General features: G+C 35.9%; 2 protein-coding genes across 6 annotated transcripts; one reads left to right on the top strand and one right to left on the bottom strand.

The window, feature by feature from the left end:
• The first annotated feature begins 32,977 nt into the window (after positions 1-32,977).
• On the top strand, positions 32,978-35,453 carry LOC127126364 (glycerol-3-phosphate dehydrogenase [NAD(+)] GPDHC1, cytosolic). Its single transcript, XM_051055283.1, has 5 exons — positions 32,978-33,838; positions 34,154-34,375; positions 34,530-34,777; positions 34,891-35,030; positions 35,131-35,453. The coding sequence occupies exons 1-5, from the start codon at positions 33,175-33,177 to the stop codon at positions 35,252-35,254; spliced, it is 1,398 nt and encodes a 465-aa protein (XP_050911240.1). The 5' UTR covers positions 32,978-33,174; the 3' UTR covers positions 35,255-35,453.
• A 310-nt stretch (positions 35,454-35,763) lies between these two features.
• On the bottom strand, positions 35,764-42,191 carry LOC127126361 (uncharacterized). 5 transcript variants are annotated; one of them, XM_051055278.1, is made up of 12 exons: positions 42,036-42,191; positions 41,437-41,493; positions 41,222-41,293; positions 40,803-41,137; positions 40,243-40,443; positions 38,934-39,119; positions 38,665-38,814; positions 38,392-38,541; positions 38,075-38,272; positions 37,810-37,953; positions 37,544-37,693; positions 35,764-37,422 (listed from the first exon to the last, which is right to left on the bottom strand). In XM_051055278.1, exons 2-12 carry the CDS (start codon positions 41,471-41,473, stop codon positions 36,124-36,126), a joined length of 2,922 nt encoding a protein of 973 aa, XP_050911235.1. In that variant the 5' UTR covers positions 41,474-41,493; positions 42,036-42,191; the 3' UTR covers positions 35,764-36,123. The 5 variants fall into 5 exon arrangements, with proteins under 5 accessions (XP_050911235.1, XP_050911236.1, XP_050911233.1 ...); XM_051055279.1 differs by lacking the exon at positions 42,036-42,191 and adding an exon at positions 41,704-41,956; XM_051055276.1 differs by lacking the exon at positions 42,036-42,191 and having other exon boundaries at positions 41,437-41,697.
• Positions 42,192-51,353: the final 9,162 nt, after the last annotated feature.

The following is a 51,353-nucleotide window of genomic DNA, read 5'->3' as shown; positions in this document are numbered from 1 at the left end:
TGAGTAACATCCATATCTTCTGTGATAATATTGTCGCCATCTGTTTAAGTAAGAATCCTATTTTGCATTCCAGAGCTAAGCACATAGAAATAAAACATTATTTCATTAGAGACTATGTTCAGAAAGGGGTAATAACATTAAAATTTATTGATACAAACCATCAATGGGCTGATATCTTTACCAAACCCCTGGCTGAAGATAAATTCTCTTTTATCTTAAAAAATCTAAACATCCAAAATTGTTCAGAATGAAATGTGCCTCAGAAATAATAAAATAAGACTCTGAAGTAAACATCTGGACTCTGTATCTGACTCTGATGCTACTACCAGTTAGAAGTCATCTGAGTTAGAAATCTCCAAGATCCAACCCTTTGGTATTCCTGAAGATCAGATAAAGTAACACATGGTACATTTTGCGTCTGACCTTGGAACTTCTAGAAAGTTGTCTAGCAGTAATCAAGAAACAGACTCTTGATATCTCCTCGAGCAGTGTGCTAATTTGGGGATTAGACTTTCATCATGGGCTATAATCATTCTTCTCTAAACGTGCTCACTTGGTTAACGTGCTGCATTTAATTTCCTATCTGTTAAACTCATCTTTCTATTATCGTTTTGTATGCACCCTAAATGTGTATATATTCATTTCACAAACTACACTTGCACACTTTCACACTCACGACCTCACAAAACCCTCTCTCTCAGATCTTCATCCCCTTCAAAGGATTTCTGCAGTCCTCATCAAGTTCTTCAACATTCATCATCATCCTTAATTGTTCTTCATGGATTCTCAGCAACAATCAGTTTACAACTTCTCCCAACAGATGAACTCAACAGAGCAAGCACCCAATCCTAGCCAACAAACCACTGCAACCACCGGCGTCGTCTCAACTCCAATCTACAAGGAACCCCACATTCTTGATCGTGAGCCCCACATTCATCTAGCAACTCCATTTGATAAGCTTGAAGTTCTATGTGAAACCTTGGTTGATTTCGAAAACATGAAGCGTAATGGCATCGACCTCACTGAAAAACTGAAAATGCAAGGGTGGGAAAATTACTTTCAATGCCTCTACGGCCCTGTGTACACAAATCTGGTGAAGGAGTTCTGGCATTTCACAGACTCAGATGATCACTACATTGTCTCCTATGTTCTGGGAGTCAAGATATTCATCACTGAGAAATCAATTGCCTCTCTTCTGAACATGGAGAAGACAGGAGGAAGACGCATTTACAACATAAACCCTAGGGCAAAGTACTTGTCCCAGGAAATAAACCCTACCATCTTCCAACAGAGTGCTGAAGGCAAGCATTCCAAGAACAAGGAACTACATCAGAACCTCCAAGTCTGGTTGAAGATAATCTTAGGCACCATCCATCATCGTCCTGCTTCAAACTCCTCTGACTATATCAACACAGATCAAAAGTGCATCTTGTACTGCATTCACAAGGGTCTTAAACTCTATCTACCTGCACTCCTCTTCAAGTACATCGGAGATTCAGTTAAAGACACCAGAAACAACATGAAGACAAGGAACTACATCCCTTTGGGGAGACTGATATCTGATGTATTGATCGAGAGTGGCCTCGTGGACCATCTGATTCAGCTCATACTCATGGAAGATGTCACCATTGACACTGGAAGACCTCTGAATGCTCGGAATCTGAAGAGCATGGGAATCATTGATCAAGTCAGAGCCAAACCAACACTTGATACCTCCTGGGAAGCACTCAAAGATGAGAGGGAGATTCCCAATGGACTCTACCTGTTCTCCAAGATTGACCCTCTAGAGGTAATAACCTACTATCTAGAGGACCTTGCCAAGCAAGAGGTGGATATCTCTGAATTCTCAGTGGACTGGCTACCTGAGCATCCACCAAACTTCATGAAGAGGATGCGGGAGCCCTCTGAGAAGTCCAAGAAGGCGAAGAAAGCTAAGCTGGGAGAATCCTCTGGATCAAGACCCCAAATTCCTCTGGTTGGCTCTCTAGGTAAGTTTGTATCTCTCCCTCCCTCTGTCAAAATTAAACCAATTGCTTCTTCTCTTCCCCAAACAACCCCCATATACACCTCTGTTGAAACTCCTCCCTCAACCACCAAATCTTCTAACCCACCATCTCTGAAATTCAACCTCGCCACCACAACATTACCTGTTTCAGAAGCAGAAATGCTGAATGAAACCACCTCACCATCATCATCACCATCTCCTCAATCCCCACCTTACTACGTACTCTCCTCTGATACTGAACCATCTGACCCTCAATCCCCCACTCTGGCTCAGCTCCAATCCTGTGCTCTGGCCTCTCAAAAGCCATCACATCCTGAACCTGAACTTGAAGTCACTTACCCACCTCTGGAACATCCAAATCTAACCACATCTGAACCACAACCATCTGAACCAACCCACTCTGAACCACAACCATCTGAACCAACCCACTCTGACATACCACCACCCATCACTTCCGCTGACCCAACAACTCCCACACTTAATCTAAATGCCCACATCTCACCCTCCCTAGCCTTTACCACTAAACTAGAAACTACCCTTCCTACCCTTAAAGAAGCAATCAAGTTTTTTGCAGAGTCTTTAGTTGAGAAGGTCAAGTCTCTGACCATCAACTCTGGTATCAATGATGATCCCTCTGCTATAAGGATCCACTGGAACAGAGTGATAAGTTAGATGACCTCTGAAGCCTTCAAGCTGAAAGGCCTCTCTGAATAAGTCCGCAATGACTTCATCAGAGACGCTGGGATCGAACTCCAAGAGCGCCTAGCCAGAGAAGTTGAGGAACAAGCAAGGAAGGAAGCTGAAGAGATAGCGCATCAAGAAGAACTTCAGAGAATCAGAGAAGCTGAAGCAAAGGCTATTGTTGATGCTGCTGCTGCTGAGGCTGAGGCAAAAGCTAAAGCCGACGCTGAAGAAGCAACTCGCATTGCTGAAGAAGTTGTTGCCAAACCCAACGCTGATGAACTGACTCGGGGGGAGCACTCCAACTCTGGGTTCGTCCCTCTGGTCTTGAAGACTCTAGAGGAACTGCAGAAAGAACAAAAGATAGTTCGAGCCAGACTGGATCAACAGGACTCTGCCAACGTTAACATTCAGAACATGTTGTCCCAACTGCTCCAAAGGATGCCTCCGCCTCTAAACCCTTAGGCACCTAGGCTATTTGCTTGTTGCTTTCTATGTTTTTTTGTTTGCTCCTTGCTCTCTGCTTTCTGACATATGTGCTTATTTGTAAATGCTTCTCTATCAATATCATTTTTTTTGCTGCTGTCTTTTTGATTATGACAAAAAGGGGGAGAACTAAAACAACTCTGATGAAAACATAACTAATTCCTCTCAAGCACTGCAAACATTTTCAATAAACTATTACTAAATCAATGACTTAAGATATGCAGGAAAGTAGCTAAAAGCACCAAACCAAGGAAGGTCTGGTAAGAACTTCTGAGCTATCCAAAGATCTAACTTAGGGGGAGCCCACTACTCTATCTGATCTAAGAGTTTCTTAAATGTTTCATCTTTACTCTGAACTATTTTGCCATCATCAAAAAGGGGGAGATTGTAAGAACAAAGTTGGTTCTACAATATATCGCTAAGGTTTTGATGATAACAAAGGATGAAACAAAAATGGTACTCTAACGAGATTTTTTCTTAGTGTGCAGGACTCTGACCATTTATGCAGGATTCTGACCATACATCAGATATAAAATATTCGATGATCAGATGCCACTCAGAAAGGATGCGTCCAGAAGGTTTTGATTCTGATCAATGTAGGTACCAGCGCAACATTAAGACGTCAGAAGCTCCGATAAAAGACTACTAAATCCAGACTCTGATACTAAAGAAGTCTAGAGCATTGAGAAGCTCTGATGGGGTCATACATAATCATCCTCTGAAGACAAAGTCTGATATATCAAGACTCTGACATAGACTCACCAGTCCAGAACGCATAACCGAAAAGAATCTTAATATGGAAAGAAAGTATTTCAAGAAGGGAATATTGTGGCGTGCAAAACTGTTTTAGAAAGAAATAAGGAGAGTAATGACATTAATCATTCTTCAATGACCAAGATTCTGTCTTCACTTCAACGGTCCTTCACAACGACTATATAAAGAACAAAATACTTCACAAGAGAACACACCTGAGACACACAAGAAATCTCATTCATCCTCTCTCATTTTCATGAGCTGCTGCTCTTACGTGAAAAGATATTGCTCTTATAATTTTGTAATATTTGTTTTTTGTTAGAAGCACTTTACATTACAATTTACTCTTGCTTAAACTACTTCCTCAAGTGACTCTGCGCAGTCTTAATACTTGTGAGGGCTGAGAGATTATTCTCTTAGACGTTTGGTTGTGTAATCTTTCAAGATTAGTGGATTAAGTCCTTTTTGAAGGCAAAATCACTTTGGCCGGGTGGACTGAAGTAGCTTTGAATTTCAAGCGAACCAGTATAAAATTCTGTGTCATTTCCTTTTTATTTTGTGTGTGTTTGATTTATGAAAAAGTTTTTATTTCCAAAACAAGTCAAACCCTCTTTCTTGTTTTTCTCAACCTTCACAATACATATCATAGTGTTATTATGTTAAAAAATAAACCAAGAACGAAATGTACCCTTAGCAAAGAATATAAACTTTCAAAAAGCAGTACCATTACCACACACACACACACACACACACACATACATACACACACACACACACACACACACACACACACACACACACACACACACACACATATATATATATATATATATATATATATATATAGAGAGAGAGAGAGAGAGAGAGAGAGAGAGAATACATAATGGTAACGTATCGTAAGTCGAAGAGGATAAATATTTCGTTTATAGAAATGATTTCGCTATCGTTGTCGTCTCGTTTGAAGGGACACTCTTGTGTGTTATGAACGAAATAAAGTGTCTATTATGTTTTTATTAAGTGAAAATAATTTCACAATGGTTGTAAGAAACAATCGTAGTGAATATGAAAATAATAACCACTGTTGAATGAAACAACCGTAGTTGTTATACTTTCAATGTTAACATAACAAAAATGTTAAGGGTCTTATTTTTATTTTAAAAATTAAAAAAATGTGGATGTTGGGAATTGAAGCTTGTCATCCAAGTTCTATGACCACGGTTATTTTCAGAAACCGTGATGAAAAGTTTCTTAAAAAAAACATGCGCGTAAAAAATGTGATATGACTACGGTGGAAAAATTGTCGTTGTAATATTGTGTCACCGAATGTATAATTTCTAGTTGTACCTCCAACATTCACCAACATATCAAATCCATTTCTTTTTCAGCATATCCTCCTCAAGAACAATAAATACTTCATACGTTTACATAATAAAGTTGATATTAGTATTAAGGAAAAAATAATAATAAATGATCATATATACTTGTAAAATAAATCATAAAATTAAAATAAATACTGTAATATCATGCCATAATTGATCTTTCAAATCATCAGAAACTTTGTGACAATTATGTATCAAATGTTGATTTTGCTTCTACCTTGTAGTGACACGTAACTCCTAAAAATATCATCATGTTCAATATAAGTCTTACTGGTTCTTGGACAAAAAATAACCAGGAAACGAACACCGCTTTCGTGGAATTTTGACATTTTGGTCATCATCGCGATACCTCTAGCTTTTTTTTACTTCTTGTCTTAGCAGAGCTTGTACCGAAGGTTGTATGAGAGATGCTAGTCAAATTGCTCATCCCTGTGTAAACAAGAACTATACTACTCAAATCAATGAATCTCTGCTAAGGCACCTAATGCATATGAACTATATTATACTAATGGTATACTTCCTAAGAACGTTTAACTTGAAACAAAACCAACAACATCAACATTTTACTATTCTCAAACCAACATTATTCAAGAAAAACAACATTTCTATCAACATTTCAATGATAAGTACGTAACACCATTTTCTCAAACTAACATTATTCAAGAAAAACAACATTTTTATCAACATTTTAGTGGTCAGTGACACCATTTTCTCAAGCTAACACTATTCAAGAAAATAACATTTATATCAACATATCATAGGCCAGTGATACCATTTTCTCAAACTAACACTAGATAAAGTGAGTTATGTACTGAAAATGTGATGACAAAGCTTCGTTCGAGTTAGGTTGGAAGAGTTGATGTTCGAAGAGTTGGGTTGGAAGAGATTATGGAATTTGAGTTTATAATGTATTGATGCAGATGAAAATCGCTTAGGTTTTTTAAGAGAATGGCATTGAAACAATGAATGTTGATAGGTAAATACAAAGTTAGAGTCTAGTTCTGTGAAGTATTCATGCAAAAGAACTTTCATGTTGGGTGTAGGGGATAACCGAGGGAATACATCAATTTTTTTTTTTTAAAAAGGCGTCATATTTTGGGATATTCATGCAAATGATATTACCCCTCGGTTGGGCAAAGTAACTGAGGGAAAATACAAATTTAAAAATGAAATTCTGGTGTAGTCAGAGTTTAGATGTTCTACTCCAAGTAATGACATCTGATCTAACATTGTTACTAATATAGCAAGACGGTTATACAAATTAAAATCTAGTACTGATATGCACACATTCACAGATGTCCCGACATCTGCTACTATATCACCATAGAGTGAAAGAACACCCAGTTCTGTCCATCTGGTACAAAGGCACAGCAGAGATCAAACATAGCACTTACTTCTGTTGAGCCTGCATAGTTATCAGCATGATGTCTCAACATTGATTTGAACATCAGCTGTTACAGCATTACAGTTTGACCTTATTTTATAACCGACAGAGTTATAACGTGCAGAAGGTAAAAACACAAGTAATTGTTAACCCAGTTCGGTGCAACATCACCTACGTCTGGGGGCTACCAAGCCAGGAAGAAGATCCACTATCAGTAGTATTAATTTAAAGCTAAACTCACCCGTTTACAACTCTTCACTTAATCCCTACCCAATGCAATCTATACCTAGGAACTCCTAGATAGAAACCTCCAGTTTCCATTCCTATCACTACAATCACAATGTAATGGTAAACGACTTGAACTTGCTTCACAGCTTCATCCAAGACCATAATCACTCTTGCCTACAGGCTTTGAGTTACAAATACTCTCAGCTTTGAACACTGAGAAACACATGGTAACCTTCCCACAGATTGGGAGGTTTACCTTACACACACCCCTAAAAATTCATTCTAAGAGGCTTACAAATACTAGGTTACAAAGTGCTATTTATAACCTAATCACCCAACTGGATTTGGGCCTTCAGAAAATCGCAGCAACTTGTTCTTTGCTGTTACAAAGTCAGCAGAAACTTTCTGCTACAAACAAGGTCTTCAATCCTAAAATCTCTCCATATATATCTCCTTATTTTGAGCCTATATATATTCCAAGACCTCCACAAATAATGCCACATAGGATTCTAACTAATTTCCAGATATTAGTGTGCTAACAAATAGGCTATTTGTTAGGTTCCTTAATTGTAGCTTGGTTGTTGGTTTCCTGGATTTTAGCCTGAGAAAAATGCTGAAACAGAAAAACTAAACAACCTACAATATAGCATATGCTGTCAGGAATGAATGTCACAACATTCAACTTGACATCAAGGACCATACGCTAAGTCTGTTTTTCCTGAAAACAGACTGTACATAATTTGCTGAACTGTACAGGACCAACCTGTCCATTCTACGGTAGCAGCTTACAATAATAAATGTCAAGGCATCCAATTTGACATTTACACATTTAGCCTTAAGTCAGTTCTGTTTTCCTCTTGAAGAACAGACTCAGAAACATACTGAAGTGTAGCAGAACTCCACTCTGTTTATTGTTCAGTATATGCTGTCAATGATGAATGTCATAACATCCAGTTTGACATTCAGACAGTAGGCCTTATGCCAGGTCTGGTATTTCCTTGATAACCAGGCTGGAAATAAACACTGAGTTCTAACAGAACACCAACTGTTCTATTCCTCAGTATTTGCTGACAGGGATGAATGTCACCACATCCAATTTGACATTCAACAAATCCTGTATTAGCTAATCCTGCAGTAAAAGTGTGTCATGACATCAGAGTACAGTTAGATATTCTAACCTACAATGCAGTCACACCATGTCATGACATCAGTCAAGACATTAGAATCCAGCTAGTGTTTTACCATACAATGCAGCCAATTAAACACCTACAAAAAATAAATAAAAAATAATCGAAAAATAAGGGCATTTGAAAATACAAATTTAAAAATTTTAAAAAAAATCTTCTATCACGAGTATTTCTTTTTCATCCAACAAATATTAATTTCGTAATTCAAAATAAATTTAAAAAGGGGAAAAAGAAAATGCGTCAACTGAGAAAATATAACGTCGGATCCCTATGTCAATTGAAAAATAAATAAATAACAAAAAATGCAGTAACTAGGATTTGAAGTGAGGTTCCTGGTAGATCTGTGGTTTTCAAAATCGAGGGAATATGTTGTATATATTTATAAAATAAATTAATCATGGTGCTTCCAGGAAATACACATCGGTTATTTGTTGGTAGAGAGGAAAGTTTTGTCATAAAATGTATTATTTGTAGTAGTGCAAAATTCATTTTACTTTCTGTTGTTTTACTTTTCATATTCACAAACAAATCAAACACTTCATAAACCATTCTTACGGTTATAGATATTATTAAACAACCTTTAAACATAAATAGTCTTGGAAATAATAAAAATACACTTAATTTTGTTCTACAATAGTATCCATTCAAGTTATGTGGGTATTATTTATCTTCAAATGTATGGAGTATTTATGTTGTCTGTGAATTACAGAGATATGAATAGAATTGGAAGTTAGATGTGAGTCACCATGATAGACGCATAGAGGAAGTTTCAACAATGTGGTACTCAGATGATTATCAATGTTTGTTAGATGGAATATTTCAGTTTTATCTAGACTAATGGATCATATGTAGAATTATATGCACTTTTTGTAAAAGATAAATTACCTATTATAAATGATACATAATTAACAAGCGTTAGACAATCAAACGGTTCTTTTACGTTGTGTTATTTTCAAAAACAAGGTGTAGAGCATTTTTATTTAAACTAAACTCTTTTGTTAGGAAGATAGGATTGGGTATTGAACCAAGGTCCTAATCCATGACATTCATGAATGTTACTATTGGACTACTTTGTTAAACATGTATTTTGATTTTGTTCATATCCATATGATTTTATTTTTACTGATTATTATGCCTTATTATTTAATCTTTGAATTAAATTTGTGCAAAAATTAAAATTGATTTATAATGTTATTATTTTGTTAAGCAGTTGTATAAGATATCTTATTTATTTATTCTCTCGTATAAGTTACTATGTCTAGTGATCGTTATAATTTTGATTAATTTGGATTAGCCACAACATCCTTAAATTAATTGAGATTATTTTTTAAAAATTTTGAGATCACATAAATTATTAGACATAAAATTGTAATTAATTATACGTGGTATAATGAATTTTATCCTACAGGAATATTTATTATATTTGTATGATTAATTGGGATAAAATGTCAAAATATTTTCATAACTTGCCCACAGGAATTATGAATTGGTACATAATTTGATAGTTTTATCATAAAATATTAATTTTGGATAGAAAAAAAATTATATAATGCACGTAAAGTGTGAGGTTTGAAAAATCTATCGCAATTTTTTTTTAAAAAATCTTATTACATTAAAATTTAGCCCATAGGTAATTTTTATGTTGCGAGATTTATTTTATGGTATGTTTATATTGATAATACATACAATTTGGATAATATTTATGCCTCAAATTTTGACATCAATTTTATTTATCTTTTTAGCTTCTCAACCTGCTAATTTTTCTGATATCCGATGTGATATTCCCGAGCTCAGAGGAGATAACTATAAGGTGTGGAAGTAAAGAATTCTCCTCCATCTAGGATGGATGGACATAGATTATGCTATTAGGAAAGACGAATCACCGGCAATTACAGATGAAAGTACTCCAATTGCAATCACACTATATGAGTGGTGGGAGAGACCCAATCGGCTCAGTGTGATGTTCATTAAGACCAAGGTCACTGGTGGAATACGTGGTTTTGTCGATCAACATGAGAATGTCTGTGATTTGCTGAAAGCCATTGACGATCAGTTCGTCACTTCTGAAAAGGCTTTGGCAAGCACATTAATTATGAAATTTTCCTCCTATCGACTCACCAGTGTGAAAGGTGTGCGTGAGCACATAATGAATATGCGTGACATTTCAGCTCAACTTAAGAAACTTGAGGTTGATATGTCTGACTCCTTCCTGGTGCACTATATTCTGAACTCTCTTCCGTCTGAGTATGGGTCTTTCAATGAATTAATGACCATGTGTGTTCAGGAAGAAGAAAGGCGTGTAATGGAACAGAGTGAGAGTGCATTGCTAACAAGCACTCGCGGGAAGAACAAAGCTTTCAAAACTGACAAGTCATAAGCCAATCAGAAAGGGAAATTCAAAATACCACCGCAAGGTGATATCAAGAAAGAAGCAAAGTGTTACTTCTGTAAAAAGGGAGGACACATGAAGAAGGAATGCTCTGGACTCAAAGAATGGCTTGAGAAGAAAGGTAATTTATTCTCATTTGTTTGTTATGAATCTAATATGACCGATGTTAATATTAACACCTGGTGGATTGATTCTGGATCAACAATCCATATAACAAATTCCTTACAGGGTATGCAAAACCTAAGGAAGTCATTGGGAAGTGAGCGGATTGTCCTATCAGGAAGCAGGATGGGCTCACATGTGGAAGCTATTGGAACTTGCAATTTAATTTTGAATAATGGTTTTGTTTTGAAATTAGAAAGGACCTTTTATGTATCAAGTTTCTCACGAAACTTAATTTCAGTTTCTAGACTTGTACCTTTTGGATATTCCTTTAATTTTAAAGACACCTTGTTTGAATTATGTTATAATTCGGAATGTGTTGGGAATAGTATATTGTTTGATGGTCTTTATCGTATTAATTTACAAATAAAATCCATTTATAGTTCAATGCATGTCCAAACTGGCACTAAGCGGTGTAATATTAATGAGAATTCTTCTATGTTATGGCATCGGAGATTAGGACATATCTCCATAGAGAGAATTAAAAGGTTAGTAAAAGATGGGGTACTTAATACTCTAGATTTTGCTGACTTTGAAACTTGTGTTGACTGCATTAAGGGAAAGAAAACCAACATGTCTAAGAAAGGTGCCAATAGAAGTTCAAGTATATTAGAAATAATTCATACAGACATATGCTGTCCTGATATGGATGCACATGGTCAGAAATATTTCATCACTTTCATAGATGATTACTCACGATATATGAATATTTATTTGCTTAACAATAAATATGAAGCATTGGATGCCTTCAAAGTCTTTAAGGCTGGAGTAAGAACCCAGTGTGGAAAACAAATAAAGATAGTGAGATCAGATCGGGGTGGTGAATACTATGGTAGATACACTGAGAGTGGACAAGCACCTGGTTCATTTGCTAAGTTTCTTCAAGAACATGGGATTGTTGCCCAGTACACCATGCCCAGTTCTCTGAACCAAAATGGTGTTGTAGAAAGAAGAAATCGAACATTATTGAACATGGTGCGGAGTATGCTTAGCAACTCTAATTTTCCTAAATCATTGTGGAATGAAGCACTAAAGACAACTGTGTATATTCTAAATTGGGTTCCATCCAAGGCTGTCCCAAAGACACCATTTGAGTTATTTAAAGGATGGAAGCCGAGTTTACGACATATGCGCGTTTGGGGATGTCTGTCTGAGGTGAGGATTTATAACCCACAAGAAAAGAAACTAGATACGATGACCATTAGTGGGTATTTCATTGGATATGTCGAAAGGTCTAAAGGTTATAGATTTTATTGTCCATCTCATACAACTAGGATTGTGGAGTCAAGAAATGCAAAGTTTCTTGAAAATCATTTGACTAGTGGGAGCGATCAAATCAAAAATTCAATTTATGTGCATAATCATATAGAGTATGAACCTTCCACTTCAAGTAATAGATTGGTTACTATTTACAACATCCCTCAAGTTCAAATGGATGTTGATCAACCAATCATCGAGACTCCACAAGCTACTGATGATCCAGTAAATCAAGTTGGTCATCAAGATGATAAACAATTAGTTGAACAACAAGATCCACAAGAAAATGTTGATCAAACCTTAAGAAGATCTACTAGGACAAGAAAATCATCTATTCCTAATAATTACATTGTGTATCTACAAGAATCTGACTATAATGTGGGAGCTGAGAATGATTCTGAGAGCTTTAGACAAGCCATGAGTTGCATATAGTCAAATTTGTGGTATGATGTCATGAATGACGAAATGAATTCCATGAAAAACAACGACGTGTGGGATCTTGTAGAGTTACCTAATGGGGAAAAGGTCATTGGTTGTAAATGGGTCTTTAAAACCAAGAAAGATTCATTAGGCAACATTGAGAGATACAAGGCTAGACTCGTTGCTAGGGGATTTACTCAAAAGGAGGGAATCAATTACACTAATACTTTTTCTCTTGTATCTAAGAAAGATTCTCTTCGTGTCATCTTGGCATTAGTTGCACATTTTGACCTTGAGTTGCATCAAATGGATGTGAAAACAGCCTTTCTTAATGGTGATTTAGAGGAGGAGGTTTATATGAAACAACCTGAAGGTTTCCCTTCTAATAGTGGTGAGCATTTGGTTTGTAAGCTTAAGAGATCCATATATGGGTTAAAACAAGCCTCTCATCAATGGTATCTTAAATTCCATGAAACGATATCCTCATTTGGGTTTATTGGAAACCCAATGGATCAATGTATATACCAGAAGGTCAGTGGGAGTAAAATTTGTTTTCTCATTTTGTATGTGGATGACATACTACTTGCAACCAATGATGAAGGTTTTCTACATGAGGTGAAACAATTCCTCTCTAAAAACTTTGATATGAAGGATATGGGTGAGACATCTTATGTCATTGGCATTAAGATCCACAGAGATAGACTTCGAGGAATTTTGGGTCTATCACAAGAAACCTACATCAATAAAGTATTAGAGAGATTTAGAATGAAAGATTGTTCACCAAGTGTTGCACCCATTGTCAAGGGCGATAGATTTAATTTGAATCAATGCCCTAAGAATGATTTTTAACGGGAACAAATGAAGAACATTCCATATGCTTCTGTTGTTGGAAGTCTTATGTATGCTCAAGTATGCACAAGGCCCGACATTGCATTTGCTGTTGGAATCTTAGGAAGATATCAGAGTAATCCAGGTATGGATCACTGGAAAGCTGCAAAGAAGGTGTTGAGATATCTTAAAGGAACAAAAGATCACATGCTAATGTATAGGCAGACGGACAATCTTGATGTGATCGGCTATTCAAACTCCGACTTTGCTGGTTGTGTTGATTCTCGCAAATCAACATCGGGATATATTTTTATGATGGCTGATGGAGCTATTTCATGGAGAAGTACTAACCAAACCTTGGTTACTACTTCTACTATGGAAGTCGAGTTTGTCTCCTGTTTTGAGGATATTTCTCATGGTGTATGGCTTAAGAGTTTTATTTCTGGGCTTAGAATCATGGATTCTATTTCTAAACCTCTGAAGATTTTTTGCGATAATTCAGCAGCTGTCTTTATGGCTAAGAACAATAAAAGTGGAAGTCGAAACAAGCACATCGACATAAAGTATTTAGCCATTAAAGAAAGAGTTAAAGATAAAATAGTAGTTATTAATCACATTGGTATTGATTTAATGATCGTTGATCCTTTGACTAAGGGCATCCCACCAATAAAATTTAAGGATCATGTAGAGAACATGGGACTTGGGTCCTCCTTATGATTGTATACATATAGTTTATTAATAAAACTCTTATATTGTGATGTTTTCTCATTTTTATGCGCACATCAGTTTGAGAAAATATGTTACATCTGGATCAAGAGTAAACATTGGTTTATTCATCAAGTTAGTTACCACATTACAGATACTTGAAAATAGACATGTTGTAATACATAGATGCGACTACTCGCTTTTAGAGGGACTATCTCTATGATTCACATATTTATTTCTTGAGTAAGTTTTCCATGACTCATTTATGCCAATAATCAGTTCTATGGACCAAGTGGGAGAATGTAACGGTTTCTTATTTTTATTATAATAAGTATTAATAATAAAAAACCAATTTAATGTGGTCCATAGTTTTGGGATTTTGGTTCTGAAAAGGGTATGATTTATTTTAGTTTTAATGTAAATTGATATGACCATTTAATTGGGTGGTAATGAGTTTTAATGACTTTAAATTCTTGATGGTAGAATCAAGCCTATAAATAGTCTTTGGTCCCCAAAGCTTTCTCTCATCAGAAAAGAAATATACCATCTATATTGAGAGAGCAGTAGCTTGGAAGAATCAAAGGCAGTGCGTAACAATCCAATTTTAGTAATTATTTCTTATATTATTATTATATTTATTTTATTTATTTGGAGTGTTAATTAATTAATTGGTTGTTAGGTAGTATAATAATTGATTATATTAATTAATTTCGTGTGTTAATTAATTAATTGGTTGTTAGGTAGTATAATAATTGATTATATTAATTAATTTGGTGTGTTAATTAATTAATTGGTTGTTAGGTAGTATAATAATTGATTATATTAATTAACTTGGTGTGTATACTGTGTTGGTTTAATTTATTTGAATTAAATAGAGATATTATAATACTAGGTATTATTGAGCCTAATAATTAAATTAGAAGTATCATTCTTTAAGCCCAAATATAATACTATAATAGTAAGAGGTGAGGAGAGTGAGAAATAGGATTCATTTGATCATTTGACGGCAACAGAGAAAGAAAAGAGGAAAAGTAAGGAGAAGAGGGGAAGAACAAGAGAGAAGCTAAGGTTCCAGAAAACTGAAGAGGTAAGGGGGAGAATCCTTATTATTGTGGGTTAGTATGATTAGGTCAATGGGTAGAAGTATGTTTAGGTTAAAATCCCTAATGTTATATGGTTGTTTGGAATTGTTAGGTTTTGATGAGTATTCTTGATTTGTGGTGATTTAATTGTGTTAAAACTGCAAATTAACTTTATATACTTAGAGTATTGTATGAGTTATAATTTTCTGAGCGTTTGACTTTTTAAGGAATCGAAATCGGAGGTCCGAAAGGCCTCTAACGATTAAAAACGCAGAAAATTCTGCATTCTGTTTTGCGTTAACCGGTTACTTGTTAAAAACCTGCCCAGAAAGTCCATTCTGTTTTGCGTTAACCGGTTAACACTATTGAAAATCTGCCAGGAAGTGCATTCTGTTTCGCGTTAACCGGTTACCTAAAAGCGTTAACCGGTTAACGCTGTTGAAAAATAAAAAATTGAGATTTTAAAGGTTGTATTCATTTTGAAATGAAATCTAAGTGTGCGTATTTGATAATTAGCCTATATTGTGAATGATACATTGTTATGAATGTGTATATGTACCATTGGTGGATAATTCAGAGTTGAATTATGGTGATATATGGAATGTTAAGATGGTAGAGATGATCTTAATTGCATATGTGTTGGTATTTATACATTCATTCATGGCATGGTCGGCTTCATGGTGGAAGCGGTGAAACTATGGGTTCACATGGTAATAGACGTTGATCCTTGAATGGAAATAGGCGTAGCAGACGTTGATCCTTAATTGGAAATAGACGTAGTGGCTTTGATCTTGTCCGGATCGGAAGCGTGGCTTGGATTCTAGATATTGAATCGGAAAGCGGTGAAACGTTGGGTTCACATTGAGGTACCACATGCGTAGAGTCACATGTCTTGCATTGAGTCACATTAGAGTTATGTGATAATTGAATGTATGCATTAAGGTGATTGTGATGTGTGTATGAGATATGGTAATTGAATTTGGTGATGTTTGGATACATAACTCGGCAAAATATGTGATTATGTGATAATTGTAGTTATGTGTATATTTGGGAATATAGTATTGGATTTTAATATTGTACTCCTTGAGTTTAGATGGATGTTTGAAACCTGGGAAATAGATGTTGGTTAATATTATTGACATGGTTATACAAGGTGTGATGAATTCCGTTAATTGTTGATTTAATCATTGTGCCTTATTATACTTCTTCATAATGATTTGAATTCTCACCCTTCTGTTTGAATGTTGCCTTCACATGGGCATCGTGCAGATACTCCAGAGTAGTATTGCTGAAGTAAGTGGAAGGTGGCTCACCCGAGATTTAGCCGGAGAGTTTCCGTATTTTAGTTTGGAGACTAGGTAGTGAGTCAATGCTCTGGTCATGTAACACGGGGTAGATTAGTAGTATTAAACTCATATCTTATTTGGATATGTATCATGTTATTACTTGTGAACATGTTTATTTGAAATTGTTGTCTGAGAGATCATAGTGCCAAATATTCCGAATATGGTTTTATTTTATCTTGAAGAGATTATTGAGAGATGATCATGGTATGGACATGGATCATTTTATGAAATACATGAGTATTCATTATTTTCCGCTGCAAACGCATATTCTTGATGGCTCGTGTTATTTGAAGTGTGTTATTTTAAATGACCAGGTGTATTGTATCTTGATGATGAAAGCTATTGGTTTTTGAAAGCTTTTAGTTTTTGAAAACGTCGATGTGACGCCCTTTTGTTTATATGCGTGCTTATTTACTCTGATTATATGTTAAGTATTTTGGGGTAGAAAAGGGGGTGTTACATTAGTGGTATCAGAGCATGGTCGACCAGTTGGTCAATAGTCGTTAGTGTTTTCCAATCCTGTTGTATTTGATTTGTGTATCTGACACGATCAATACTGGTTGTCTGGCTGTTCGGGTTGTTCAGGACGATGGTTGCAGGAAGGAATGATGATACCATTGATGAGGCGCTGAGGATGTTGGCTGACTCCATTGGTCAGATCCCTCAAGCGAATGCTGGTAACCGAAATGGAGATGATGATGAGTTCCGTGCTTTGGGGAGATTCCAGAGGAACAATCCTCCTGTCTTTGAGGGTGAGCATGAACCTGATAAAGCTCAAGCTTGGCTGAAGGCAATTGAGAAGATCTTCAGAGTCATGAACTGTACTGATGCTCAGAAAGTGCAGTTGGGCACTCATATGCTTGAGAAGGAAGCTGAAGATTGGTGGAATAACACTCTTCAGAGGTTTGAAGAAGACAACATTGAGGTTACTTGGGCTCTTTTCCGTGATGTCTTCTTGGAGAACTATTTTCCAGAAGATTTTCGTGGGAAGAAAGAGGTGGAGTTCCTTGAATTGAAGCAAGGAAATGGTATTGTTGCTGAATATGCTGCTAGATTTCAGGAGCTTATCAAGTATTGTCCTCATTACAATACTGCTAATGCTGAGAGATCTAAATGCTTGAAGTTCGTGAATGGCTTGAGACATGATATCAAGAAGGCCATTGGTTACCAACAGATTACTCGTTTTGTAGAGTTGGTTAACAAGAGTCGGATTTATGATGAGGATAGTAGGGAAAGTGCTTCTTTCTACAAGAATTTGAAGGGGAAAAACCAGGATCATGGGAAACCATATGATGACAAGAGGAGACAATCTAGTTTTGGCAAGAAGCCAATTGGGGGAGGATCTTCTACTCCACTTAAGTGTTTCAAATGTGGCGTTGAAGGTCATCGTGATGTTGATTGTAGTAAGGATTCGGTGACGTGTTTCAAGTGTGGCAAGAGTGGTCACAGAGCAAACCAGTGTGGAGTTGGTTCGAGTGTGACTTGTTACAATTGTGGTGAGAAAGGTCGCATTAGTACCAAATGTGATAAGCCAAAGAAGGAGCAAGCGAAGGGAAAGGTGTTTGCATTGTCTGGTGCGGAGGACACTACCGATGATAGGCTAATCCAAGGTACGTGCTTTATTAATGGTACACCTTTGACTGCCATTATTGATACTGGTGCAACACATTCCTTCATTTCTTTGGATTGTGCTAAGAGACTGAATCTTATATTATCTGATATGCGTAGAAGTATGGTTATTGATACACCTGCTATGGGTTCTGTTTCTACTTCTTATGTGTGTCTGAATTGTCCGTTGAGTATCTTTGGTAGGGATTTTGGAATTGATTTAGTTTGTCTTCCTTTAGAGCAACTTGATGTGATTTTGGGTATGAATTGGTTAGAATTTAATCGGGTGTATATCATCTGTTTCGAGAAGACGGTTATTTTTCCTGAGGTTGGTGCTAAGGAAGATTGGTTTGTGTCTGCTAAGCAAGTTGATGAATCGGTGCAAGATGGTGTCGAGTTGTTTATGTTGTTGGAAACTTTGGATATTCGTGAGAAGAGGACGGTTGAAGAATTGCCAATAGTTTGTGAGTTTGCGGAGGTATTTCCTAAAGATATAAGTGATTTACCGTCGGAACACTACGCCAGAAAAGGGAAAAGAGGGCGCTTATTTTGGCCTATAACAGCGCTTTTAAGCGCCCTCTAAAGTGGCGCTGGCATAGGTAAAGACAGCGCTTTGTTTTCCTGGAGAAAGCGCTGTCTAAAGTGGCCACATTATAGTGCGCTTTCAGGAAAAAGCGCCCTCTGGAGTGGTCCATAAAGGGACACCTTAGAGAGCGCTTTCTGGAAAAAGCGCCCTCTAAAGTTGTCAATGTAAAGTGTTTAGAGGGCGCTTTCAGGAAAAAGCGCCCTCTAAAGTTGTCAATGTAAAGTGTTTAGAGGGCGCTTTCAGAAAAAAGCGCCCTCTAAAGTTGTCAATGTAAAGTGTTTAGAGGGCGCTTTCTGGACAAAGCGCCCTCTAAAGTGTTAGTTATTTTAAAAAAAAAATTTTGAAAAACAGTGGATATTTAATTGGTAACCTGTTCGAATGCTGCAAAAGTGTAAAATTCATATTGATTTCATCCTTTAATCCAATGTTATACACCATTAATCCATTGATATATACAACATGAATCCATTTATATACAACATTAATCCTCCATATATACAACATTAATATATGATTCTTTGATCAACAATATACAACAACATATTCATGATTTAGTAAAAGTACAAAAACAATATACAACATATATACAACAACAGCATACAACAACAACATTCCATACATATATGTACAACAATATACAACCTAGCTATATGATTCTTTGATCAACAATGAATTGACACAATTCATCCTTCATTTCATCCAAATGAGCTCTTGAGTAAGATTTGTATTCCTCAAAGTACTACAATTAAGAGAATAAAACATATTCATGATTTAGTAACAAATTAGATGAAATATCTGACAGACATAATTAAATATACAAATACACACGAATATTTAGGGGAATTTCACTTACGCGTCAAACCGTCTTCTTCATACTCGGATATTTACTCCAATCACCCGATAACGAACCGAGATAATACACTATTAGTCTCGAAAGATCCATAGCAACCAACACCCAGTGACCACTGTATCCAAAAGCTGTCTAGTAGTTCTAACCAATACTAAACAAAATAACACCCATCCACCCATGGTGAATAATAGCAAGTGTGCATAATAGGCAGGAGGAACTGCATACAAGATAACATTTTTGTTAAACTAAAGTTTTGTATAGCCTAAAACAAAAACAAGCAAAGGGAATCGAGTAACAAACCTATTGAGACAGATCGAGTACACCTCGCATAACTGAATGGAAAAAAATAGTATCATAAGGCTTCTAAAATTAAATGAAAACAGTACAAGTTTAGAAAACATTAATTAAGATTAAAAAAGCAAATCATATCATTACGTGTAACACAAGTTATTGGTCAAACTCTGTAGCTGGTCTGCAGTGAATTTATTTTCATCATACAGCACATGATAATGCGTTGGTCGACTAGTCCCCTGCAAAAAGAACACGTCCAAATGCAAATAACACAGAACTGTCAAAAGGCGATTGAGCAACAAATAGTAAACAATGGCATAAAGTTAAATGACATAGCTAATATTACCTGAATTCCTGCATGGCTGTTAAGGTAAAAATCAAATTCCCTAGGGTGACAAATGCTGGTGTCTACCACGGTTCCTTTGACAATTTAGAACAACAAAATCAGCAAAAAGTGATAAATTCAAATGATAATATATACCAGCTGCGTTGAGAAATATATTTAAAAAACCTGGCATAATATTTCCACTTCTATCGGTCTCTTTGGGGTTGACAGGAAAGAGACGGGTGTGATGTCTCTTTTGGACCACTACAAAAGTAACTTTAGGTAGATACCCATCCTCTATTGAGACACAAGCCTGATGAAAAAAAATTAGTTGGTCTTCAGCACTCCAATGTACTTCAAATTTTACACCCTTGTCTCTTGCACGAATGATTGACTTCATAATAGCCATTTTACCTGTAATAAAGAAAACAATTAAAATCAGATGACAAATGTAAAAACAATTAAAATCATAAAAGTCATTTTACCTGTAATAAAGAAAACAATTAAAATCATTTGACCTGTACCTTTTTCACTAAGTTCTCTTTCTTTTCTTGGTTGGAATATGTTCTACATGTCTCTTAACAACACGGACGGTTGGATTGATCCAAATACCCTCATTATGATCATTTCTAATATATGAATCATTTGATATAATATTCTCATCTTGATCATTTCTGGTAAACGATTCAATCTCAACATCAATATCACCTTGATCTCTAGTGTTTTCATCAATTACTTTGTTGGAAAAAAGAACTATAGACCATTTCGTACTTTTCGGATCATTGACATAGAACACTTGTCTAGCTTGAGAGGCTAGAATAAAAGACTCATCTTTGTATCCCACCCTATTAAGATCCACTTGCAAAAATCCTGACTTATCCATTCGAATGCCGTTATTATTTTCAACCCACTTGCAACCAAATATAGGAATCTGAAACTTCTCATAATCAAACACCCAAATGCGCTCGATAACACCAAAATACGACAGATTTGTAAATTTGGGGTTTAAGTCCTTCACACTTGATATGTGCATTGCTTCAGCTACCACGGTGACACCACTATTCTGCATAGTACTTTTATCATCTTGTTCTTTGGTATAAAATGTGTATCCATTAATCGCGTATGCGCTATAAGAAAAAACATGGAAACTTGGACCATATGCTAAGCATCTCAACCTTTCTGTTATTAAAGCGGGATCTGAATAATACTTTGAATAAATATGATCCTTAAACCAAGGTATAAAACATCGATTGTGCTCTCGTACTATCCAATTTTCATTTCTATTGGGATTTAAACCTCGGAGAACATCCTTGTGAATTTCAACATACGACTCAACCTCATTCTCATTGTGCAGAACATACAAATGCACTTGATCCCGTTCGACCCTTGATACTGCCACGATTTTATTTCCAATTAGATTTTTCCTTCTTTCTTTTCGACAAGCTGAGACTTGGGGAGTCCGATTGACTGAACATTAGACAAATATTCAGTACAAAACTCAATCGCTTCTTCAACAATGTATCTTTCAACCATACAACCTTCTGGTCGACTTCGGTTCTTCACGTACCTTTTAATATTTTCATATAACGTTCAACAGGGTACATCCATCTCATATAAGCTGGTCCACACAATTGTGTCTCTTTCACAAGATGAACAACTAGATGTACCATTATGTCAAAAAATGATGGAGGAAAAAACATTTCAAGCTCACACAAAGTAATAACGATTTCTTTTTGCAACATTGGTAAGATCGCAGGATTGATCACCTTACTGCAAATTGACTTGAAGAAAGAACACAACTTAGTTATAGAGCTTCTTACTTTTTCTGGAAGAATAGAACGTATACCTATTGGGAGAAAATGTTCCATTATAACATGGCAATCATGGGTCTTTAAACTCTTTAACTTGAGGTCTTTCATAGACACAAGTCTTCTAATATCTGAAGAGTACCCTTCTGGAACTTTAACTTCACTTAGAAACTTACACAATGTTTTTTCTCCTTTCTAGATAGAGTATAAGCAGCAGGAGGTAGATATGTTCGTTTTCCTTTCTTCAAGGGTCCTAATTCAGTTCTTATTCCCATCGCTATCAAGTCCTTTCTTGCCTTAAGGCCATCCTTAGACTTTCCTTGTATATTGAGTAACGTGCCAATAACACTTTCAAATACATTTTTTTCAATATGCATAACATCAAGAAAATGTCTCACATACAAGGACTTCCAATACGGCAATTCAAAAAAAACTGACCTCTTCTTCCACCCACTTTTGACAAGTGTGTGGGCAAAAGGCTTGCCAAACTGAGTATCCAAATCTTTCACCTTTTCAAAAATTTGATCACCCGTCAATACAGGTGGAGCTCTGCCTTGTTCTGTCTCTCCATTGAACGCCTTTCTCCATCCACGGTAGTGATGATTTGAATTTAAGAATCTCCGATGACCGAGAAAGACATTCTTCTGACCAAACTCCAAGCGCTTCCAATCTGTTTTATCTTCACAAATAGGACACGCACATTGACCTTTTATGCTATACCCTGGTAGATTTCCGTATGCTGGAAAATCATTAATTGTGCCAAACAACATCGCCCTCAAGTTGAAACTTTCTTTCCTATATCCATCATAAACCTCCACACCGGTCTCCCACAAAATCTTTAAATCTTCGATTAAGGGCTTCAAGTACACGTCTATGTCATTCCCTGGTTGTTTAGGTCCAGAAATCAACATAGACAACATCATGTACTTACGCTTCATACATAGCCATGGAGGTAGGTTATAAATCATAATAATCACAGGCCATGTACTGTGTGAGATACTCTGGATACCGTGTGGGTTCATTCCATCAGTAGATAATGCCAAGCGAAGGTTTCTTGATTCTTCTCCAAATTCAGGATAATCATTATCAATTTTCAACCACTGTGGTGAATCTGCCGGATGTCGATACTTTCCATCTATAATTCTTTCATCTGCATGCCAGGTCAAGTGTCTTGAATCGGTTTCACTACGAAACATGCGTCTAAATCTCGGAATAACAGGAAAATACCACAAGACTTTTGCTGGAGACAACTTGTTCTTATATCGCGAGACACCGCATTTAGGACACTCATTTAACGATGCATACTCATTTCGAAACAAAACGCAATCGTTTGGACATGCATGTATCTTATCATAGCTCATGCCAATAGAGCACAACATCTTTTTGGTCTCATATGTTCGATTGGGAAGAACATTATCCTCAGGAAGCATATCTTTCAAAAGGGCTAATAACTCTGTGAAACTTTTATCCGACCACCCATTGCCCGCCTTTAAGTTGTACAACTTTAATACCGCAGACAATCTTGTGAATTTAGTGCAACCATCATACAAAGGTTTCTCTGCATCACTTACCAACCTCTCAAACATTTCGGGACAATCCTTAAGATCTCCTTCAAGTGCTTCTGCAATCTCTTCAACTCGATCACAATCGTATGTATCTGCGCCACTATAGTTTGAGGCATAGGTCGTACTATCCCCCGGTTCAACATTCTCGTTACTTTTCTCACCATGCAAATTCCAACATGTATAACTTCGATCAATTCCATGCCTCATTAGATGCGATGTCAACTGAACTGCGTCAACCCGTTTCCCATAACAACAACCCAAGCAAGGACATATCATTCTACTGGGGTCTTCGGCGTGCGCAACGGCAAACTTAACAAATTCTGATACCCCATTCTCGTACTCTCTCGACAATCGATTGGAAGACATCCATGTATTATCCATTACTAATTAGAATAAACAAAAAACAATTTCAGAAGAGTTCAAACACATTCGGACCTAGGTTTCTAATGATACTGGTATTGACACAAAATCATATGTTCATAGGTCGTATAACCCTAACTACTGGGTAATGTAGTCCCATTGCATGCGCTATCATGGTCACTAAAAACCAACTGTCAATTTCCTATTGCATGCGCTATCATGGTCGAAACAAACGTAGAAGGAGGAAACGCGCAGTAATAATGTAAAACAGAAATTGGGCAAAGCTAAAACAAAGAAATAACATAAAACAGAAATTGGGAAAAGCGTGTACCTTTGATTGGTAGAAGGAGGAAACGCGCAGTAATAATGTAGATCTAACAGAGGTGGAAGGAAAACGCCTTAGAACCCTAACGTGAAAAAGAACGAAAATAACAAAACGCGCAGTATGTTATAATTTTAATGTTTACTAAAGGGGACATTAGAGGGCGCTTGTGGAAAAAAAGCGCCCTCTAAAGGGGGGCTAAGAGGGCGCTTATGAAAGCGCTCTCTAAGGCTTTCCAGAAGCGCTTTATAAGCTGGAAATGCACATGGACTTATAACAGCGCTTTATTAAAAGCGCCCTCTAAAGGTAACCTTAGAGGGCGCTTTCTAAAAAGCGCCATGTATTGTTGTCCCTCTATCTCCTCCTTATTTTTTTCGTTTCACCTTAGAGGGCGCTTGTGGAAAAAAAGCGCCCTCTAAAGGGGGCCTAAGAGGGCGCTTATGAAAGCGCTCTCTAAGGCTTTCTAGAAGCGCTTTATAAGCTGGAAATGCACATGGACTTATAACAGCGTTTTACTAAAAGCGCCCTCTAAGGGTAACCTTAGAGGGCGCTTTCTAAAAAGCGCCATGTATTGTTGTCCCTCTATCTCCTCCTTATTTTTTCGCTTCACCTTAGAGGGCGCTTTGTTACAAAAGCGCCCTCTAAAGTGCGCTGTCTATTGCTCCTTATTTTTCGCTTCACTTTAGAGAGCGCTTCTGTAATAAAGCGCCCTCTAAGGTGCGCTGTCTATTCCAGTTTTTGGCGTAGTGGAACGTGAGGTTGAGTTTTCGATTGATTTAGTTCCTGGAACTAGTCCTGTATCGATGGCTCCCTATAGGACGTCTGCTTCCGAGTTGAAAGAGTTGAAGAGTCAACTTGAAGACTTGCTTGAGAAGAGGTTTATTCGTCTTAGTGTGTCGCCGTGGGGTGCACCTGTTCTGTTGGTCAAGAAGAAAGAAGGTTCTATGAGATTATGTGTTGATTATAGACAACTGAATGAAGTGACGATTAAGAATAAGTATCCACTTCCGAGGATTGACGATCTGATGGATCAGCTGGTTGGAGCTTGTGTGTTTAGCAAGATTGATTTGAGGTATGGGTATCATCAGATTCGTGTAAAGTCTGAGGATATTCAAAAGACTGCTTTTCGGACAAGGTACAGTCACTACGAGTACTCTGTGATGCCTTTTGGTGTGACTAATGCACCTGGTGTATTTATGGAGTATATGAATAGAATTTTTCATGATTATCTGGATAAGTTTATTGTTGTGTTCATCGATGATATATTGATTTATTCTAAGAGCGAAGAGGATCATGCCGAGCATTTGAAGGTGGTGTTATCGGTGTTGAAAGAGAGGAAGTTGTTTGCTAAACTCTCTAAATGTGAGTTTTGGTTGAGTGAAGTAAGTTTTCTTGGGCATGTGATTTCGAGTGGTGGTATTTCGGTGGATCCTACGAAGATTGAAGTTGTATCTCAATGGGAAGCTCCTAAGTTTGTTGCTGAGATTAGAAGTTTCCTTGGTTTGGCTGGTTATTATAGGAAGTTCATTGAAGGATTTTCTAAGTTGTCGTTACCATTGACGCAGTTGACTAGGAAAGGTCAAGCTTTCATTTGGACTTCGCAGTGTGAAGCGAATTTTCAAGAGCTTAAGAGAAGATTGACTACGGCTCCTATTTTGATTTTATCGGATCCGTTAGAACCTTTCGTTGTGTATTGTGATGCTTCTTTGTTGGGTTTGGGAGGTGTTTGATGCAAAAAGGGCAAGTGGTAGCTTATGCTTCAAGGCAACTTAAAGTTCATGAGAGGAATTATCCGACGCATGATTTAGAGTTGGCCGCCGTTGTGTTTGTGTTGAAGCTTTGGAGACATTATTTGTTTGGGTCGAGATTTGATGTGTTTAGTGATCATAAGAGTTTGAAGTACTTGTTCGATCAGAAAGAATTGAACATGAGGCAAAGAAGATGGTTGGAATTCTTGAAAGATTATGATTTTGGTTTGAATTATCATCCGGGAAAGGTGAATGTTGTAGCTGATGCATTGAGTAGGAAGTCATTGCACATGTCTATGTTGATGATTCGAGAGTTTGAATTGTTGGAGCAATTTAGAGATTTGAGTTTGGTTTGTGAAGCGACGCCTTCGTGTGTTAAGCTTGGTATGTTGAAGCTTACGTGTGGCATTCTTGACGAGATTAGAGAGGGTCAGAAGTCAGATTTGAAATTAGTCGATGTTATGACATTGATTAATCAAGGCAAAGGTGGTGACTTTCGGATTGATGAGAATGGTATCATGAGGTGTCGTGATCGAGTTTGTGTTCCGGATGTTGCAGATTTGAGAAAGAGGATTCTTGAGGAAGGGCATAGAAGTGGTCTGAGTATTCATCCTGGTGCTACTAAAATGTATCAAGACTTGAGAAAGATGTTTTGGTGGCAAGGTATGAAGAAGGACATAGTGGAATTTGTGTATTCATGCTTGACTTGTCAAAATTAAAAGATTGAACATCAAAAGTCGTCTGGTTTGATGCAACTGTTATCTATTCCCGAGTGGAAGTGGGATAGTATCTCTATGGATTTTGTTTCGGGTTTGCCGAGAACATCGAGCAATTGTGAGGCAATTTGGGTCGTTGTGGACAGGTTGACGAAATGTGCTCATTTTATTCTGATGAGGATGGATTATTCGATGGAGAAACTTGCTAAGTTGTCCATCGAGAAGATTGTGTGTTTGCATGGTATTCCGTCGAGCATTGTTTCGGATAGAGATCTGAGGTTCACTTCGAGATTTTGGGAAGGTTTGCAAAGTGCTTTGGGTACGAAGTTGCGTTTGAGTTCGGCATATCATCCGCAAACTGATGGTCAAACGGAGAGGACTATTCAGTCACTTGAAGATCTTTTGAGGTCTTGTGTTTTGGAACAAGGAGGAAATTGGGATAGTTTCTTGCCTTTGATCGAGTTTACGTATAACAACAGTTTCCATTCGAGTATTGGAATGGCACCTTTTGAGGCTCTTTATGGTAGAAGGTGTAGGACTCCTTTGTGTTGGTACGAATCGGGAGAGAGTGTTGTGGTTGGACCCGAGTTGATTCAAGAGACTACGAATAAGATTAAGATGATTCAAGAGAAGATGAAGGCTTCTCAGAGTCGTCAAAAGAGTTATCATGATAAGAGGAGGAAAGCTCTTGAGTTTAGGAAAGATGAGCATGTGTTTCTTCGAGTTACGCCAATAACGGGTGTTGGTATAGCTTTGAAGTCGCGTAAGTTGACGCCGCGTTTCATTGGTCCTTATCATATTTCCGAGAGGGTAGGTGAAGTGGCATATCGGATTGCATTACCACTGTCACTTTCTAATCTTCATGATGTGTTCCATGTGTCTCAATTGAGGAAGTATATTGCGGACCCATCGCATGTTGTTCCATTAGATGATGTTCAAGTGAGGGATAATTTGACGGTTGATACATCACCTATGCGAATTGAAGATCGAGAAGTGAAGAAGCTTCGTGGTAAGAAAATTGCTTTGGTGAAAGTGATATGGGGCGGAGCCGCCAATGGCAATATTACTTGGGAACTCGAGGATAAGATGAAGGAATCGTATCCGGAGTTGTTCGTTTGAGGTAATTTTCGAGGCCGAAAATCTTTTAAGTGGGGGAGAGTTGTAACAACCCAATTTTAGTAATTATTTCTTATATTATTATTATTATTATATTTTATTTTATTTATTTGGAGTGTTAATTAATTAATTGGTTGTTAGGTAGTATAATAATTGATTATATTAATTAATTTGGTGTGTTAATTAATTAATTGGTTGTTAGGTAGTATAATAATTGATTATATTAATTAATTTGGTGTGTTAATTAATTAATTGGTTGTTAGGTAGTTTAATAATTGATTATATTAATTAACTTGGTGTGTATACTGTGTTGGTTTAATTTATTTGAATTAAATAGAGATATTATAATACTAGATATTATTGGGCCTAATAATTAAATTAGAAGTATCATTCTTTAAGCCCAAATATAATACTATAATAGTAAGAGGTGAGGAGAGTGAGAAATAGGATTCATTTGATCATTTGACGACAACAGAGAAAGAAAAGAGGAAAAGTAAGGAGAAGAGGGGAAGAACAAGAGAGAAGCTAAGGTTCCAGAAAATTGAAGAGGTAAGGGGGAGAATCCTTATTATTATGGGTTAGTATGATTAGGTCAATGGGTAGAAGTATGTTTAGGTTAAAATCCCTAATGTTGTATGGTTGTTTGGAATTGTTAGGTTTTGATGAGTATTCTTGATTTGTGGTGATTTAATTGTGTTAAAACTGCAAATTAACTTTATATACTTAGAGTATTGTATGAGTTATAATTTTCTGAGCGTTTGGCTTTTTACGGAATCGAAATCGGAGGTCCGAAAGGCCTCCAACGATTAAAAACGCAGAAAATTCTGCATTCTGTTTTGCGTTAACCGGTTAACCAAAAGCGTTAACCGGTTACTTGTTAAAAACCTGCCCAGAAAGTCCATTCTGTTTTGCGTTAACCGGTTACCCAAAAGCGTTAACCGGTTAACACTGTTGAAAATCTGCCAGGAAGTGCATTCTGTTTCGCGTTAACCGGTTACCTAAAAGCGTTAACCGGTTAACGCTGTTGAAAAATGAAAAATTGAGATTTTAAAGGTTGTATTCATTTTGAATGAAATCTAAGTGTGCGTATTTGATAATTAGCCTATATTGTGAATGATATATTGTTATGAATGTGTATATGTACCATTGGTGGATAATTCATAGAGTTGAATTATGGTGATATGTGGAATGTTAAGATGGTAGAGATGATCTTAATTGCATATGTGTTGGTATTTGTACATTCATTCATGGCATGGTCGGCTTCATGGTGGAAGCGATGAAACTATGGGTTCACATGGTAATAGACGTTGATCCTTGAATGGAAATAGGCGTAGCAGACGTTGATCCTTAATTGGAAATAGACGTAGTGGCTTTGATCTTGTCCGGATCGGAAGCGTGGCTTGGATTCTAGATATTGAATCAGAAAACGGTGAAACGTTGGGTTCACATTGCGGTACCACATGCATAGAGTCACATGTCTTGCATTGAGTCACATTAGAGTTATGTGATAATTGAATGTATGCATTAAGGTGATTGTGATGTGTGTATGAGATATGGTAACTGAATTTGGTGATGTTTGGATACATAACTCGGTAAAATATGTGATTATGTGATAATTGTAGTTATGTGTATATTTGGGAATATAGTATTGGATTTTAATATTGTACTCCTTGAGTTTAGATGGATGTTTGAAACCTGTGAAATAGATGTTGGTTAATATTATTGACATGGTTATACAAGGTGTGATGAATTCCGTTAATTGTTGATTTAATCATTGTGTCTTATTATACTTCTTCATAATGATTTGAATTCTCACCCTTCTGTTTGAATGTTGTCTTCACATGGGCATCGTGCAGATACTCCAGAGTAGTATTGCTGAAGTAAGTGGAAGGTGGCTCACCCGAGATTTAGCCGGAGAGTTTCCGTATTTTAGTTTGGAGACTAGGTAGTGAGTCAATGCTCTGGTCATGTAACACGGGGTAGATTAGTAGTATTAAACTCATATCTTATTTGTATATGTATCATGTTATTAATTGTGAATATGTTTATTTGAAATTGTTGTCTGAGAGGCCATAGTGCCAAATATTCCGAATATGGTTTTATTTTATCTTGAAGAGATTATTGAGAGATGATCATGGTATGGGACATGGATCATTTTATGAAATACATGAGTATTCATTATTTTCCGCTGCGAACGCATATTCTTGATGACTCATGTTATTTGAAGTGTGTTATTTTAAATGACCAGGTGTATTGTATCTTGATGATGAAAGTTGTTGGTTTTTGAAAACGTCGATGTGACGCCCTTTTGTTTATATGAGTGCTTATTTACTCTGATTATATGTTAAGTATTTTGGGGTAGAAAAAGGGGTGTTACATTAGTGCACTCACAACACTGCAACAATGGCTAGAGATAAAACTTCTAATTCTATTTCCGCATTTTGTTTTATTGATCTTGTTGTTCTTTTGTTATCAGGAACATAGGATCAATATATATATATATATATATATATATATATATATATATATATATATATATATATATATATATATATATATCTATATTAATCTAACATTCCAAACAAATATAATTATTAGGAAGTGGAGTTAAATCTAGGTTAGGATGGAGAAGAAGACTAAGAAATGTCTTCATTTCTTTCAAATGGAGAGAGTGAGTTTGGTGGTGTTACAAAAGATTCAAACCATATCTAGATGATGATGGTTGTGACTCTTGATTCATGTAGTATTATTTATAAAAAAAAAATATGAATGTTAGATAAACAAATTGTAGTATTGTTGGAAAAAAAAAAGTATGAATGTTACTCTCTTTTATCCTCTAGTTGATGTTTCTTTCAAAAAAAAACAATAAGTATTTTGCTTCAATATTAAATAATGCTACTTTTGATTACCTTGTGTTTTTTCTCTCAATTTTATGTCTAACATGATCAACATCACGAAAATTCTGCTAACTTGTAATCTACTAATTTATCATAATACAAATTAAAATTAACAAATCCTTTTAAATATTTAAAAAATATTTTATCAATAGTTAAGTGAAATTTTTTAAATTTAATTGAAAGCGAGTCCGTAAACATACACTAATGACGGTAAGATAAAGAAAAAACTTTTATTATATATATATATATATATATATATATATATATATATATATATATATATATATATATATATATACCATTTTCTGTTATTTAGTTTAATGTATATAGACTTTATCTATAACTTTATTCAAATGAAAGACAATATCATTCAATTACGCATACACTTAATATTTACAATTGCATCAACATTAAGTCAAACACTTGTTATACAAACTGACTAAAAAAGTTAGTTTATTTATCCAACCAACTTTATCTAGTCTGTCACATTCAACTACATATTTAAAAACTCGACTCAAATGCTAATCTGATAGTAAGTTTACATATTCTAATTTGTGAGATGTCCTTCTAAGACACTTTTTAAAGAACCAAAAGTCCTAATTACATAGCTTAACAATACAAATTTGTGAATGATTGCAACATTGTGTTCAAACGTTGCATCTACCAAAAAGTCTTCTTTAGCATTAATATTTCAAATAAAGAGTAGGAGGGAGCATATGAAACAGAACAACATTTAATGTTTCCAGCAACCACGAGATTGAAGAATCCAAATCACATGAAACTACTTGTAAAGTCATACAATATTAATGACCGTTGGGGAAGTTGGCCACACCCAATAACCTTTAATGTCACCAAATTAATGGATGAAAATGACACTTAAAAAAATGTTATACTTATTATCCCATTAATTCAGTTTAATTGATAGTCGTTCAAGAACATCACACCTAGATGCGGGTTGAATTATGCGACATCTCAAAAAATATTTATTCCTCACATATAATTTTTTTAGAATATCAAACTATTAATCATATTTTTATTCGATATAATGTGAGGTTTCAAATTGAATTTGAGATGAAGTAGTCAAGTGAAATGTATTTTTTTTTCCACAAGAATTCAAAAAATTATCGATGAATATATTAGATGGAGAAACACATGTTGCAACTAAAACACAATCATGAATTGTACAAACAAAATTAAATGAACCCATACACTGAAAGGACCATAACATAACTTGGTAGTTCCTAGCACGAAAGATAAGTTCTTTTTATAGGTACAACAAACGATAGACGGAGAAAACAAAGTCATGCTCATTTTTTCTCCATTCCTCTCATCTACTCTTTTGGCTTCACGTGTCATTATATCTACAAACTACTCCATCCATTTTTAAATACCATGCTTTAAAAGTTTTTCTCATTTCTATTTTTTTCTCAATCCATTTTTTTCTCCACTCCTCTTATCTATCTCATATTAATATATATATATATAATATATATATATATATATATATATATATATATTATATATATATATATATATATATATATTCCATTTCCTCGTAACCCTGAATTCTACTAAAGGTTAATTATTTTATAGATGTATAATGAAATTGAAGTAATGTATAAAATTTTAATTAAAGAACAAAATGGGTCAAGCTCAATTAATTTGTAGATGTGCAGGGACATCGTACCGAAGAGTGTGTATTTAAATTTGGCATTCTAATGGATCGAATACAATTTTTAATTGTTTAAATTAAAATTTGAATCTTCAAACAATCATATTCTTTGTCCCGATTCTTAACGGGAATGGTTAAATAAAACTCAAACCCGTCATAAACGGGTTTAGATTGGTTTCGGTATCTCGCCGTACCATATCTATTTAGTAAAATTTATTTTTTTAATAAAATATTTAATTTTTTTCAAAATCAAATTATATTTTAAATAATGAACACCCATATTTTAAATATTTTAAATAATAAATATAAATCAAAATATTGACACAAATTTAATATTTTAAAAATTATCGAAATTAAATAATAAAATACATAATAAAATAAACAGTCTAGATTCGGAAATACGTTTGGGGTGGGTGTATTCATTATCTCGTATTCATAATTTATAATTGGAGAAAATTCAAATTTAATCAAAACTGATTTTTTCCGTCAAATTTGAAACGGATACGAATTATGTTGTCTTGTCTTGTTTGAATATGTGATAATATATTTAATCATTTTTAAAAATTTCAATCATTAAACTATTTGATCTAAAAAAAATTAATTCAAATTTATCAATTATTCAATAAATTTAGGCAAAATATATCAGTTATTCAATAAATCTGAAATAATTTTGTTCCCTATTATAGAGATAGTTATTTAAAATGAAATATTTATAATAATGGGCACATATTCGTACCATATTCATGCATTGAATGTTTCAATAAATAATGTACAACATTGGTCAATCAATATCTACCAACAATATTTGATTTTTCACGTTCCAATGATGCTTCATCTTTTCTTAACCAAAAAATCTTATCCTTAGGCTAACAAGAATAAAATTTGGTAGTTGAGTAAACAAAAAAGTGAAACTCACAAAGTTTATATAATAGAACTCTCACTTTAGTTTATAGATACACAAAATCCACATTCACATTTTAAAGATATTTTCTATAACATTTTTTATATAGTTTAGATCATGGTAGGAAGCATTTTGGGAAAGATAAACAATAACACACACTCAAATGGATCATCTCATAATCATAACAATGGATTAGAAGAGAAGCTTGATGAGTTTAGAAGCCTAATTGGCAAAACCAATGGTGACACTTTGAGAATTGTGAGTATTGGAGCTGGTGCTTGGGGAAGTGTTTTTGCAGCACTTTTACAAGACAGTTATGGACAATTTAGAGACAAAGTACAAATAAGAATATGGAGAAGACCGGGAAGAAAAGTCGATAGAGAAACGGCGAAACATCTCTTTGAAGTTATAAATTCAAGAGAAGATGTTTTAAGAAGGTTGATAAGACGATGCGCGTATCTGAAATACGTCGAAGCAAGACTCGGTGATAGGACATTGTTTGCTGATGAGATTCTTAAAGATGGTCTTTGTTTGAACATGATTGATACTCCTGTTTGTCCTTTGAAAGTTGTTACTAATTTGCAAGAAGCTGTTTGGGATGCTGATGTTGTTGTTAATGGTTTGCCTTCGACGGAAACTCGCGAGGTTTTCGAAGAGATTAGTAAATATTGGAAAGAGAGGATTAGTGTTCCTGTTATCATTTCTTTGTCTAAAGGTATTGAAGCTGCTTTGGAGCCTGTTCCTCATATTGTTACTCCTACAAAAATGATTCATCAAGCAAGTAAGAGAGTTTTTTCTTCTTTTCTATTTACATTTCGTCTCGCATCCGATAAGTTTCAGGTTTTCAATTACATGTAGATTTGAACTACGTTAATTAACCGATTAAAAAGTTGTCGTGAAAATTGTCTATATCTAGTTGTATGAGTAACATAGCTGATATATGAATGCTATACAAAATAATCAACTAGCACCGAAATTTCTGAACAAAAGTGTGTTTGGTATCTGACATAAAACTGACATATATGATTATATTTAATTTATTAATTTTTTTAAATTATTATCGATGTTAACGTGTATGTGATTCTATCTTTGACAGCTGGAGTGCCTATGGAGAACATACTTTATCTTGGTGGTCCAAATATTGCATCAGAAATCTACAACAAAGAGTATGCAAATGCTAGAATTTGTGGAGCTGAGAAATGGAGAAAACCTTTAGCAAAGTTTCTTAGACAACCACATTTTATTGTATGGGACAATAGTGACCTTGTCACACATGAAGTCATGGGTGGATTGAAAAATGTCTATGCAATTGGAGCAGGTAAGCTTCAACTTTTACTATATATCCTTCATACATATTGTTAGATCAGAAACCTAGTTCGAAAGTTAAAAGAAATCAAACAGAACGCGCGATATTTGATCATGAAGTGCGGTCAATTGCGCCTACGCGTCTGATGATTTCCATGTCTTAACAGGAATGGTAGCATCCCTTACCAATGAGAGTGCTACTAGCAAATCAGTGTACTTTGCACACTGTACTTCCGAGATGATATTCATCACTCACTTGTTAACCGAAGAGCCTGAGAAACTTGCTGGACCATTACTGGCCGACACATACGTCACGTTGTTAAAAGGGCGTAACGCGTGGTACGGACAGATGTTAGCTAAGGGTGAACTTAGCCCTGACATGGGCGACAGAATTAGCGGCAAAGGAATGATTCAGGTATAAAAACTAACGATATTAACATCGACTGTTTCTAACAAACTTGCATGCAATTTTTTACATGCATTCATCTTGAAACAAAAATGTTATGACCCGCCAATTATCGCACCTAGGGAGTATCTGCGGTGGAGGCGTTCTTCGAACTTTTGAGCCAATCAAGCTTGAATGTGTTACATCCTGAAGAAAAAATACATGTTGCTCCTGTTGAGCTTTGCCCTATCTTGAAGACACTCTATAAAATATTGATATCCAGGTAATCAATCTCCTAACAATAATTAGCATAAACCTGGTGATTACTCTCTCATTGGAGCATATATGTTTCTAATGCTTCTGGTGCATGCTGGATTTCTTAGGGAACAATCAACACAAGCTATTCTGAAAGCTCTGAGGGATGAAAATCTGAATGATCCACGGGAACGCATTGCGATTGCGCAAAGTCACGCTTTTTACAGACCTTCACTTCTTGGACAACAGTGATTATTTTCACTTGACAAAACAAATGTGGATGTAACCATTTATAGGAAACAAAGGTCAAAGGGACATATATCATTTATGTATTATTTTGTGATGTGATTGTTTTTTTGCATTGCATTACTGTTTTGTATATACATGTCAAATATAAGTCTCTATTAAGAACTTACCATAACATAAGCACTTATGATAGTGTTTTGATATACTTATATACTTATGATATATCTATAAATTGTTTTTACCTTACTTCAGATAAATTGAAAGGTGTTGGTAGTTTTGATTTAAACTATGGGATTGAATATTAAAATAAAAAATCAAAACATAAACTTGTTTTGGTAATTAAACAATAGCAAAGTCACAAGTTAAATTATGCTTTTTGTAAAGTGCACTTTATCATTATTAATTTTTTTGTGTTGTGTGGGAGTGTGTTCCTAAAATTTTAGGTGATTGAAGAGCTTAGTGTTGGTCTTCATTTTGACCACCAAAATTTATACTTATACTAGATGAATCATATATAAAACTTAATCAGCAAAAAGTATGCTTAGCTGTTTAATGTATTTGAATTGTATCATGGCTTTGGATCACAAAGCAGATCAATATGGACATAAGCAGCAAAGTTTCAAGTCTCTAATGAGGCTGCAAAGACTAACCCAGCTACAAGGAAGAAAACCTATACTTCCTTTCATTTACAAAGTATTTTATCTATAGGCTGTACAAAATCCTTTCACAAAATCCATTTCTGCGTGCCTACGTATTTTTCACAACTATGTCAGAATCGTATGCCAAACTTCGTGGAAGCACTGGACCTAACCAAAAAATGATACCCAAAAGAGAAATGCAAAAATGGGCTAACACTATCAAGCCCACTAGTAAGTTCAGCAGCTGCTGAGTCGCTCAACTAGTTGTTCAATCAAATCTGCTTTCTTAAGCTTATAGTACTTTAATATTTTGTGTTCCCTTGCCATGGACTTCAACTCAGGCAATGCCTTTTCCATCAAGGTTTCTGTCGTGTAAACAGGGAGCATAGCTGAGCTATCATTATGAGAATCCACCAGCGCATGCGGCATTACATCCAATGGAACCCGGTCCATATTTGTTGTGTCAAAGTAGTTAACAATTGAATTTTGTACTTCTGAGGTAATTGACAACTCTGAATCTTGTCCTTTCTCTTGTAATTCAGAAAACTCGTTGTCATAAAGAACAACAGCATTACCAACAGTTTCATGCTGGCCCGGCTGCACAGTCCAATTAATAATTTTACTATTCATAGGCTCTTTAAAGATCATACCAGCAGTATGAGTTTCTGGTTTCCGCTGCCTCTTGCTTGAAGCATAATCATTGTCATAAAGAACAATATTACTACCACCAATTTCATGCTTGCCTGGTTTCAGAGCTCTCTTACTAATTTTACTATTCATGGGCTCATTTAAGATTTTATCAGCAGTACAGGTTTTGGGTTTCCGCTGCCTCTTGGTTGGTGTATAATCGCTGTCATCAAGATCAACAACATTATCATCAATTTCATGCTTGCCCGGTTTCACAGCCCTCTCAGCAATTTTACTATCCATGGGCTCATTGATTGTACCAGCAGTACAGGTTTTCGGTTTCCGTTGCCTCTTGGTTGATACACTCTTAGATGCACTTGGAATAACTTCTGCGGGACTGTTAAGAGATTCTCTGGCAGAACATGCCTCAAATTCTGGTTTCTTCTTTCCCTGACGTTTATAGGACTTGCTGAATTTAGCAGCCACTTCGGCTTTTAGGTCTAGCACTTGCAGAGCATTGTTGACATTATTTTTTTTAATGGCACTTGATTCTGTATCAGAAAAACACAAATTTTGAGGAAAAACAACTTGTAAGGGTGCATCCATAGATTCCAAATCCTCATCTGGAGCAACCACGGGTTCTTTCTTGCAGGCTCTTTGTGCAGTTTTCGGAACAAAATTACGCATAGATTCCAAATCTTCATCTGGAGCAACCTTGGATTCTTTCCTGCAGCCTCTTCGTGCAGTTTTTGGAATAAAATCACACAACTTTTTAGTTAAATCAAAATTTTCACTTTCTTCTTGTTGACTAGTACCAAATCTGGAATGAGAATGCATTTTTATCTCCTTGAAAATTGCAAGTCTATAATCATCTGAGCACACATTTCCTTGGAGATTCGTATTATCTTCCTGCATAATTTTTAAGAAAAAGCAATGAATGGGATACCTTGTTTAAAATCAAATTAGAAAAACGCAATGGCCACATCTAAAAGTTTTAAATTGATTAAAAGAGGAAAGGGGCTTTTAGCACCTTGGTTTCACTCGGAATATTTCTGTTTCTCTTAGACCAAATTGGATTCAAGATTTGACCTGCACTTTTAGCAATGAGTTGGCTCCCTTTGATAAAAGAAAGTCTCTGATCATCTGAGCAGACATTTTCTTTCACGGCTATATTTACTTCCTGCACAATTTAAGAGCAAACGATGAATAGAATCCCCTATTTAAAGTCGAAGTAGAGAAGTGCAACTACCACATCCAAGAGGGTTAAATTGATTAAAGAGGGAAAAGGGTTTTCACCTTGGTTTCACTTGGAATACTTTTGTTTTCCTTGGACAAAAACGGATGCAAGATTTGCCCTGACTCTGCAGTAACGCTTCCTTTGATAATTGCAAGTCTATAATCATCTGAGCATTCATTTCCTTGGAGATTCGTATTATCTTCCTGCATAATTTTTAAGAAAAAGCAATGAATGGAATACCTTGTTTAAAATCAAATTAGAAAAATGCAACAGCCACATCCATTAGTTTTATATTGATTAAAAGAGGAAAGGGGCTTTTTGCACCTTGGTTTCACTTGGAATATTTTTGTTTCTATTAGAGGGGAAAAGGGTTTTCGCCTTGGTTTTACTTGGAATGTTTTTGTTTTCCTTGGACAAAAATGGATCCAAGATTTGACCTGACTCTGCAGTAATGCTTCCTTTGACAATTGCAAGCCTACACTCATCTGAGCAGACATTTTCTATGAGCGTTGTACTTTCTTCCTGCACAAATTAACAGAATACAATGAACAGAATACCTAAATTAAAATCAAAGTAGAAAAGTATTAATGCCACGCCCAAGAAGTATACAATGAGTAAATGAGGAAAAGGGCTTTTAGCACCTTGGCTTCACTTCGAATATTTTCATTTTCCTTAGGCAAAAACTGATTCAAGATTTGACCTGTCTCTGTAGCAATGAGTTGGCTACCCTTGGTAATAGCAAGTCTGTGATCATCTGAGCAGAAATCTTCTATAACAGTTATATTTTCTTCCTGCAAAATATAAAAGAAAATAATGAACACAATCCCTTGTACAAAGTCAGAGTAGAAAACTGCAACTAACACATCCAACATGAGGTTTAAACTGATTAAAAGAGGAAAAGGGTTTTTTTGCACCTTGGTTTCATTTGGAATACTTTCATTTCCCTTCAACAAGAATGGATTCAAGATTTGATCTGACTCAGTAGTTTGGAGTTTGTTCCCTTTGATAGTGGAAAATTTATAGCCATCGGAACAGACGTCTTCTTTGAGAGTTGTATTTTCTTCCTGCAAAATTTAACAAAAAACATTGACCAGAATACCTTGATTAAACTCAAAGTAGAAAAATATAACTGCCACATCCATGAGCTTTAAATTGATTAAAAGAGGAAAACAGCTTCATGCACCTTGGACAAAAATGGAATCAAGATTTGGCATGTATCTGTAGTAATGAGTTGGTTTTGCCCAACATCCTCATCTTCAGTAACTTTATCATCTAATGTATCAGATAATATCATCCTATCAGAATGGTAAGGTACGCAGCTAACAACCCCCAAATCAGGACTTCTCACAAGAGATATTGCAAGCAATTCCTTCATTACAAAAAAACTAATCAGGTTCGATAGCTTAGACAAGTTTAGCAAGGTTTTCAGGGCACATTATGTTCAAAATTAAAATTTTAGTAGCCTAAGATAGAAATCTCTCTACTATACTTATACCTGTGCAGCCTTTGGTCTTTGATACAAAATTACCATACATAAAAATGGTTGAAAAGCTTATATCATCACAAAAGGGAAAAAATACTGACTGTCAAGTTTACTCTTTTTTCTTAGGGTTCAGTACCAGATTCAAACTGTCAAGAATTTAAACTAACCTTTGGTGTTTCTTTTCAATGGATAAGTTATATATTTTTATTTGCATCTTTAAAGGGCTATTTGATATTGATATTTGACAACTGATCGTAGACATAAATGAAGGGGTGCAACCAAAAATTTTGATTAATTATCATAAGCACAACATCTGAAGGTTTAAACACTAGCACTATTTTATTTGATAAAAAATATGTCAGTAAGTTGGAATGGTAAAACCAAATCTTATTTCAATCTCAGTTCAAAACATATTTCTAATAATTTTCTTGACAGAAGGAAACAAAAGATTTGGTGAGACCGAATTCCTCAATATATCTTTTCAAACTAGGATGATTGGTGAGACCGAATTCCTCAATATATATTTGCAGGAAACTTGAGCAATCATAGAATCATGTACATCTCTAACTCAAAGTATGCTTATTTGTATGACAAGTATGCTGCATATGCCCATAGCCGTAATTACGCATACTCAAGCTTCATTTTTAAATGCTATTGTTGGTGACATATCTCCACTATATGCATATAAAAATTTATCAGATTAAATCCATGGATCATGGTGTTACGTGACCTAGAGAGAGGCAGAAATATTGTATAACTATCATGTTAAAAGCGAGTAGACATGTTATACAATCATTATGCAAACACATCAAATAAGCATACACATTTTGAACAGGCCTAACATGACAGACGGCACAGGTAACAAGAGTAGAAAGATTGGTGTAATAAATCAATTACTTCATGCAGACAAAGAAAATGTTCACTAAATTTTAAAATTAATACATTAAGAAAGGAAGGAAGATAAAATAAGTGCTTCTTGAACTAAGATAAAGTACATAGCTTTCTCAACCTTGCTCTTTTTAGGATCATCTGATCTCTTTTCATGAAGCCCCGGAAGAAGCTCTGAGCTTCTAGAGTTTTCTGAGGTTCCAAAGTCTTCTTCTCCTCCCTCCCTTATGATAACATTTGCATCAGTATTGTTAGAATCATTGTCCGGTGCATGATCCGTAACATTCACAATTGGATTCAGGATGTTCTCATCTAGACGCTGCTTCAAATTGAAGGGAAGAAAAACTCAGTTAAGTTTGAAACCAAGTGTGAAGAACAATAAAATTAGTTCACATTATTTAATGATGATCCTCTAACTCGATAACCCCTCTATTTATATATGGTGAACCTAACTAACGCATTAACTAATAACTTCACATACTAATTCATTGTTTCATTTCCTAACAAACTCCTCTGTATCCTATATTCTAGTGCATTCTCATCGAATACCGAGCTATGGGCAGATACAAAATTAGAGCACATTAAAAAGGTAAATATAGCAGCCTCTTGTCAATCTTCAAAAGGAAACAAATTACATACTAATTTAAACACAGGGAGGGGAATTGGTTTCAATAACCAAACCTGGACATGTGTATCTTGGCAGTGATCTTGATGTAGAGCCTTCACTATTTCATCAAGTGTCTCAGCAGGTTTACTATGCAACAGTAGCTGCACCTCTGTATCATCAGCATGATCACTCTTCAAAGCAGTAACGGCAACATCAAGCTGGTTGATTCTTTCGGTCAAAGCACTACAGCATATTTCAGGCCAGTTTTCATTCTCAGTCCAGGCCAATTCATTCTGAAGGCACAAGAGATCCTTTTCCAGTTCATCAATTTCAGTATCCGCTTTAGTGATCAAAATTCTCAAAACCTGAACACAGGATTCCGCATTCAAGGCATCTTCTTCAATCTCATCTGTAAAACTCAACAGAAACCAACATTAAATACAAAGCACCAAACCAAACAAAATACAGTGTGAGCAAGTATAAGAATAGATACCACAGCCACCGCCACGGCCAAAGTAATCACAGTGCCACTTGAGAATCTCGGAGTAATCACCATCATAGGAAACTAACACCAGCAAATTACATGCCAAAAATAGAAAGGGAAACAAATTAAACGAATTCCAATCAACCCAATAAACCATTCTTCACAGAACACCGCAACCGATATACCAAATTGAAAAAAAGAAAGACGACGACAAAATAAGAAACCTATATCAGAAGATGGACTCCATAGATCCCAATCCATGAAATGCAAGTAACTATTTCCTGAAACACAAAAGGACAACAAAATAACAAAACACATCCCGAATCACTATCAGCATTATTACCCCGTCCGAAGATCCAACAACAAACAACAACAACAATATCATTAAGAAATGCAACAGAGAATCTCTCTGAAAGAGTCAAAACAACAACCACAACAACAAAAAGGAATAATCAAATAAATAACATGATCAATGAAGAAAGTACAAGTACAAGTAAAAGTAAAACCAACAACTTGTTCTTCTTGAAATAAATCACTCCTTCCAATCCCAACAACCACAAACGCATTCAATGAGTTTCGAAATCCAAAGCGACTGACGCTAACAATTATTGCGTTTCAACAACACACGCAGCCAGTAATAAATGAAGCATTTAACAAGGATAGTGACATTCATAAGCATTAACAATGGTAATAAATGCGCGTTGATGTTCAAACTTGATCAAAATCAAACCCTGGTTACTACAAGCTATAGTACTAGAGTGAAAATGACAAATGAAGAAGCGAAAATGACAAATGAAGAAGCGAAAATGGAGGGAAAGAAAACCTGAAAATGCGAGCGCCTAGGGTTTCGGATTGTTACGGATTTCAGAGATGAAGCGGAGAAGAGAGCAGGAGGAGTGCGTGTTTGTACGGAGAAATGACTGCCATTGAAAATGAAAGCGACGACTGAGGGTTGTAAGGTCATTCTATAAGAGGGGAGGTGGGTCCGAGATCTTGCTTGGGACCCACTTTGACTTGGGTGATTGGGGGCCGTTTGATCTTTTCAGGTGTTCTTTTTGTTTATTCTTTTTATTTAGTATAAGAAAATTTAGCACTATCTCAAAATTCATGGATTTTTTATTATTTACGCGTATGTCCAAAGCGTGTGATCTTATTTTTGAATGGTGTGATTTTATGTTTGAATTATGTGAATTTTTTATCTTAATAATTTAATTTTTTTTTTAAATAATTCCCTTTTTAGATTATTTTTTAAAGTAATTATGTGAATTATGTGATCTTATTTATTTAAAAAAATAATTCACTTTGAATAGGTAGTACAAGCTGTGTGAAAAAAACTGGTTATTCATAACCAAATTGGTATTCAAATTATTTCACTTTAAAAAATTAAACCAAATACTAAAATAAGAATTTGGGTATCCATTTTGTTATCCAAATATAAATCGTTACTCTTTATAAAAATTTGGTTTTGTTATTTGATATCCAAATTTTATTATGCCTTAAATTTTTATATTTTTTATTATCATATTATAAATTAATTTTATATTTTTAATTATTTTAAGATTTATAAAAAAACATATTTTAAAAATAAAATTCAGAATTTTTTCTTTTCACGGAAAATATTATATTTTTTTCCAAAAAATTATATTTTATATTTTTTCAAATAAAATTATTCTTTTCTTCTAAATAAAAAAAAATATTTTATATTTCTTTCAGTAAAACAATTTAGATTTTATTTTAAATATTTTTTTTTGATAATTTTTTTAATTTTCAAAAAGGTTATTTTTTCAAATTTTCTGAATAAAAAAATATATTTTCAGAAGAAAAATAATAATAATACTAATTTTTTTATTTTCCATTTCCATCTTTTTAATTTAAATATTTTTCAGTTATTTTTATTTTTTGGAATAATTTTTTTTTAAGATTTTTTTTTTCATTTTTTTTCATTTTTTTTTCATTTTTAGAATATAATTTTATTATTTTCAACTTTTTTTGATATTTTTTTTTCCTTTTTTTTAATATTTGTCATTTTATTTTTTATTTTTTGTATATTTTTTAAATTTTAAAAGAAAAAATATTTTAAAACCTAATAAAATTTGTTTATATTTTTAAATTTAAAAATTAGTATTAATTTAAAGAAAATAAAATTTAAATTAAATTAAATAATTTTGATTAAAATCAAAACCCATTTAAAATCGGTTTTAAACCGGTTCGGAATTTTAAATTGGTTTTTGTGAGAAGTGGTTTGGTTTATAAACCAAAACCATAAAAATGGATTGGTTCTTACTAAATGGTATTCATGCACACCCCTAGGTGGCGCCAGATGAATTAGCACATGTTGTGTAATTTAGAGAGGTGGCGCCAATTTGATTGGCTAGTGCACTTAGTGTTGTCAATCCAATTGACGCTTGTGTGTTAATTTATAAAAGATGCACCAATTGGTCTGGCACCTATGTGTGTTTCGTAATTTTTTTTGAAAAACAGTATACAGTTTAGATAAAAGTCGAAATCAGACCAATTAACATTAATATTAATATGCGTTTACACAAAAAGACTAATGTCGTTGACCGGGATGACCTAACCGACCTCCGGTCCCACATCCCCTAGCTACCTGAACGCGTGGTCGTAACCCACGTTGATGATTCGCCCCATGTGTTTGAGTATCTAAGGGCCCAAGAACATCACCACCACCTGCAGAAGATTGCCTAAGATATTCAGACAAATCCGTGTAGCCTTGTGTATGCAATGAAGCGTTACTGCCATAGTTGAGTTTGTGACCCATGCTAGAGTAGTTTGGCTGTGTTTGAGTTATTGGAGGGCGACTAGAACGATTGAAGGACGACATTGGTGTGAATAATGCATCGAGGAGATGTTGAAATGATTGTTGCGGTGTTTGGTAGCCATATGGTTGTTGCATGTTTTGGTTTTATGATGTTTGGGCTTCTTGGTTATAGTAGGAGGAGGGACGGTTGATGTTAAATGATCATTGGGTGTTTTGGCTAAGGCGGCTATGGTATGGTGATGTGTTGGATGCATAGCAATGTTGTGTGTCTTGATGATGATCTACTTGTTGATGGTGGTACGGGGTATGCTCTTGGTATTGTGGTTGGGTGTTTGGCATGTTAGGGTCGTAGGTTTGTGTGTTTGTGGATCAAAAGTTTTGATGGATAAGGGGTTGTGAGTAATCGGTCTGACAATGTTGTTGGGGGTTAGATGTTGAACCTTTTTGTGTGTAAGTTACCTGACGTGGGTCGTATAGGTACATATCCTCGGCGAGGAACTCAAATCCAACTGATACGTACCAAGCCATATAATTACGAGTTAGTTTTTGTTCGGTTGGCATCACAACGTCAGTTAAGATATTGTCTTGTCGGTACTTCCATTTTTTACACTCAGATCTAGCGAAGCTTTGCCAAGGGTTAAAGTTCCATTGGTTGTTAACTTTTCGTAGATGTCATTCTCTGAGGTTTTTCGGGGGATCTGGGATGTGTTGAAGCATACTGAACTTCCATTTAACACGATCATTATGGTGCATCTCTACAGTGGTGAATCTTATGATCGGTGTGCATGTAGTATAAACGGTTGCGTCTTGTTCGTTGATTTCATGATCATGATCCAAGTTTAGCTATGGACGCCAAATAAACTGAAATGTGAACATATATTAGATTATAAATTTGTTAGAAAAAATTAACAAATTATTACGAATTAATTAGGTTAATGGCAATACATATGTTGGTCGAAGGTGATCCAAGAGATTGCGATACTGAGTAATATAGTGTCTAGGACATCTGTTGTAACTCATACCACGTGTCAACCATCTACACCATAAAAGTAAATATATTATTTAGAGATAATAATCGATAAAGCAAGTAAATATAGTACATTTTTAAGAACTTACTTTTGTGCGTACGGGAATGTGAATGGATTATGGTTGATGGGCGCTAGGGACGGTAGTCTGGACCAACTGCATGCTTGGAGCAAAACAGCACATCCAGAAAATGTAGATGTGTCTTTGTGTGCATTTTTACACAAAGAGCTATAAAGATAAGCCAAACAAGCGGACTCCCAACTGTAACTTCTTATTCTATCTATATGTCTTAGTAAAGGTAAATACATAACATGCATACTAGAACCACTACCTTCGGGAAATAAAAATAAACCAATTAAAAGCATAAATATAACACCTAGTTTTTATTATTCAAACATCTTCGGTAGAATTTTCATCTAACTGTAAGTTGTTGTAATATGCCTTAAGGCGTGAAAAGAGTATACCTTGACCTCTCGAGTTATCATTTAATAGGTCAGCTTCCATGAGGTCCATTGTTAGATGCCCAAGTTTGCTTATTTGAGCTATCAAATGTGGGCATCTTTCACTCCTTTTTGTCGAAAAAGTGTTCAAAACCGCCCTTGCTTTTGTTGATTTGCAATACTATGCGAAATGATCTTGGTACCTTTAATTTATGTGTTATTGTGCAGGAATTAGGCATGAAAGAGTAGAAAACTAAGGCACAAGAAAGATGGCAAAGGAACCAAGAAAGAAAGCAAACATAAGCAAGCTCGCTAGGCGAGTAAGGTAGCGAAGTATTCGCTATGCGAGCACGCAGCGAGATGCCAGCGAACACTCCCAGACTTGGACAGAACCAAAAAGATCAAAACTCGCTGTGGCGAGGGAAGTAGCGAAGTATTCGCTAGGCGAGCATCTAGCGAGCAAGTAGCGAACACTTCCAGTAGCAAAAACATCAAGACTCGCTGGAGCGAATGAGAGAAGCGAGGGCTTCGCCTAGCGAACAGATGCAAACTTGTCTAGGATGATTCCTCTGGACGCGGGCTCTTCTGGTGACTTATTTTGGGGCTCGCTAGGCGAACCATTCTGCTCGCCTAGCGAGCATGACAGCTCAACAACCATTTCTATAAGTAGTATGGGCTACTTTTTGGACCAGATCTTTTTTTTATCATCTTTTTACTTGTTTTTTGCTAGGAGGTAATTTTTGTGCCCTAGAAACCACATTTCTCATTCTTCTTCTTCTCTTGACAATATTTTACAAAAAGAAGGTGGATTCCCATCCAATCTCGATTCTTCAACTCGGATGTTGATCAACCTTCTTCCGAAACTTGTTGTTCAAGCTACCATGAAAATGAGTAGCTAAGTCTTTCATTTTGTCAAGGTTAGATGTAGATGATCATAAGCTTTGTATGTATATGGGTTGATCTTCATTTGTAAACTCTTTGATGATGAATGTATGGTGAAAACCTTGTTTTATTGATAACTCTTTGTGTTGGTTTATCATTGAAAGGTGTTTTCCAACTCTTGACCTAGGTTTTCATCCATCCTTGTTCTTTAGCTAGAGATAGTTTTGAATGAGTTTGTTCACTAAAAAGTTAAACCTAAAAGTTGTCATTTTGATAGATTGTGTGAGAAATCAACAATGGATCAAAATGGGAAAAACCCACAATGTGTGTTAGAAATAAACACATTGGGAGGATTTTATGAATGTATTTATCATCTAATGGAGTTTATGAGTTTTGTTTGATCGAACATATGCATGCAAAGTGATCGTCGAACCCTAACTTTGACAATCTTTCTCAAATCGTAAAACCAAAACTTTTACCGCAATTTCTTACTTTTTATGCAAGCTACCGTAACCGAAAACTAAAACCCCCTTGTTACTATAAGTTAAGAACTTAACAACTGTCGAGCGGCGGCAATATCACATAACCCCCATGGAGACGATAACAAATCCCGATACTCTATCCCTGTTCTAACAAAATGGCGCAGTTGCCGGGGATTGTGAATTGATATTGCGAGCATCGCAATAGTTGCTGAATTTTTAACTTCTGAATTTTTGACTTGTGCTTGTTAATTTGTTTGGTTTAGTGTGCAGCTTTCGTTTTATGCGAGGGCAGGTTCTTGAGGACCAACTTCTTTTTGATCCCGAGATCGAAAGAACCGCAAGGAGACTGAATAGCAGAACGAGACGAAGGAGGCAACAAGCTAGACAACGACAAGAACAAGGAGAAGGTTCTTCTACAACACATCCACCACCTTTCACACCTATCATGGATCCACCACCACCACCGCCCGTTTCCACACCATGTGTCAACAGTCCGAGGAATATAGCTCAGTTTGCTAACCACACGGGAAGGCAAGCCGAGATGAAGTCGGGAACTCTTAACTTGCTATACGGAAGTCCATTCACCAGAATGGACCATGAAGACCCCTTTGCTTTTCTCACCAAATTTTACGAGATAGCATTGGAAGCCGGAGTTGATCAAGCTCAAGAGCTACCGTTGTTCAAAAGACTATTTCCTCATGCTTTGCTCGGCAAAGCCAAAGATTGGTACTTGGATCAAACACCTGCAGTCATGACGGATTGGAACTTGTTGGAAGAGAAGTTCATTGAAAGATTTTTCTCCCACAACCGGTTCATGGAATCCAAAACGGCTATCTCCGTGTTTTCGCAAGGAGCCAACGAATCATTGAATGAGGCATGGGAAAGATTTAAATCCATGCTTCGAAAGTGCAAAGGGCATGGTTTTGACGAATTGATGCAAATCCACATTTTCAAGAATGGCCTTCAACCTAATTGCAAGACTTTATTGGATGATACCTCGGGTGGTTCTTTGTTGTCTAAAAGCGTCGCCGAAGCTACTGATATCATTAACCGTATGGCTCTAAATGACCTCCAAAGTCAAAGTAGAGGCAACACTTTGAGGAAACCGGGAGTGCTTGAACTTGGGACAAACGATGCTATTCTTGCCCAAAATAAACTCATTTCACAACAAGTTGAACTCTTAACTCAACAAATAAAAGAGTTGAAAGAGCCTTCAAAAGATAAATAAATAGCTTGTTGTGAGCTTTGCAAGGGTGATCATGACACCGGGTTTTGTCCACCTCCCGGGTTCGAAGAGGTGAATTACATGGCGAACCAACGAGACTACCAACCGAGGCAACAACAACAACAACTGTATCAACAACATCCTCAAAATCAACAACAACCCTTTCAAGGGAATCAAGGGTTCCAACTAAGGGCTAACTATCACCATAACCAAGGTTATGGGGGTGGTGCTTCTAGCCGTCAAAATCCTTACCAACCTCAACAACCGTCGGTCGTGACTTCAAAGTTAGAAGAGACATTGACACAATTTATGCAATTGTCGATGGCTAATCAAAAGAGCAACGATGCGGCAATCAAAAATCTTGAAACTCAAGTCGGTCAACTTGCTAAACAACTAGCGGAACAATAACCCGGACCATCTTTTTGGCGAACACGCAAACGAATCCAAAAGAGCATTGTAAAGCGATAACGAAGAGAAGTGGAAGGGAGTTGATTAGTGAGAGTGAAAAAAGAGAGGATGAGAAAAAAGATGAGGAGAAAAAAATAGAGGATAGCATTGATGTTGAAGTTGGGGAGTGGAGTGAGGAAGAAGTTGAAAAGAATGAAAAAAATGGTGAAGTAGAAAATAAAGAAAGTGTGGAAGTTGAAAAAAATAAGAGTGATGAAGTGAAGGTGGAGGGAGTAAAAAAGAAAAGAGAGAGGAATTCTAGAGTTTCTAAAGGAAAGGAGGTAGTGGGCGTTACTCCAATCCAAAACCTTCCGTATCCACATGCTCCATCTAAGAGGGAGAATGAACGGCATTACGCCCGGTTCATGGATATATTCAAACAACTTCAAGTGAAAATTCTGTTTGCCGAAGCATTGGAGCAAATGCCTAAGTATGTGAAATTCATGAAAGACATACTTACTAAAAAGCGGAGGTACACGGAACCGGAGACAATTGTCCTAGATGCCAGTTGTAGTGCAATCATTCAACGGACGCTTCCGATAAAAGAGGTTGACCCGGGACGAGTTACTTTGCCGGTTACAATTAGTGATGTCTATGTCGGAAAAGGGCTAATTGATTTGGGGTCAAGCATTAATCTAATACCATTGTCTATTGTGAAGAGGCTTGGCAACATTGAAATGAAGGCCATCCGAATGACTTTGCAATTGGCTGATAAGTTGACTACCCATCCTCATGGGTTAGCCCAAGATGTATTGGTCAAAGTTGACAAATTCTTCTTCCCGGTTGATTTCATTGTGATTGATATGGAAGAGGATGACGATGCTCCGCTTATTCTTGGCCGAACGTTCATGAAAACCGCACGCATGATGATTGACGTTGACAACGGTTTGATGAAAGTAAGGGTCCAAAATGAAGAAGTTACTTTTGATCTATTCGAAGCCATGAAGCATTCAAAGGATAGTCATGATAGCTTTCGCATTGATGTGATCGAAGAGGCAACTTTTGAAGTTTCTAAACATATTCATGAGATATCTCCTATAGAGTTAGCTCTTAATGACTCCTTTAAAGTTTTCACAATTGAAGAAGAGCAAGCTCTTGATGAATTCCTAAGGGAACTCGATAGTCTAAAAGAGTTACATCCGTGGGAAGTTGAGGAAGAAGTATTGAAGAAGGAGGTTAATGAAGAAAAATCGCCGATTGAATTGAAAATGTTACCTACTAATTTGAAGTATGCATTCCTCGACGAGACCGAAGCAAAGCCGGTTATCATAAGCAATCTTTTGTCAAATAATGAAGAAGCCCGTTTGATCAATGTTTTGAAAAAGAATCAAGAAGCCATGGGTTGGACTCTTTCCGATCTCAAAGGAATTAGTCCTTCCTATTGCATGCACAAGATCTTAATGGAAGAGGACTTTAAGCCGGTAGCTCAACCGCAACGCCGCTTAAATCCTACTATGAAGGAAGTTGTTAGAAAGGAGGTTGTTAAGTTGTTGGATGTGGGAATGATTTACCCGATTTTGGATAGCCCATGGGTTAGTCATGTACATGTGGTTCCGAAGAAAGGTGGCATTACCGTGATTCGAAATGAAAAGGATGAGTTGATCCCGACAAAAGTGGCAACGGGGTGTTGTATGTGCATTGATTATAGGCGGTTGAATACCGCAACTCGAAAAGATCACTTTCCACTCCCGTTCATGGATCAAATGCTAGAAAGACTTTCTGGGCAACAATACTATTGTTTCTTAGATGGCTATTCCGGGTATAACCAAATTGCGGTTGACCCGACCGATCATGAAAAGACGGCTTTCACATGTCCTTTTGGAATTTTCGCATACCGTAAAATACCCATTGGGTTGTGCAATGCACCGACGACTTTCCAAATATGTGTGCAAGCTATTTTTGCCGACCTTATCGAGAAAACAATGGAAGTCTTTATGGACGACTTCTCCGTATTTGGTGGTTCCTTTGTTTTATGCTTGGACAACTTGGAAACGGTTCTTGAAAGATGTGTGAAGATAAATCTTGTTCTTAATTGGGAGAAGTGCCACTTCATGGTGACCGAGGGGATAGTGCTTGGCCATAAAGTCTCTTCAAGAGGGATTGAAGTTGATCATGCTAAAGTTGAAGTGATTGAAAAGTTGCCTCCTTCGGTGAATTTGAAGGGAGTCCGAAGCTTTCTGGGGCACGCCGGTTTCTATCGGCGCTTTATCAAAGACTTCTCAAAGGTAGCTAGGCATTTGAGTAACTTGCTAGCTAAGGATCAGGTATTTCTTTTAACTGATGAGTGTTTACAAGCTTTTGAAATTTTAAAGGAAAAATTGGTTACCGCTCCAATTATAGTCGCTCCAAATTGGAATTTAAATTTTGAGCTCATGTGTGATGGGAGCGACTATGCAATCGGAGCGGTATTAGGCCAAAGAAAAGAGAAATTTTTTCATGTGATACACTACGCAAGTAAAGTTCTTAATGAGGCTCAAGTTAACTATGCCACCACTGAAAAAGAATTACTTGCGATAGTGTATGCACTTGAAAAGATTAGGTCCTATCTTATTGGTTCCAAGGTCATAGTGTATATCGACCACTCGGCGATTAAATATTTGCTCACCAAACCGGACTCGAAGCAAAGGCTCATACTTTGGATCCTCTTGTTGCAAGAATTTGATGTTGAAATCAAAGACAAGAAAGGATCGGAAAATTTGGTGGCGGATCATTTATCTCGCTTAGTTAATGTGGAGGTTACCGCTTCCAAGAAGGAAATCCGGGAAGAGTTTCCTGATGAAAAACTTTTCAAAGTTCAAGTTAGGTCGTGGTTTGCGGACTTTGCGAACCATAAGGCTAGTGGTTTGGTGCCTCCCGACCT

The sequence above is a fragment of the Lathyrus oleraceus genome, chromosome 3, assembly GCF_024323335.1.
Source record: "Lathyrus oleraceus cultivar Zhongwan6 chromosome 3, CAAS_Psat_ZW6_1.0, whole genome shotgun sequence".
Classification (NCBI taxonomy): Eukaryota; Viridiplantae; Streptophyta; class Magnoliopsida; order Fabales; family Fabaceae; genus Lathyrus; species Lathyrus oleraceus.
The sequence above is the reverse complement of the archived record's forward strand: the minus strand, read 5'-3'. Positions and strand labels throughout refer to the sequence as shown.

Bases quoted from the DNA above. Each gene is read 5' to 3' on its own strand.
- LOC127126364 (XM_051055283.1), top strand. From the start codon at position 33,175: ATGGTAGGAAGCATTTTGGGAAAGATAAACAATAACACACACTCAAAT. The intron at 33,839-34,153 runs GTAAGAGAGTTT...TATCTTTGACAG, and splicing joins AAAAATGATTCATCAAGCAA to CTGGAGTGCCTATGGAGAAC. The intron at 35,031-35,130 runs GTAATCAATCTC...TGGATTTCTTAG, and splicing joins TATAAAATATTGATATCCAG to GGAACAATCAACACAAGCTA.
- LOC127126361 (XM_051055276.1), bottom strand. From the start codon at position 41,530: ATGTGTTTTGTTATTTTGTTGTCCTTTTGTGTTTCAGGAAATAGTTAC. The intron at 39,120-40,242 runs GTTGAGAAAGCT...TTTGTAATGAAG, and splicing joins ATGATCCTAAAAAGAGCAAG to GAATTGCTTGCAATATCTCT. The intron at 38,815-38,933 runs GTGCATGAAGCT...TAAATTTTGCAG, and splicing joins TGATTCCATTTTTGTCCAAG to GAAGAAAATACAACTCTCAA.